Consider the following 58,208-nt stretch of genomic DNA (forward strand, 5'->3'; position numbering starts at 1 on the left):
TTCTGTGTATTCTTGCCACCTCTTCTTTATATCTTCTGCTTCTGTTAGGTCCATACCATTTCTGTACTTTATCAAACACATCTTTGCATGAAATGTTCCCTTGATATCTCTAATTTTCTTGAAGAGATCTCTAGTCTTTCCCATTCTGTTGTTTTCCTCTATTTCTTTGCATTGATCGCTGAGGAAGGCTTTCTTATCTCTCCTTGCTATTTGGAACTCTGCATTCAAATGGGAATATCTTTCCTTTTCTCATTTGTTTTTCCGCTTCTCTTCTTTTCACAGCTATTTGTTAGGCCTCCTTAGACAACCATTTTGCCTTTTTGCATTTCTTTGCCATGGGGATGGTCTTGATCCCTATCTCCTGTACAATGTCACAAACCTCCGTCCATAGTTCATCAGGCACTCTATCAGATCTAGTCCCTTAAATCTATTTCTCACTTCCACTGTATAGTCATAAGGGATTTGATTTAGGTCATACCTGAATGGTCTAGTGGTTTTCTCTACTTTCTTCAATTGAAGTCTGAATTTGGCAATAAGGAGTTCATGATCTGAGCCACAGTCAGTAAAACCTTAGAGGGTTCCAAATGCAGCCTTAATCTCTCTCTTCTGGGCTTAATATTTGCAAACCTCATTTCAAATCCTAAAAACTCTCTAGTCTGATGAACGATGAAGTCAGCCTTGGTGAGACCATTCAAAAATATCTGGCTTTGGACTTGCCTGGTGGTCCAGTGGTTAAGAATTCGCCTGGCAACACAGGGCACATGGGACATGCACCACAAGGAAGAATAGCCGCCGCTAGCCGTAACTAGAGAGGAGCCTGTGCATAGCAACCAAGACCCAGGGCAGCCAAAAACACAAATAAATAAATAAATCATTTAATAATGTATTACTGGTATATTAAAAAAAAGAGACATCTGGCCTCTCAGGCACTGGGCCACCCCCCACCCCCAGAGTCACCAGGTGAATGAAGTCAAATGTGTGTCCCCTGGACAGAGATGCTGCTAGGTCCTCAAGGGAAGCCTCTGAAAGCTGCATCCAATAAAGCCTCTCCAGATTCTCCCAGTGGGGAAGGGGAGTTAACTGCTCATCTCCTTTGCTTCCTCTCTCATCTAATTTTACTCTGAAAGGAGTCTGAAGATCTCTTTTTATTTTCACGCGGAAACAACTGTCTCTAAAACCTTTGGAGTATTTCTTGGAGAACTACCTTTTGACTCTTTTCTGTCTGCACCAACAATAGCTAGAGGGTACAAGAGGTTGTCTTCCTAATTTCCAGGAGAAGAGCCTTCCAAGGAGAGCCCCACATCCATCCTTGCTTTGCCCACACTGAAGTAGCCATATCCCTCTACTGTGTCTGGTTTTAAGTGGCGATGCTTCAGCAGAGCAGAGCTGATGATTCAGCTACACAGAAGCAGAACTCTCGGATGGCTGCTGCAGAGACTTCTAGAAGAGCCTCCCTCTCTGTCACTTGCCAGGTTGGCCATGAGTGTTCCTGCTGCAGGCCCTGGGCACTCAGGTTCCAGCTACAGGAGCTATGAAAACCCAAGCCACACTAGAGTATCCAACTGCTGTGGGTTTACCTTTTGTGGACAGGCCTCCTCCATCGGTACCACAACCCCTGCCCCCAAACAGAAAGGGGGGAAGAAGCCAAAGAGAGGAGCTTAGGACAGTGGTGAGGAATGTACTGATCAACCAGACTTGGGGGAAATCCTTTTACACAGAGCCAGCTTTGACGTTCAAATGGAGCCGTTTGCCAGAGGTTGGACCCAGACCTGAAGTGCCAGGACGTCGGTTCTGTTCAGATTCCGTGGGGAGATGCCGGGACTGAACCACTATGGTGACAACTGGCAAGCCTGGGGACACGTTCGCTTGCAGATGTGTGGCACGATATTGTAAAAAAAAATTTGATCCAGTGTTTATAGACTGGAGAGTCACAGATTTATAGCTTCTTTTGGAGGAAAAAAAAAAAATCAAAGGATATTCTAAACTGGGTTCTTGTGGCAAAATTGTCTGCGCTGGTTACACAGAATGGGTCGGGGGTGGGGCAGTGTTCTCTGAAGTCCCCTCTGTGCCCATGTCGTCTCTCACACACAGCCAGGTGCTATCGATCCTGAACCCATGCCGCTGTTTTTCTTACAGTCGAGGGAGATTTCTCAATGTGCCCTTTGCCACCAAGTGATCTTTCCACAGTGGATCTCTGGGCTCCTGTTGGCATTTGAATTTGCAACCCTTGAATTTGCACCTAAGAACAGCAGGAGCCACAGGAATGGCCGTTCCAGCCCACAGGTCTCTCCCCTGCTCCCCATTTTGCTTGTTTCCACATATCCTTGTCTGTTGCCCTCATTCTCTTTCAGCAGAGATGCCTTGGCCACGTGGTGAGGATCATGGACACCAGAAACCTCAATTTAGAAATCCCAGTAGAAAAAAAAGAGTTTCTTTTCACTACTTCTGAAAATCAAACCTCGTAAAGAATGCTGGCCCCACATGGGGCATGTGCTTCAGAGCTGCAAGATGTTGTCTTTGGAATCCAGCACTTACGTAGCTGGTCATTGTTCTAAGCAGGTCACAGATAGTAACTTATTTAATCTCTGTTTTTTAAAGAAAGCCTATGATTTAGGTTCCATGACTGCCTCTGATACAAATGAAGAAACTGAGGTACAGATAAGTTAAGCTGCTTTCCCAAGGCCACACAGCTATTAAGAGGTAGAACTTGAATTTTAACCAGATTGTCTAGCTTCATCTGTAGAACTGAGTTCTAAAGGGGTGGGAATAAAAGCTGACAGGCCTCAAGGTGTGAGTCAAGAAGTCACAGAGCATCTCTTTTTCTACATCCTACTGGTCAAAGCAAGTCACAAGACCAGCTCTAGACTTGTTGAAAAAAGTTGTCTATATTGGAATGGGAGGAATTTAGGGCTATTTTTTGCAATTTGCCATATCTTCTCATTTTCTATAACCTCATTTCAATAAACTTGGCATGTGTCTGGCACACGAAGATGACAACTCATAGTATGTGTGGGAGAATGTGGCAAACCCTGCTATGTCCCAACTCATTATTCATTCTCCACTTCTCTCTTATTGACAGAACCCCAGTTCTTTTTATTTTTCGGGGTGGCCACGTGCCCAGTTACAAGTATTCACCTTCCCAGATCCCCTCATAGCTGGGCTGACCACGTGACCTGGTTTTGGCCCATGAATGTAATTAGAAGTCTCCTGGGCAGGGCCTCTAGGAGAGCTGTTATTTTCTCAGTAAAAGGGAATAGGCTCTGTGTCCCTTGCCATGTGCTCTTCCCCTTCCTGTCTCATTCCTGCCTGGATCCCATAGGCAACAGTTCTGGGGTGGAACAGCTATCTGGAAACCACGAGGATGGCATGAAGGATGGCACAAAAGGACCACAGAAGAAGCCTGATCACTGATGACACCACGGGGCCTCTGCTCTAGTCCTGGACACCCTATCTCTGACCTTCTTGTCACCTGAGAAAAATAACCCCTACTTGGTTATGCCACAATTAAGAGTTGTGGATTCGGCTACTGAAAAAAGGAGTGACAAGAAAATGAGACTGAAAAGTGGGCAGAAGTCTGGCCGTGAAGCGTCGTGACTATTAGGAAGACCCGGCAGCTGCTGTGAACACTGCAGTGAGTTTTTGTCTTGTTATGCACGTGTGCTTTTGATGTATGAGCATCTAGATGTATGTATGTTTGGGTGTGGGGGCGAATGTGTACATGGAAGGAAATGCTATAGTCATGGAAAAAGTTTAAATCAAACTGGAGCCCAGATTTTGAAACACTGAAAGAAAAATGTTGAAAGTGAAAGGGTCAGTTTAATGGTGATGACTATAAACCGAGTATTTAGTTTTTTTTTTTTTTTTTTTAAGATGTCAGGATAGGAGAGTGTAGTTTCACAGCCTGGGGGCTTGGGTTGACTGCAAAAGCTAAGAATGAGCTCACAGAGTGAGCTGCGAGTGCCAGGAGCTCTGGCTCACCCTCTGGCTGTGATGATTATCTAGGATCCAGAACAGACAGCGGATTGCCCAGCCTCTGCAAGGTCAGAGCACTGGAAGCCTGCACCATGTCCATCCCAGAACCAGTGAATGGAGCCCAGCCAGAGGACGAGGCAGAGATCTGGGAAAGTTTAACTTGGACAAGAGAAGACCCGGAGGGGCCTGATGGGATAATAACTATAATAAGTCATCTATCACTGTGTAGAAACCACACCTAAAACTTGGTGTCTTAAACCAACAATGGCCAGTCATTTGCTCACAATTCTGCAGTCTGGGTTGGAGAGATTTTCTTTACCCCATGTGGTACAGTGGCGTGGGCTGGGCTCACAGATGCATTTGCAGCCAGCTGGCAGATTACTGGGGCTGAAGGAGCCATGATTGCTTCACTTACATGTCTGTCTCCTTCAATGAGATGATTGGACTGGCCGCACCCCTGTCCCCAGCATGCTCGTTCATCTTCCTTCTCCACATGGCCTCTCATTCTCAGGGAGGCTAGCCCAGGCTTCATGACTTCTCAGGGCGGCAAGATGGTAAAAGCGGATGCTACAAAGCTTTGAATGCCCAGGACTGACATTTTTGTCACATTGGTACTGAACTGAGCACATCATGAGAGCAGCCCAGATATAATGTGGAAATGGGCTATGCAGCAGTATGATTTCAGGATTGTGATTCATTGGGGGCTATTTTGTAACAGTCTATCAAGATAAATAATCTTTATTATTTCTATAGACTTTATAGTTCACACAGGATATTTACCTGCACTATCTTAATTGATCCTTACTACTAAGTTGAGAGATGGTCAGTGATATGCTGGTAAAACAAAACATAAGCCAACAAGAAGTCCCAACTTATAGCGTTTGCCAATGTTCATGGTGTAAATACTCCCACTGTGGCTCATTTAAGCAGCCAGCATGAGATCACGGGGCAAAGAGGGAAGAGGAGACACACCCTGGTTCCAGCACACCACTCTATCCAGTGGGGACCAACCCACTCGCAGATAAGGTTAAGGGACTTTCTCAAAATCACAAACACAACCAATAGTGGCAGACCCAGGACTCAACCCAGATCCAGATTGTATATGCTGGTCACAATATCCCCCTGCTTCCTAGATATTTTCTTCGAACATTTGAAAGGCTGTTATGCAGGAGAAGTTGCTATAGTCTAGATTGCCCTAGAAGGTAAAGTAAGAGTCAACATGAGTGTTAGAGAGACTTCAGTTTAAGAAAGCCAATATGAAAATGGATTCTGCCATACCAGAGCCATCCGGAGAATGGACTGCTTTGAGCCATAGTGCTGCCCCTTTCACAAAGTGTCTCCCAGACACTTTGAAGATTTCCTAATTAGAGGAGAAGTTGATCTAGATAACCTATGAGACTTCATTTATGTCCCAGGTTCTTGTTTTAAGAGTGTGCCAAACCCCCAAATCTGGCATACACTTAGTGGCCTTTTGAGACCAAAAGAGGCATGACAAGGGAAGGGAAGAGAATGGAAGAAGGAAAGAAGGTGTGTGTTGAATCAAGGAGGAGCTTGGCCAGCTGAGGAGTCTCTGTCCTAGAGAGCTCTATCCAGGGTTGGGAAATGGGTCTTCACTAGGGTGGCTCTGGTCCAAGGGACAGAGCCATATGACTCATGATGCGGAGACACAATATTTACTTTATCCCAAGTCAATTAAAATGACAGCAGAGAGCTCCAGACCTTTTGTCTGAAATGTCGGGAGGGATGTTCTCAGTGTAGTAGAATGCAACTCTTGATATTGCCTGGCTGTTTAGATAATGCTCTTTCTTTCCAAATAGGCTTTCCTAGTTTTTCTCAGAAAGAGAGCTTGCTGAGGACTTAGCATTTAGTCTCTTTGGCTTAACCAGAACCCAACTGATCCTCTGCTTGGCCCCAGCTCTGCAGAAGAATAGATGCTCTGCTTGAGGGTCTGACAATCTTAGACACTTTCCACTCAGCTCTGGGGACTTCCTGAAGCAATTAAATTTTCTGGTTTTATAATGAGAACCACAAAACTGGAAGCTTTCCCGAAGGAACAGTTCAAAACTTGAGGAATAAATCTCAGCATTTGGGAATAAACACCTGGGATGTTTCCTGGAATGACTCAAGCGTCACCAACAATGCCAAGAAATTACACGGGTAATCATACAGCCTGGGAGCTTCCAGAGAATGCCCAAGACAGTTACTGAAGTAGATAACTCAGCTCTGAGAACATGTCTTTCAGTTCAAAAATTGCAAAAGGCCATGTATCTGGTTCTGAGAAACTGTTATTTTCTTGTGCTGAACCTAAAGAAAGGTAGGTAGTTGACAACGAGTGAAGCCTGGCCCTGCTCTTTTAGCAGGACCAGCCCCATCAGAAACTTTCAAGGACACTTTCACATCAAGATTTTCAGTCACAACAAAATATTGGGTTGGCCAAAAAGTTTGTTCGGGTTTTCCCAGAAACTGTTAAAGAAAATCCCAAATGAACTTTTTGGCCAACCCAATATTAGCAAACCAAATACAACAATGCATAAAAAGGATCACATACTATGATCAAGTTGGATTCATCCCAGGGTCACAGTATGGTTCAACAGGTAAAAATCAATATGATACACCACATTAACTAAAGAAAAGACAAAAACCACATGATCATCTCAATAGATGTGGAAAAAGCGTTTGATAAAATTAAACATCCACTCATGACAAAACCCAAAATGGGTACAGAGGGAACATCTGTCTCAACATAAAAGCTATTTATGACAAGCCCAGTTAATCTAGTACTCAATGGTGAAAAGCTGAAAGCCTTCCCACATCAAGATTTCCCATTGCCTCCTGGGTGACATGCTCCCCAAAGTTCAGTGGCTCCATCACCTATGGGTAGAAGAGTCTGAAATGGCTGGGCAGGATGTGAAATAAGAAGCAAGGATGGTCTCAAGAGCTTCTCCGCAGGAGACAGGTACTAGGGCGGCTGTACTCCCCTCTGAAACACATTTACACACTAAAGAAGCATCATCTATTCACATGCAAACCAGTACCAGCTCTGGAAGCTGGGGAGCTCTCTCTCCAGGAGCAGAGTAGCCTCGGTTATCTCTGGCTCTCGCACAGAAATATGTCAAGGAAACAGGGTAGCAGCTATCAGATCAGAGCCTCCCATTCCCATTTCCTTGCTCAGCAAATGGTAGGACTTGCATCCACCCTGGGCCTAGAGTCAGCTCCAGGGCTTCGGTCCTGGGGTTGTTTCACAAGACCCAAGTTCCTTTCTCTTCCTCCTCTTTTCCTTCTTCACTGACCTCAAATAATTAGAATCACAGACCTTACAGAACTTAAAGACCATGTTAGTTCAAACACTTGACTTTACAGGAAGGACCCAGAGATGAAGAGCAGAGATGCAGACTTATGAAAGACACTTGACTAGTTGATAAAAGAGTATAGCAGATGAGATGGGTTGTCACTCTTGGGATTAAGTTATAAACTATGGTGGCTTCTACCTTGGGCTCTCTCTTCCTCTCTCTCTTCTATCAGTTGCTCTGGGGGAAGTCAGCTGCCACATTCCTAGGCCAGGAAATTGATGGGCAAGCCCTGTTGCTCCTTACCCTTACCACCATTCAAGAGTAAATGGACTGGGCTTCCCTGGTGACTCAGTGGTAAAGAAGCAACTTGCCAATTCAGGAGACATCGGTTCCATCCCTGATCTGGGAAGATCCCACATGTGCTACAACTATTGAGCCTGTGCTCTAGAGCCCAGGAGCTGCAACTACTGAGCCCCACACACCCTGGAACCTGTGCTCCCCACAACAAGAGAAGCCACCACAATGAGAAGCCGGCACACTGCAACTAGAGGGTAGCCCCTGCTTGCTGCAACTAGAAAAAAGCCCAAAAATAGCACAGCCAAAAATAAAATAAATAAATCTTGAAAAAAAAAGAGTATATAAACTTAAAATTGAGCCCTGCCATCAAATTTTGCCATCACAAGGAGAGGATCAAGTTTGCTTTTTTTGTGACAGTTTGCCAACTGACAAGGACAACCCACGTGAGGTGTATCTTTGAAACACAAATGCAACAAATCCTTCACCTTGCTCTACAGATGGAGCTGAAACAGTCCTGGGGCTTTGGGCCCTGCAGGTGTCAATTTGCTCTCACTACACTTTCAGGGAAGGAGGACCCACACTGAGAAAGCAAAAACTGCACAGAAGTGGCTGTCCTGTCAGTGAAAATGTGGCATCTCTTGTTCTGCAGATTGCAGTTTTTAAAAAAGTAAAGGTTGTGAAGAAAAGACTCATATAAGAAGAATATGCATTTCCATGGGTGCAGCCTGAAAACAAAGAATAATCTCAGCTGCTGGGAAGCACCGTTTTCGTTTCCTTTTTGTTCTTTCTTTTCCTTCTCACTGTAGACTGAACCTTGTTCTCCGCTTTCTCTTTCTTGGAAAGAGAGGACATAATTTTAAGTCAGCACTGATTTGGGATTGTGCCTAAGGCACAATCAGTGCTTCATTGTCATTGTGTTTTTAAGCTTTTTAAAATTAAAACAGTTCCTTTAGGGAATGAAAAAAAGTGAAATGTCATGAGGCCACTCAGGCAGGCTATGAGATGTTCGTATCGTGAGGCCCTGAAGTCTGGCCAACCACCAGTGAGGAATGAAGTTCTGCTGACAAGCATATGGCTGAGCTTACAAGCAGATCCTTCCCCAGTTGAGCCTTCAGATAACTGCAGTCCCCAGCCAACCGCTGAACTGTAATCTCATGAGAGACCATTCTGAATTCCTAACTCAGAAACTGTGAGATGATAAATGCTCATTGCTTCAGCTGCTAAGTTTAAGAGTAATTTGTTATGCAGGAATGGATAAAAACACTGGGCTTTTTTTTTTTTTTCCTTCTTTTCTTGGTTGTTTTCATTTTCCCTTTGGGAGAAAGAGATGAGGGCAAATTCCAGCTTACCAGTCAACAAGACCTTGTCCTCTACCACTTTAAGAGATGAAATTGTGGCAAATTAGGAATAAAAAGAGAAGGAGCTTCCATGGAGGCCTGGGGCAAGAGCCTCCTGAGCAAAGAACTTAGTGTCTTTCCAAGCCTAAGTGAAAGAATTTCAATTCATGGGCTGCTAGAAAGCACCAACTCTCTTTATAGAAGTTTTGACTATGTGGCCACTGCAAATGCTAACTGCAGATGATGCCTTATGCATAAACCTGACGGAGCTATAGAAATGGTGTCTTGGTTGCAACAAAGATAGAGCCTGAATTCCAAATGGCTTCCCCACCCACATCCACTCCTATGGTGGACCAGTCTAACCTTGTCTGCCATATACATGCCATCAGGAGAAAAGGCTCTTTGAAAGGGACCTGGGCAAAAGACATCCTGCAAATGCATATATTCAGCAGAATATGGTCACAAGTGCTCTTTCTGACAAACTTACTCATTGAAGGGTCCAAAACTGCAGGTTCTTAAGCATCAGGCTCCATCCTCTGCATTCTATCCTGTGTGCTCAGAAGTGATCCTTGTCTTGTTTTCTCTCCAGAAAACCTAGAGCTGGAAGCAAAACGGGTTTTCCAATGCCCAGTATTCATTTCCTAAAATATAGCTAAACTAGGTTAATGCTTTTTTTTTTTTTTTTGCCCTTGAAGTACAGATTCAGAGCTTCTGGGAAACACCCTAGCTTCTTGTTTTAAAGATCCAACAAGAATGTAGTTGTCACCATAGTTGTCACTTTCCTTTAGGGAAGGCTTTCAATTCAACGTTGGAAGCAGACAAGCCATAGGGGTGGGCCTGACTGGCTCCCCCGGGTGTGGGCCACGCATGGTCTGCAATGGCATGGCATCTTACTATACAAAATAGCACCAAGTTCATTTGGTACAGCTGGGGCAGGGCTGGAGGCGTTCTTAGGACCTATTATATGTGAGCCAACAACCTCATCTGTCCAGCTGTTCCTTGGTCTTCTAAAGGAATCGAGGAAGTAAAAGAAAATGAAGAAGTGGGAGCCAGAAGTCAGTTTCCGCCAATAGAACAATGGGTGTCATTGTGCTTCTCACATGGCAGCCAACTGCTCTCAAGGAGCATATAATAGAATTACACACACACTGTTACCATCATGAGAACCTCCCCATAGGAACTTCTGGATGCAGTCTTTTGGAGTTTGAGGGATCTGGGAAGACCATTCCAGTAAAAAGGAGATTCTATAGAAAAGTTGGGGAGGGGCCAGTTCTTGGGTACCCTCTCCAAGCAAGAGAAAATGCAAATATGTGCTTTAGGAGTTTCCCCCAGAACCAATGCAAATCTTTCTTAATGCAAAAGCCATGCTTTCCTCTTAGTATTAAAGACAGTCCTGGTTTTGCTTCTGGAAAGCTTCCAAGGACAGAGGCTAAACAGTTACCAAACTCACCGGAAAGGAAGAGCTCCTCAGAGCTCAGAAATGATTGTTTTACACGGTTTCTTGCCCCTTGTCTTGAACTGTGCTCAAGCCAAACTCTGCAAAGACGCCAAATGGGGGCTCCTGGGTATGTGTTGTGATCCCGGGCCCTCTCAGAGGGAGGCTGAGGTGGAGTCACAGAGATGATGTGGAGGGCTAACAAGAGCACGTCACTCGAGTCCTGCCTCAGAAAACTTCTTAACTTCTCCGCAGCCTCTGTTTCATCTGCTTTGCGGAGATAATACATATTTTATGAGGTTTTTTTTTTTTTTTTTAGTGAGACATTAATGAGACAATGTATGTGAATGAGGTTTGAAAAGTGAAAAGTAATCTCTGGATTCCATTTAATCATTTGTGATCCACCACATTAATAGTCCAGTGACTGAGGGTCAGTAGGGAAGGCCTTGCCATGGGATCCATACCAGGTGAGATCTCATGCCAGTTCTACTTGGGAGCCCTGCTCCACCATATGATGAGATATGTCTGGTGGGCCAACTTAGTAGTCCTGGAACATCCCTAAGTTGATGGAGTGATGCTTCTGGAAGCTCTTGGGTTTAGTCCCTCCTCTTCCTTCTGTCCATCTAGTATTTCTTTCTCTCTACAAATGTGGTATCTGTGTTCCATTTCTCACAACCTGTGATGTTTACAGGTTACAGGTTACAAAATACCAATTTCTAAAAACTTACTGGCCCAACTAGCCTTGACCCCAATCTGAAATGTCTACTGGGGATTACTAGCTAGATGTCTACCCTACTTTAAATTTTTTAAAAAGGATATCTTTCTCTTGAAATACTTCCAACTCTCAACTATGATAAGCTAGTCAGTAAAGGATTATGTATTTATTAATCCTTTACTCTCCTGTGTTCGCTATTCCAACCTGTTACCAAAACCCTGTACCCCTTCCTTCACGGTAACTCTTGAAGTCTGCTGATTCTTTCCTGGTCTTCTCTTGGTATCCTGCTTAAGTCTTCCTTTTCTGATATCTGGATTCCTGTCTCTACTTCTTATTTCTTGTTCACTTCCAACTCTCTCTCTCCCATTTATCTGACACAACTTGATTTTTGTTATCAGTCAGTCTAGGCTAGACTATACGGAAGTAACAAATGACCCTAAAATCTCAGTGGCTGAACACAACAAAGGGTTATATCTTATTTACCTTATGTATATGTCCATCATGGACTTGCTCTGGCTCTGCTCCAAGTTGTTTTCATTCTGGGATCCAAGCTGATGGAGACCTCCCTATCTGGGACAGTGGTGTTCTCAATGCAAAGGGAAACAAGAACATGGAGAACCATGGATAGGTTATCTTTTGCCTAGACATGACATAATTCCATTTTACTCACACATTGGCAAAAGCATCACATGTCCAAGTCTGCTGTCATCTGGGGGAATCCCTCCACAGGGAGGGGAAACATAATTGTGAATACTGCTACAATCTGCCACAGCACTCACTTCAGCTTTCTGTTTCCCTCTCATGACTCAAATGCCATGTGTTGAAACCCCAGCCATGTCATGGCCCCAGGAAGCCTACTCTCTCTTTGGATCAGAGTGATTTCTCTTTCCTATGACCTTTGGTTGACTTTATAATCAAGAGGCCCCATTCTGGATTTGTTTTAGGTGTCTGTCTGCTCATAACCCTTTAGGTGGTCTTGTAATCCACTACTCCTGGCCATAGCTGACTGGACTTTCAGGGATGGCAACTGATCCAAGGATAATCAAATCCAGGCTCACAGAGGCCTAGAAACTGGACCAATCAAATGTAGCAAGAACCACCAGGTGACTACCAAATACAGAAAGAATATACTGCTTGGGATAGTGGTTAAGGCTCAAAAGATGCCTTGAGGTAGAGTCAGAGCAGATGGAAGCTTTGGGCAAGTTGAGATTAGGAGAGAATTGAAACTGAACTTGTTAGAGAGAGAGGCAGGGGCCAAATGCATGGAGAGTGCATGACACCATGAGAAAGGGCAGGGCCCGTCCATGACAAGGTGGAAAAGACTCGCCAGGCCTTTGGAGCCAACCACCTGGACTTTTACAATCCATACCCGTTTCCCATTCCCGCAAAGAGAGAGCGGTCTCAGCAAATCCCAAATAAAGCCACTTTGAGCTTAGAGAAACATCAGTTGTCAACTTGTTTCGCACGAGTTTAGTTTGATCTTCCTATTTAGACTTGAGGCCCCTAAAATCAAGGCGCATATTGTGTTCACCACGAGCCTGGCACAGTTCAGGCCGCCATATGTATTCTACAAATGGCTTTCCCTCAATTTCCACATACCTTTGCCTCATTATCATGATCATCTTCTCTGCAGCCAATGCTATAAAATCAACCCAAAGCATTACTGTAGAATAAACGAGAAAGGAAATACAAATTTCCTTACCCAGGAAACAGTCTCTATGCCCACTTAGCACAGACTTCTGGAACCTTAATAACCAGTATGCTGTACACCATGGGCACAGAATGGACTTTTCACAATGGCATAGCCCCATCTCATGACTTCTCATTCAGCTCCCCCAGGGCGAATTGCTGAGTCCCAGATTCAGCCTCTTAAAAATGGGGTTAACATCTGGTTATGGTGAGGCATATATGGTAGAAATAAAGGACTATCAGCAGAACAAGAAGCAACACAGATGCTTCCTAGCTACAAGTCCTCCTCTACTTCACACAATGCCCCCTGTGCCCAAAGCAGCCTGAGTCTAGACTATGGGGATAGGAGGTGGTACCGGGGGCAGATGGAAGGAGCCAGCCGTGGTTGCTGGGCTGGCTGGCTTGCTTCTGCAGAGCCTTTGCATGTCCTTTGTTTCTCTTCCCCCATCCCTTCTGCCTTCCAATCCGCCAGTGGAAAGCAAAGGGTGTGTGTGTGTGTGTGTGTGTGTGTGTGTGTGTGTGTGCGTGCAGCGAGGCAGGGGAGACCGCATACAATTCTTTCCTGTGTGTGTTTGTACACATACCAGAATCATTCAACAGAGAAAGACCCTAGTGTGGGTCTGAAAAGACTACATAACTTGAAATATTCTTATCCATCTAGATACTGATTTTTATGCTAGGAAAACGAAAAAATAGCAGAGATGATAGATAGATAGACAGATCTTCACAGGCAGACCTTGCCAGTTAGTGTCAGCCCTTCTCCCCTGGGAAGTATCCTTGTGTAACATGACTCCAGGAGGAGAGCAGAGAAGCCCTTTCTTCTGAGCTTACTGCGGGTGCCACTAGCTGCCTGCCTGCAGGGGCGAGAGGACTCCCAGGGGTCTCTGTCGAGGGGGATGACCCAGGAGGCTCCAGCTGCCCTTAATGTCTTCACACCCTGATGAGAGGCAGCAGGGAAATCACTTGAGACCAGTGCTGTCACGAGGCTCCTGTTACTGGCACTTAAAGGGACCTCACATTAGTGGCTAGGGTTGCCTTAATGAAGTACCACAAACTGTGTGGCTTAAACAACAGAAATGGATTATCTCAAACTTCTGGAAGCTGGAAGTCTGAGATAAAAGTGTCAGCGGGCTTGGTTTCCTCTGAAGGCTGTGAGAAGCTCTCACAATGGCCGAAGACTTTCACCCAAGTTGTGATTATCGCTTACTGAAAATTGAAGGCTGGGAGGGAGAATCGGCCCCAGGCCTCTCTCCTGGCTTCGGGTGGGTGGCTGACAATCTTTGGAGTTCCCTGGCTTGTAGAAATCCTCCCATCTCTGACTTCATCTCCATGCGGTGTTCTCCCTGTGTCCTCTCTGCCTGCAAATTTCCCCTTTTTATGAGGACACAAGTCATTAGATTAGGGCCCATCCTAATTACCTCATTTTAACTTATTACTCCTGTAAAGATCATATCTTGAAATAAGGTCACGTTCTGAGGTACCAGGGGTTTAGGACATCAACATATTTTAGGGAGGGGATCTAATTCAACCCACATGATGCCTTACTCATCTGCCCCTCATGGGGAGGGCGGGGGTCTGCATTCACCCTGGCCAGACCCTGAGTTTATCACCACACAGCTCTGGTGTGTTTATCACCAGACACATAGCCCTTCTCCCTTTGAATCATGACTTCTTGGACCCAGTTAGCCAGAGGCTGGGGAAACAGACCAATTCAAGCCTGCAGACCCTGAAAAGCTCAATGCAGGGAAGTTTCATTAGTCATTCTTCTGGTTTCTCCGAGTTAGTGCATGTTCTCAGCTTTGCCTGATTATTCTAACTCTTCACACCTCCTTGGGAAGGGGAGCAGAAGCCACTTCCCTGGCCCACCTGGGACTCTCTACGGTGGGACTCTTGCCAGGCAGCTGTGAGGGGAAGGCAGCAGGAGCTCCAAGGACCTTTGGGCTGTGAGCCTGTTAGTCGTCGAGGCAGAAACACTGAGGTCAGGCAACTCTGGTGTGGGAGTCAGGAAAGAGGAGGTGCAGGGGGCAAGGTGAAGACAAAGGGATGGGAAGGGGATAAAGGGTGCTGGGAAAGAGATAGTATCATCATAGACTTTCCTATAAAATAGATATTTTGTGGGTATATATATAAATGGTCTGTTCATTAGGCTGAAAGGCAGTTGTGTCTAATACTTTGGATTATATTTTGTTTTGTATAATAGAGAATCCTCAAGTAATAGAGGCTTTGTAAAGATTGACCTTAATTCTCCTATCCATAAAAGAAGTCTGCAGACAGACAATACAGGGCTGGTATGGCAATCCTGCGGTCATCGGGAAACCAGGCTGCACTTAAGATTCTGTACCCTCAACCTTAACGTGTCTCCTCTTGGTCCCTGCTAGCTGCTCAGCCTCCAGCCATCACATTCAGATTCCAGGTAACAGGAAAAAGGCCCCTCAGAGACTCCACACATTACTTTTGCTTATTCCTTATTAGCAATAACTTAGTAATGTGGCCATATAATCTTTTCTTTGGGTAGCTATGTACTTAACAAAAACTAGGAATGTGTTATTAAGAAAAGAAGAAAGAATGTTGGAGAGCAAACAGTGGTTTCCCCCATCACATTGTATATGAAGGGAAGACAGTTATCATCTAAATTCCCAAACTCATGCTTGAGAAAAGGATGCTCCTAAAGCCCAAAATCTTTATGTCCCACAGAATCTCCCCTTCCAATGTCATGTTCCACTGCACTTAAATCATTCTTCAGGTCTCAGTTTTGACCTCATTTGCTCAAGGAACTCTCCCCAGACATCTCAGCCTGCATTAGCCTCCTTGTCTTATGCCTCTGTTGCATTTTGTGCCTCTCCTTCAAAGCCCTCTGCCTCCTAGTCATCATTGAATTTTAGCTGAAGTTACTTGTGTAAGGACCACCCTCCCTCTAAACTAGACTGTCATCTCCCTGAGGGCAGGGGCTCTGCCTTGCCCACCATCATCTTGGAAGTTGGTATAGGGGAAGAAGAACTTCCTTCCACCCTTTTAGGATCTGGAACTGGACCAAAGACTTCAACTGATATGAGACAGATTAACAAGAGAAAATCATACAATTTTATGTGTTATATTTACACCTACAGAAGAATTTTCAAAAGGAAAATGAAGACCTGAAGAAGCTGTTGGGTCCTGAAATTTATACACCGTTTAAACAAAAACACTACATTGTGGGGATGTGACAAGACAAAGAGGCTTAGGCTTGGGGCAGTGAACTGTGGGCCAGTGACTAGGAAATAGATGGAGGAATCCAATGGAAGATAAGTATCATTTTAGTGGGTTTGTTTGTGCAGGTCCTTTTGGGCCTCTTCTCCCAGTCTCTGGAGATAAGAATGTTCTCTCTTCCTAGTGCATAGAGGTCACCGTTCTTGAGGGAAAATTTTGTGACCCGCTTTTAGGTAGAAAGGGGGAGGTCAGAGAGCCCTTCCTGCATCTGCTGTTTCTCAAGTGACTTCAGCTCAAAATAATCAATACAGGTGGCATATTTTGGGGGTGGCATGTTCTGAACCCCTTCACAGACCCTCAGTAACTATTTGTTAACTGACTGCCGTCGAGTGATTAGAATACTAGAGAGGTCCCAGACTCAAGGCTGGTTCCAGTGAGACTCTTCTTTAACTGACTGCCCTGGTTGAGACCAGGGGAGACCAGCTCCTCCTGTGTTGTCTACCTGCCAAGATTTGGGTAGCCTGAGCGTGCACGTTGAGATCTGGGTGGGGTTGGGGTTGGGGTTGAGGCTGTCAGACCTGCCTCTCTGAGGAGAACTCCCACACCAAACTCCACTTTAGGAAGCCAGCTCTGGCCAGAAGCACACCCAGGAGGGCAGGGGAACAGAAACTGCTGCAGTGTGGGTGAGATTTAGATCTGAAAATGTAGCTGGCTGCCCAGTGTTTGGGGAGGAAAAGTAGGTCACCATCTTCCCCTCGGTCTGTTCTGACGTCATCCCCAGGCTCGAAAGGGGAAGGAAGGTTTGTGTGATCTCTGGCACCACAGGCTGTGGGCACATTTGCTCACACTCAGCTTTGTGAGAACTCCACCCCACCCCTGCCATTCTCAAGACTCCCTTAAAATCAAGGAACCATCAGCCTGGGCTGTTCAGCCTTGAGGTCTCAGATAGGGAGGCTTCCCGAGGTCGGCTTTTTGAGAAAGAGTCCATTTCTCCACCACCCAAGCCAAGAGGTAGGACCCAGCCAATGGCATGACTCCTGAACCCTCCATTTAAAACCTGTCCAATTAAGGAATGAGCAGTCTGTGCTCTGGCACAGGGGCACAGGGTTTTAAAGGAGAGAGCAAGGAAGACAGAGAGGTGGGAGCCCTGAGAGACCATGACGCTGACCACTGACTAGCAGCCTTGAGACCACGACTCCCTCCAAGGCTCCAGCCCAGGGGGAGGTGAGGCCAGGATGGAGCAATGCAGCGGTAGTTCAGTCGCTCAGTCGTGTCCGACTCCTTGCGACCCTATCGACTTTATCCAACAGGCTCCTCTGTCCATGGGATTTCCCAGACAAGAATACTGGGTTAGATTGCCATTCCCTTTTCCAAGGGATCTTCCCAACCCAGGGACTGAACCCCTGTTTCCTGCCTTGTCGGCAGATTCTTTACTCCTGAGCCACCAGGAAGAAATGCAGACTTCATCTCCAACTTGAATTCCCCACTGAATCCTGTCCTTCCACATTCACCACGAAGAAATTCAGTCACCACAGCCTGGGCGTCCTTCAACCACTTCTGACTAAGAGGCCAAAATTGATATTCACCCCTGGTGTGACGTGGGGATTTTCTTGGGCAGAGTTGAGAGGATTAGCTACTGTCTCCCTCTGATTTGCAAGGGCTTTTGATTAAATATTCAAGAATTTTGTGAGCCAGTTGTTAAACCATTAGTAACGCTGCCTTGGTGGGAGTATTGGCACTGTGGAAATTGGCAAATACTACAAATTAGAGTTTGCGTTTTTTTGTTTTTTTTCCCCAGAGAGCTGCTTTACCAGCTACAGACTCATACAAGAGGAACTCTGAGAGGGCTAGAGTTGGAAGGGAGGCCCATGGGGTGAGCAGTGCTAAAGGCAACTGGTGCTTTCCTGACGCCTTCATCATGTCATCCTTGGCTTTTAGACATTTCCTTGGGGGTCTGTGTTTTCTCTGTGGAAACATCTATGGATGCACTCCTGCTCCATCAGGGAACATGAAGAAATTTGCTTTCAGTTGCCCCTATGTGAAAGGACTCCAAGAACACAACTTCCAAAGGCAGCAGGTGCATTGTCTTGAAGAAAGAAAAGAGAAGAAAAAGCTGAGTGGCACCTTTAATAGCAACAAGTGAGTGCAGAAGTAGATCTGGGCAGCCTGATCCCCAAAACTTAGCTTCCTTCAAATCCCCTGATACAATCAGCAATCCAAACCTGCAGTTAAGGCCACAGGTGACGTTTCTTATGTAAGTAGATCCCTCTGCTTCAGATTTCATTTTCAGAGGTCACAAAAGTTTAAAAGGGGAACACTATTTTCATGAAAAGGACCATTAAAGAGACCAGGATTGGTATAAAGGAAGGTTCTTAAATTTCACCATGTTGGTCAACCTGGGGAAGAGTGTGCTTCTGGAAAAACAGATTTCTAGGACTTTCTCTGAGAAATTGAGACTCTGCAGATCTGCAGAGGTGGCCAAGCACCAGCCTTTTTTTTAAATTTCATTTATTTTTAACTGAAGGATAATTGTTTTTACAGCATTGTGTTGGTTTCTCCCAAACATCAACCTGCATCAGCCATAGGTTTACCTGTGTCCTGTCCCACTCAAGCACCAGCCTTTTTAACAGCCCCTACTTCTACTCCCACATCCGCTACTGGTGGCCTATGGACCACACTTTGAGAAACTGGTCCCAAGAGGATCCTCAGGAGGAATTCTATAGAGGGAGTAACCCTGAGTGGGACCTTCCTCTATACCTGGATCAGCCACTTGTGACCAGAATCCCCCAGGGCCATGCCCAGAGCAGGGGCAGCCTCCTCACCCAGGCTCCTCTCTTTGGCTCCTCTCCTTGGAATCGGGGGATGACAGTGAACTTGATTCTTGGCACAAGTGCAGAGAAGTCCTTCCCCCATGGACACAGAGAACCCTCCAGGAATTACTGAAAGTCATCAGATTGATTGTGCTTGCTGAAAGCACCTTAAGAGTTTAGATTTATAAGGCTTAGCAAAACTCCTCTCAGTAACTCAAATCCACATGCAGAGATGAGGTGGAAAGGGGCTGTGGCATTCCACAGATGGTTCACTCTGGAGAGAGACCACTGATCCACAATTGTCCCCCCTCTGCCTCCCCTGTACACCACCCCCAGGAAGACATCCCACTCCACATCTAGACAGCCCGGTCCTGCCATGATGCTGGAGGACATCGTGGTAATAGAGAGAAAGAAAAGATGCCAGGCTTCTCCTCTGCCCACGGCATACTTCCTGCCCCGAGGAGACTTCGACTGCAGCCCTGCCTTGGCTGTACTCTATATTTCTAAGCCACTTCCTGTTTCCATTTCTAGGTCATAAGCCAGGCTTACAGTTGGTGGGGCTCACTCACCCAGGAGGCCCAGCTCTTACTATTTCCCCTCAGAGACCATGGCTGCCTCTTGGGGAAGGGTTCAGAGTGTGCAGCTTAGAAGACACACAACTTGTCCTTGGCTTTTCAGAATGCCGAGGCCCAGAAACTTCGCCTGCCTGGGAGGTCTGACTTGCTTGCATTTCTCTGCTGTGCTGACGCCCAAGTGCACAGTTCCCTGGACGGACTGGGCGAGTATGCTTTGTGAAGACTCTGCAAAGACCTCATCAGAAACCTCGCTCCTCCAGACAACCATCAGGCACCAGCTAGCGGTCTCACAGGGAGATGTGAACAAGAAGCCATTCACAAGCATTCTCTCTGGAAACCAAATTTCAAAACAAGGAGGAAACCACAGCTTGGCTGTGTACTGGTGTTTGGCAACATGGGCTCACTTGAAGAGAGACGAGCACAGACTTTGCACAAGTCTATCGCCGTCCCTCTGTGATTTCTAAGCAGTTTACTCCCGACTTCCACCACTCACTGGGGAAAGATTATCCTGGTGGAATGCTGAGTGCTCAAGACAAGCCACTGGACGACTGGGTCAAGGTACATGCGCCAAGTCAGCATCAGGCTGTTGTGTTCGCCTCCCAATTCCGTTCTCTAATCTTTTTTTTTTCCCCTGTGAAAAGGTATCATAAGCTGGAACACACCTGAGATGGCACGGAAAATGCAGAGCTTCAATCTTCTCCCCGTGTCCCCAAGTGAGCCAGGCATGATGCCAAGGCTTGGGCGGGTCCCTGAATGGATCACCCATGTCGTCTTCACCTGCACACTACACCTTTTTCTACAGCAAGGAAGGGAAGAGGAAAGAACAAGCAAAAAAGGGGGAAAAAAAGACCCAGAACTGTAACTGAGCAGGACCCTGTGGGGCCTTCCCAGGACAGAACCGCCCCCCCCGCCCCCCGCCCCCCCACCATATCCTCTGCTGTAGCTCCTCTCTGAAGTACCTAGACGATACACATTTCCTGAGCTGTTTTATAGATGTTAAAACCCCCACCAAATGGAAGAAATTAACTACTTGATGACCATGAGCACAGAGCCCCCAGACCTACTGACGCCCAGGGATTGATAATGGGACCTCGCCCTGTTATCAAACCATCAACCAATCAGAGAACTGTGTACAAGCTGCTCCCAGGCTCTGACGCCTCTCCTTCTCCTGGTTTTTAAAGATGCTTTCCTGAAACCCACCAGGGAGTCTGGAGCACTAGCTGCCCTAGACATCTCGCTCGGTGCCCTGTGATGAACGCTGCACTCCCCTTCACCACAACCTGGTGTCAGCAGGCTGACTTGGGCGAGCAGACCTGAGTCTGGCTCAGCCACAAGCCTAGGGCACAGGGATGGAGGCTGCTCTCCTGAAGGCACTCAGGAGAGCAGAGTCCTGGCTCTCCTGAGGGCAGCGGCCTGATCGCAGCGAGCTTATCTCCAAAGAGGGAACCAGCTGCAGAGAAACAACAAAGCCACACACCAATCAACCGAAAGCTGAACAAAAAACATGCCTCTTAATTATTGAGGATATAAAGAAATAGGAAATCTCATATCCTGTGGTAGAAACATAAGCTGGAAGAGCTTGGTTGGTTGGCAAGTTTGAGGCAGAGACAATACTGTGTCCATTGGACTCTTGTGTTTTCCTCCTGGACACACACAAAGACTACATTTCCCAGCCTCCCTGGCATTTAGAAATGTTCATTTGACTGAATTTGGAACAAAGGGAAAGAGGCAAAGGAAGTGATGAGAGTCACTTCCAAGTCTAGACCTAAAACCACCTGTGCAATTCTCCATGTCTTTCTCTCTCTCCCTACCCCTTTGTCTATTGGTTGAAATCAGAGCATCCAGAGAAGAACTCCAAGGTCCTGGCAAATGGGGAGCCATCATATGACCAAATCTTGATTATAGATGACAGGGCAGAGCTCCTTCCATTTGCAACCACAAAACCTACTTTGAACTGCAATGTAAGAGAGAAATAAATCTCTACTGTGTTAAGCCACAGAGCTTGGCAGAGTGTTACAAGATTTAGCCTATTCTGACTGATGTAGTATCAAAAGCCTTACAAATACACATAAGCTTTGACCTAGCAATTACATTCTTTGGAGCATATCCTAAGGAAATAAGTAAGAGTAGTCACTACAGTATTGGTTATTATAACAAAAAAATTACAAACAACATTAATGATAAAGACCAAATCCTAGGACCTAGTAGAAGATTCATTAAAGAAATAATACAGCTCTGTATTATTGAAATGTATCATTGAAATGTATTTCTTGACTTGAAAAACTTCATGATATAGTGTTATGTGAAAAAGAACAAGTAACAGAACATAACCATTTGTATATAAATATACATATATGCATAGAAAAATGTCTGGAAATATACCAAAATATCAGTGATTATTTCTGGTATTAGGATTACAGGTGGCTTTTTTCTGCAGTTTTATGCCTTTTCTGCAATTAGCATAGATTTCTTGAGTTAAAATTTTTTTTAAGTAGCCAGCTGGAAATGGATGTGTCACGTTTGAACTTGAAGTTTTGGCCTTGCTCTCTCTATGTAAGTGTATTCCATGCAAAAGAAACCTGGGTCCTTTGGATGCTCTGCTGCTCAGGGGCTAACACCCCACCATCCCTACACATCTATTTTATCTTCACCACGAGCAGCAATGCCCAAGCCCTTCTCAGATCTTCTAGGCTCAGTTCCACTGACAGATTGCTCTGGCTTTAAGGAAGAAAGTGCCTTTTCATCACAAAGTTTTCCAGGATTTCCTCAGAGGGTTGATGGGCCTCTGAACTCTCTTCTTTCTGGGTCCCCATTTGGTTGATTTTGGAAAACTGTGGCCACAGATCCTCTCTCCCTCGAGACCAGCTGGGTGATGCAGATCCTGCCGACACTGCAGAGAGCGGGGCAGGAAGTTACACACTCAGCATAGGTCTTTATTCTGAAACCCAGCAACCTCGCCGCAAAATAAACTCAAGGGCCCTGCAGCCTCGGTGCCCTGACCCACCAGATCAGAGAGTCTCATGCAATCTCTGCTAATGAACTTTGAATACAAAGTAAGGCTGTAGGTTTTTGTTTTGACCTTCCACATGATCATGCCAGCATTAAGATGGAACTCCAATTTTTTTTCCCCTCCCAAATGACTCCTTGCTCTTTTCAACAGACCCGCGAACAGAGAATAAGCCACTGAGGTTTCCTGTTGTGGAAAGTTCTTTGTGTTCTGTGACGGGACCATGTAATAACTCAACTCCTATATAAGCCTTGTGTGTAGTAGGATAAAGCTATTTTAGTTGAACTTAATGTCTTTTTGGCAAATCATGTGTCCCCCAAATGAAGACACATAAGGAAGAAACAGCTTATTTTTGGCATGAGATCCCAACAGCCTGCATCAGGAAAAGTGACTTCCATTTTGAAGACTGAAGCCTGGAACTTGAGGAGCCGACAAGAACACTTCCATAGCTCTTTCCCATTCTTCCCTGCAGCTCAGATCCTTCCTGCCTTTCAAGGCCCAGCAGAAGAAAGTACCCACAGAGGCCTCCATGGACAGGTTAGCCCACATCAACATCTTTCCTGCCCCAAATCCCTTTCTACTGAAAAGGCTCGGTCATGCGATATACTACCTGAGTGCTGAGGAAGCTTTACGGACCAGCGTGGTCACATTCACATCAGTGCCCAGCTTAACCACTGCTCAGGGGTCCCACCCACACAGGTCTCAGCCCCTTGAAGACTCCTCTTTCCCCAGGTATTGAGAACCCAACAGAATATTAGTTAAGCACACAGGCCTTGGAGCTGGAGTGTTGTGTGGTCTTGAGCAGGTCACTAGGTTTCCCTGAGTCTCTCTTCTGCACCTGGTTCTAATCTTAATAGTTGTGAGGATTAAATAAGGAACTCAGGGAAGACACTTCACACTCAAAAAATGCAGTGTTCCATTTTTAAAAGTGGCCCCCAAGTCCTTTGACCCACCTCCACCCAGAGGTGGTGCTTTGGATCCCCTCTCTTGGAATCCAGTCTCTGAAACTGCCTGACCAACGAACAGAACATCAGTGGGGGATGCCCATGCCTTCAGAAGCCTGGTGAGCCCCACCTCGCTCTTGGATCCCAGAGGCCATATTGGTGAGGGAGCCTGTCCACACAGAGGGGTGTGTTCTGGCAGAAAGCCCCAGAGGCAGTGTTGGCCAACAGTCAGCATAAAAGCTGACTCCAGGTGCAGCCACCACCTGACTGTATCCTAGGAAATTGGAGATCAGAAGCCCTGAGCAAGAAACACCTCCCTGATTCCAGTGAACCCCCAGAACCACCATGTTAAGAATAAAATAACTGTCACTTTAAGTCCCTAAGTGTTCCAGTGATTCGTTGCTTTGCAGCCTTTTCTTGTTGCTGGTGGGAGGGCTCCCATGGGTCCAGGAGTGACCCTGCCCCTCAATCACCTGTCCTCCCTAATCCTGCTTCTTCTTCCTCCCCAGCTTCATACAGTCAGGCATACCCTTCCCCCCAACATGTCTGTAGGTCTCTGAACCCAGCTGTGGACCAAACCCAACTTTTCTTTGCAGAGGACACTTCTCAGCTCCTAAGCCATTCAGTGCATTCAAAGAACTGTCTGGGAAGAAGGATGCCGCCCAACTCTGAGACAGGACAGCCTCGGACACTCACATGCTGCCTTGTTCTCTTATTATACTTGCTGTGTGTTAGACATTGTTTTATCAAAATGAATGTAAGTTTCTTGAGGGCAGGAGCCCTGTTCAAGTTTTATTTTTTGAGCAATTTTTTTTTTCAATTTAAATTTTTGAGTGAATTGTAATTTTTTGAGAAAATGATGATCATAGCTAACTGAAATGAGATGAGCCTGAAAAACCCAAGTCCATGACAATTCTCAAAAGGGAGAAAGAGAAAGGTCCCACTGCCCAGTGGGAGTCTGTTTGTGCCCAGACTCTCAAGAAATGAAGCAGGTATATGGGGATAAGTCATTCATTTCTTAAAACAGGGTGAAAATGGCTCAGATACATGAAGATTTCAGGGGTCAGAGGGTTTCAGTTGTTTCAATGTTGTCTCCTTATTGGGTCATTCAAGTCATTTACTGTAGTCTTCCCGAGACGTAAAAAATATTTCGCTTGCTGAGTTGATCACTTCAAAAGTCTTGACATTTAGGACTGATACTGGATTTCAGGAATCGTCAGGCGAAGCATATTCAGTGGCCAGGATGGGGACTGGGGGAGTGATGGTGGTCCAGAGGAGTGTTACACACCTGCTTATCCACAAGCTCCATCTGGAAGCATGTTACACGATGTCTCCTGCTCTATGGAACCATCTCCCTGAATTTCCCTATCAGTTGTCAACAAAGAAGCTTAACCTACTATGTGACTTCGGCTTCTCTTGGTCAACCGTACGCCTCCCCTACTGGGACTAAGCGGATCGATCCCCACTCCGGGTTGGGTGGTGGTGTCCTCTGTGTGTCCTGGCAGCTTTCCCTGCTTTTTCATCACAACCCTTCCACTGCTATGCTGTGTATGTGTACACATCTCCACTTTCAACACACTATGAGCCTCTGGAGGACCTTGCCAGTCATTTGTTTTTCTCTTTCTGCTCCTTAGAAGTAGCAGGACCTCCTCAATAAGGCTTTAAATGAATGTGTGTGTGTGTGCACAGTTGCGTCTGACTCTTTGTGACCCATGGACCCCAAAGAATTTTGGATCCCATGGATTCCACCAGGCTCCTCTGTCCATGGACTTCTCCAGGCAAGAATACTGGAGTGGGTTGCCCTTCCCTGCTACAGGCGATCTTCCTGACCCAGAGATTGAACCCAGGTCTCCTGCATTGCAGGCATATTCTTTATCATCTGAGCCACCAGGGATTGAAATGAATAAGTAAGTGAATGAACGAATAAAATAAGTTTCCACTATTTCCTTATAGATTTCAACCAGCACAGGCCAAGGCCGGCTTTTTCCCAAATGTGCCCTGTGTTTCCTTGTCTCTGAGGGAACTGTGTCTTAACATTTGTGGAAGCCTTCCCAGTACACACAGTCGTGTGGCAGCAAGATTGGCAGCATAATTTGTAGGATCCAGGGGAAAATGAAAAAAAAAAAAAGTGCAGTCACAGACTCTGAAGGGGCCCTCCTTCAAAAATTGTGAAGAATTTCAGACTGGTGACAGCAGCTTTAAACCAAGCACGGGGTCCCTCTAAGCACTGGGCCCCGTGTGACTGCACAGGTAACGCATCCATGAACCCGGTGGTTAGCAGCTGTTGTTTGCATCAGCTGTGCATGCCACGCCCCTCCTTGCGGTAATGGCAGTTTTTGTTTCTCTGTGGCTTGTGTGGGACTGATGCCACCATTGCTGCTTCCAATGGGCCTGTGATCCTGGGCTGGCCAATGAGAGCACTGCGTCCTCCAGGTTACGATTAGTTCAGGGAAGGGCATGTGACCCAAGCCCAACCAATGAGAACTGTACCTCAGAATTTTGATGTAGGTGAAGAGGTATCTTTTTGCTGGTGCTAAGTCACCAGGAAGTTAACCTAGAGTCCCTGGGGATTGCTAATTGGAGGAAATCCTGCCTGAGATAAAGCTGACCCTGAAAAATCAGAGTCGAGAAGATAGGGCACTTAGGGGAGAGATTCTTGCCAGCATCATTTAAGCAACTGACTGAGCTGATCTTCTGGACTTCTCCTTTTCATTTGTATAAACCACTAACTTTCCTTCTTGGCCTAAATCCGCTTACCTTGGATTTCAGTCACTTGTAATCAAAACAGTCCTGTGGGTCAAAGCTTAATAAATACCTTTCAGTTTGAGTAATAGATCTGCAGGGCTTGAAGGAATCCATTGTTGAGCTCTATCACCCATTCTTTGCTTGGTTCCATTTGACTTGAGAATCAGGGCAAGAAATAGAATAGCCCAGGGAGACTGTGACCACATTATTAAAACGAGAATTTATAGGGACGTATCTCTTACTTGTGTTCATTGTTTTGTATGCAGAAGCAGACAGGGATGAGGAGCATGAGGTAGAGGGCCTTTTTGCTTTGGACATTTGAAAACAAAGTTTCTCAGTTAAGCATGTTTTACTTTTATACTATGAAAAAATAAGAATAAAGTTTTTTGTTTCAAAGGATTTGAAAAGATGCGACTCAACCCAGTTCACCTTTCCACAGACTGCCAGGGTAACGGTCCCGCATGGGTAACTCCGACCAGCCATGCCAACCCTTCGTGTAAAGCCAAGCTCTGCAGAGCGCGCAAGTTCCTCTGAGCCGCACTCAGGGCTCAGCCTGCCCGTGCCCCCCACGCCCCCTGCTCAGAGGGGCTGTGTCAAGGCCAGCAGTCCAGTTGGGTGTTTACTGACTTGGGCCTAACCACACCCAAACTATATTCCTTCACATTACTTTTGGAATCCTGAGCAAATCCTCAGACTGCTGACTTTACTGCCAGTAGCAAACATTATCTATCCTCTGGGTGTGCTGGCAGGAAAACCAAATTTTATACCTCCAGCCTGGCCAGAATCTTAAGGCCACTTACCTTCCCTGTGATCTTACCCCAGTCACCCTTCACTTCTTCCCAGAGTGAAACCTTCATCTGTGCTCTGCTCGACTCTCGGCCCGGCATGGCTTTCTGACACCCCCTCCAGCACCAGCCCGCCAGCTTGTCTCCCCTCACAGCCTTCCCTGACAACTCTCTTTGGGTTGCCCTCCTCTGTTTCATTGTGAGCTGACTCTCCATCCTACTCCTGTGGGCAGACTCTTTACTGATTCCTTTTTGCCTTGGTTGAAATTAGATCTTTCCAAGGACACTAGCCTCCCCTGTGGACCTCTCACAATTCTCAAGTGGAAGCTTCTAGGGCCTTTCCCCACAGCTAGTCCTGCCATCAACCTGGGAGAGTTTAATTTTTCTCATGGGTGTCCTAGCCTTACGTTGTCTACCTCCTCAACTTCAAGGACCTTTCCCTCTCTCCACTTCAACATACATATCCTGTATGTCCTCAAAACTCAGAACTGAAATGTTAAACTCCAATACCTCTAAACTTGGTTACCGGCACTCACAATGTCAACATCAACATTTTTGCTTTATTGAGATTTCTGGTCTATGGTCCACTCCATTTCCCCCAAATTTATGCATTCAACAAATACCTACTGAGTCTATGCATGTGCCAGAGACTGCTAGGCAATGCTGGTGAAGCTTCATTCTAGTGGGAAGAGGTTTCAGTTACCTACTGCTTTGCAATGAACCTGTAAACTGTAGTGACTTCAGACAAGGGCTGACTATGTCTCATCTTTCTCTGGTCGGGAACTGGTCACGGGCAGGTTAGGCAGCTCTTCTGCCTCCGTGGGTGTCAGCTGGGATCACTCATCTACATTCAGGTGTCACTACACATCTGTCACTTCCATGCTCCTCCACACAGAAGCCTGAGCCTCCTCACCGCATGGCAGTCTCCAGGTGGTCAGCCTCATCACATGGCAGCCAGCTCCCAAGCGTAAAAGTGGAAGCTGATAGACTTCTTAAAAGTTAGGCCCAGAACTGGGAGAGCATCATTTCTGCTGCATTCTGTCAGTCAAGGCAAATAATAAGAAATCAAAAGTCCAGATTCAATGAAAGGAGAATCACACCCCACCTCATGATGAGTGGAGTAGCCTGTATGCACAATGAGAGAAAGAATTGGTGGTGGCCATTTTTGAAGATCATCGACTGCAGGGGAGGGAGACAATAGATAGGTAGGCAGATAAACAGAAAAACGCCAGATGGTAGTAAAAGCTGCTCAGACAGCTGAAACAGGGTGATCTGATAGAGAACCATTGAGTAGCTCCTGTAGATTGAGGGGATTTTCAAGGAATTATCTGAGGAAGAGATATTTAAATTGCAACTGGAAAGGCAAGGGTTGCCAGCGTGTGAAGATCCAGGCAGGAGGGAGAGCTAGCACAAAAGCTCTAAATGGAAAGAGCCAGGCAAGTTTAAGGAATAGAAAGAAGGGCCAGGAGTTAGGGAATAGAGACAACGACAAAGTGTGTGACTGGAAACAAGGCTAGACAGGCCGGAGGGGCCAGCTCAAAGGCACTGGGGGAAGGAGCCTGGATTTTATTCCAGGAGCAGTCGATGGAAAGCCACTGAAGGGTTTTAAGCAGAGAAGGGACAGATACACTGTTAAAAGTTCATTTTGGCTTCCCCGTAGGTAACAGGTTGTGAAATATGAGTGTGGAAGCAGCAAGACTAGTCATTGTCTACTGTGGAACCCAGAATCAGGAGACGGTGGCTCATTTGGCTGCCAGATGAGGGGAGAAGCACGGATGTGTTTGAGGGTTGGGCCATCAGAAGGAGCTGAGACTTGAGCCTGCTCCATCTCGGTTCAAGTCCCTGTCATGCCTGGGTGATTACTGCAAAAGCATCCCGCCTGTTCCTCACCAGTGCACCCCACAGCTGGCTGTCACAGCTAGTGCCCCTCCTTAAACGGCATCTTAGTGTTTTAAAGATTATTTTCCAAGTTATATATCTTTGCATATAGGGCTTTGCTAGTAGCTCAGTTGATAAAGAATCTGCCTGCAATGCAGGAGACCCTGGTTCAATTCCTGGGTCGGCAAGATTCCCTGGAGAAAGGATAGGCTACCCACTCCAGTATTCTTGGGCTTCCCTAGTGGCTCAGACAGTAAAGAATCCATCTGCAATGTGGGAGACCTGGGTTCCATCCCTGGGTTGGGAAGATCCCCTGGAGAAGGTAACAAACAGCTACCCACTCCAGTATTCTTGCCTGGAGAATTACACGGACAGAGGAGCCTCGTGGGCTACAGTCCATGGGGTTGCAAAGAATGACTCACGACTGAGTGACTTTCACTTTCACATCTTTGCATATAAGCCAACCCCCAGCCCAGGATCTGTCCCTCTCCTCACTCAGGCTCATTTCCAGTCTATGTCCCGTATTTCCTTTTTGCTCCAGCTCCATCTGATCACCCACTGTACCCTGACAACATCCTAGGTTGTGATCCTGGGCCTTGCACATGCTGTTTTATCTTCCTAGAATGCATCTTCTCCCCCACCTCCATTCATCATCCACCCAACATCTACTTCACCTTCAAAATATAACAGGTGTTACCTTTTCCAATAAGCCTTCCCTAAAAACCCAAGTTTATTTAGATTTTTGTGCACTCAACACAGTGTACCATGGATGTCCATCTCCTTTGTTGTCTCTTCCAACCAAGTGTGGGTGCCTGAAGGACTAGAATGTAGCACAGCACTCCCCAAGTGAAGGGAGTGAGAAATTTAGGAGAGCAGATGCTACCCTATTTGGCATGATTTGCCCTTGGATTCAGAAAATGTGCATTATAAGGTCAAATCACAGAGAAAGATGGATGTGATAGATCCTTTTACTGCGTTCCTCCTTCTTCAGGCCAACTCTGGGAGGTTAGAGCTGGAATCTACAATGAGGGGAGAACTTAGTTTCCCCTGTGCTCAAGATTCTCTAGGAAGAGTCTGCCCTCTGTATACACAATGCATCAACATCATTGTTGACAATAGTATTGACTTCTGGCAAAATTAGTACTCAGACTGCCTTTCCCCTGGGAAAGTCTGAAAAGCCTGTTGCTGGCAATACGAAGTCCACCATGATGTTTAATGGTAAATACACTGCAAGCTGCTGACTTCCAAATCCATACCCAGACCTGGTCCTTGCACCGAACTTCAGGCTCTGAACTCCAAGTGCCTGATGTCCTTCTCTTCCTGGACGTCCCCCAAATTTGGCCAGTCTAAAATCAAATTCATCACCTCTCTTACACCTGTATGCCCAAGACTGGGGATCTACCAGTAATTCATGGATGAGTCACTGATAAATATTTGAGTTCGCTCTCCTCTTCCTTCTGAGTGCCAAGATTCTGGTCCAACAGCCTCAGCCTCTCTGGGCTGTACAACCACCAGCCTCCCTGCTTCCAGACTGTCCTCCTCTGGTTTCCAGGAGATCCACTGAAACTGCAATGGAAATGCAAATTCAATCTTGTTCCCGCCTCTCGCCCATCCCATCTGAAAGTCTAAAACCCTTTAATTCTTTAATTGCCCAACATAGATTAGCAAACTTCGATTTGCCTATGAATCACCTTGAGAGCTTCTTTAAAATGCAGATCTGAGCTCCTCTAAAGGCTGGTCAATCCAGAATCTGCTAGGTGAAGCCTAAGGATGAACATTCTTAACATTCTCAGTGTCCAGGGATTCTGATGGGAGGGTATCCACCCTGAGACTGTGCGATCCAGGGAAGGAACCCAAGCTCCTCATTCACTTTACCAGGCCCTTCATGCGCCACCCCCCACCCCCCACTTCTTAGGTGAGGTCACAGCCACCTCCTTGCCTCACCCACTCTCTCCCCACACACCCTGCTCTTCCCGGTTCTTCTCTTTGACCTTTGCTGTATCTTGCCTGGCTCCAGGAACGTCCTCTCTGAATGACTTCTTTCTTCAATGAGATAATAAAACTGAGTCCCCTTAAAATCAAGTTTCCCTGCTAAATTTACAATTAACCTCTCTACTCAAAAAAAGTTTTTTTTTCCTACTCAAAACTTTATTCCCTTTCTTGTTCTGAACCTGTTCCCCTCAGGATTGAGGAGCATCAAAGAAAAGGGGGGATCAAAATGGAGCAGGATGCTATGGGGCCCTCCTGGATAAAAAACCTCTCCATGTTCCCCATTTTTTATTTACAGAAAAAGACTTTATAATTTCGTAGGCTTTCCTGGAGTTTCAAAGAGCAGACATAAGCAGTTACTAATTAGGGAAGGGGGGAATGCAGAAACAAAGGAAAAGCAGTCAAGCAAGAAAAGCAATGGTATTTTAAACACCAGTTCAGTGATAAAACAGAATCCTAGTTCCTCCTCAAGGGGTAAACAGAACAACCTGGCACATATCTTTGACTTGTTTTGCAGAAACTAAGACCCCCATCCCAGTGGAGGGTGGTGACTACATGCTGGCCAAAAGCACGTAGACTCCAGACTCGTTGGAAATGGAAGGTCGATGATTAAAATTTCCAACCCATCACTGCGCTGCCTCACCACCAGCCAATCAGAAGAAAGTCATGCAGTCTGCAACACCTGGGAGCCAGAGGTCTGTTCTCACAAGCGACTCTACCACTAATTTCTGTCACCTTGGGCAGCCCCGTGTACCTCTCTGAACCTGAGGTTTTTGGTGTGTAAAAAATGAATAAGAATACTTGTCTGGTCTACCACACTCCTTCCTCTAAATACTCAGAGGTGTTTCTACAGAGTTATGACTGTGTCTGGGTGAGGTGTGCATGTGTACGCGTGCACACACACAGCACGCACACACACACACTCATAGTCACTCCCTCTCCATGATGTTCATTGACCCAAATGCAACTGAGCAAAGCCCCAGTCTTCCCACGACCCTCCATGCCACCATGACGGCACCCGTGAATGTCCAGGCTGATGAGCTCAAGAGCATCAACAATGCTGAAAAGAAAGGCAAACACCAGGTTCATTTAAGGCCAGGCTCTGCAGTCATTGCCTGGTTTCTGCAATGATGAAGCATGGTTACACTGGAAATTTTGAAATCATTGTTGGTTACAGAGCTGGGAACATTTTTATGAACCTCACTGGCACATTAAACAAGTGTAGGTAGAGCCCCAGATTTGATATGCAACTCAAAGATAGAGAACAATGGCAGGGAAAATGAGCGGGACCCTTCCGGATACATAAGCCCTTGTGTCCCCTGTTTCTTGTTTGTAGGAAACAGGTTTTGGCCTCCTAGACCTCCTCCTTCCAAAGGGAAGATCCAAACAATTGCTAATCAGGGAAAGGAGAGAAGGCAGAAACAAAGAAAGAGCAGTCGAAAAAAAAAAGAAAAAAATGCAGTAAAATAGAGTAGAGTTCTAGTTCCTCCTCTAGGAATGTATGCAAAACCAAGAACATATCTCTGAGTTCTTCTACAGGAACTAAGGCCCCCCTCCCAGGTGGAGGATGGTAACTTTAGGCTGAAGCACAAGAGTCCTGGAACATCACCCTGTTACCTCACCACCAACCAGTCAGAGGACGGTCTCACACCCTGCATCCCTCCCCCCAAACTTTATCTATAAAAACGTCTCCCTGAAACCGTCAGGGAGGTCAGCATCGTTGAGCACAAGCCACCTGTTCTCCTTGCTTTGCCCTGCAGTAAACCTTTCTCTGCTCCAAACTCCGACTGTTTGTTTGGCCTCACTCTGTGTCAGTCACATGCATGTGCGTTTGGTAACAGCAGGACCATCTGCCCCAGCCTTTTGGGTTCACTGTAGTAGTGATGACCTCAGCTGGCATCACAGATAAAAACACACAGGCGGGAAAACCCTGGGAATCTTCTTCTAGAGATGTAACACACACATACAAATCAAATGTCACAACGGGCCAGAGGGATGGAGAGAGAGAGAGGAGAGCAAAGCCTGGGTCAGTTATCTGACTCCTGCAGCTTTGAGTCTCAGCTGGAGCCCTGGACAAGACGGAGCTCAATCACTTGGCATCCTCATGAGTATCTAGACTGGAGATTGACCTTCTAGGACAGGTCAGGCAATTGGTACAAGTAGAAGTTCTCACTGAGGAGTGTCCCGGAGCCATTAGCATGCACTAAGGAAGGATGCTGCCTCCAGGGAGCCTCCCAGCAGAACCTGGGCTTGCTTTAGTGCAAGAATGAGGGACTGCAGGCCCTAGAGCCAGGGTGCTCACCTTGGACATCTACGGTACCTACTTAATCTTTTGCCCGCTTGCATGTAGGGCTAGAGGGTGCTATAAGCTGGTAGGGGCCAGAGAACATAGGCTTTACTTTCGGAATAGTTAGAACTCTTAGGCAGAAATGAGATTTGAAACTGGACTACTCCTCCCCTGCCCCCATTTTATTAACAGCGATGATTTATGACACCCCTACTCTGTCTGACAGCATCTTAGATACTAGACTTGTGTAGTCTTCTCACAGGGTTGAAAATAAGGCCAAGAGCTCATGCAATTCTCAGAACCCAAAGCAGAACTGAAGTTACTGACTCCCCCAGTGCCCCGCCCCTCACCCCGGGGCCTTACCCACAGCATTCTCAGTAAACACCAGTTGGAGGGACCATCTGTGGTCAAAAGCATTTGAGAATGTCCCCTTTGCTGTGTCCCCTTTGGTTTCAGGATGCTGTGAGCTGAAAGACACAGTACACTCATGAACACGGAAGGAAAAAACCCAAAGCAACAGCTGAATAACACCAGGGATGGAGAACCGTGTCTCTGGGTGGTCCAGGCCTTCCCCTCAAGATCCCGATCTGATTGCAGCAGTTCCAAGCTCACGTCTTCCTGTGCTAGTGTCAAGAGACAGAAGAGACAAGTACAGTCTTGTGTTTTGCTTTGAGAGGGAGGAACAACTTCCTGGGAGTCCAAAAGCCCGATTTGCCTGTGGGCAGGGCTGTACTTCAAGCTCCTGCTTAAAAAGGCAAACACCGCCCCTCCAGGGATGGTTCAAACCAACCGGCCTTCAGGACTGGGAGGAGCCCACAAAGTAAACAGGTATTTAACCAAAACACTCCAGGTTATCCGAGCAGTAAAGTGGGGGCCAGGATGAGTATTAAGTGGGAAATCAATAGCATCTTCCAAACCTTTCTTGGTGAGCCACATTGCGCATATATTTAAGGTTCTCAAACACATTTCTTTCTTAGATCAAGAAACTCGCTTTCTTTGAACCCAATGCTTTCCCAAACTTGTTTTTCCTGAGAATTCTTATTCATTTCCTACAGGCCCGCTGAGAAAAAATTTGGACCCCACCTTGCTGTTTGTCCTCAGTTAAACAACTGTCCTGAGTGCTCTGAGAACAGCCCTGGGGCCAGACAGCACTTCATGCAAGGAGTAAAGCTCAGTAATTCGAAGGGGAGAGATTCCTTTGGCCTAATTAACAGGAAACAAAGGCATGCATTTTTTATCTTTGGTGGGCTCCTTTTCTTTTTGGCTACTCCAAATTAATAGGTTTAAAACATTACTTTTAGTTGAATTTCTTTCCACTAAACTTGCCACCAGAAAGGGAGAAAATGATGGCTTTTAATAATGGCTATAAAGGGACAGATGGTTAGGTCAAGCGAGGACCGCGGCTGCACCGGCAAAGCCTGCAAGGACTCATTCCTTAGTCCTTCTTATGGCTGGCAGCTCTCACTAGGTGCTCCCCTCCTCCCTAACCCTCCTGTCTTCCCATCCCCGCTTCTCCTTGGTGCCTCTTCCCCTGTCAGAAATTTCTCATGAGTTTTCAAAAAGGAGACCTTGAGGTTTCTTTGTCACTGATATTTGAGTGAACGTAGAAACCCCACCACAGACCTCTGCTTGGGAGAACAGCCGGACCCAGCCTCCTCGCGGTTGTTCAGAACCACAGAGAAGGGGCAGGGACCGGGAAGGCCACTCTTCACAATGGGGATAACCATAACCGAGGCTCAGGCTGATGTCACAGACAGAACCATTGTTCTCTTTCCCACTCATCCTGTGGGCCCGACTTGTTCCCATTATTGGACATGGGTTTTAAGATGCAGAGCCATCATGCTGGGTGTGCGAGGGAAGGACAGGTATCCTCAGCCGCCTCTGCTGGCTTGCTCAGGCAAGGCGTCCCACCCGCTGACAAGTCGAGGCCTCCGGGCTAGTGTCTCCAGGGAAAGATTGGGCAGGAGGGGTCCATCTTGCTAGGAGGACCGAGAGGAGCTCAGCTCATTCTACCTGGTTCAGCCAGATAACGAGAACAAGGCAACCAACAAGTAATGTCCACAAAACTGAGATTCTGGGGACGCAGGATTGGGGCAGGTCTAGGGTAGCCCCTGCACAGGCTTTTGCGATCTTCCTTCTCTGTGGCTTCAGTGGCTGCCTGGTCAAACCTTCCCACTCTGGACTCTTGCTTCCTTGATCACTTTGTCTCCTGTTTCTTTGACTCTGTCTTAAACGTGTCTCGCATCTGTCCACTTCTCTCTGTTTCTACGGCCTCTGCCAGTGTTCAGTCCCCATCGTCTCCTGCCTGGACAAGGTCAGCCACGCTGCCACCCTTCACTGCACAACCAGACTGACCTTAAAATGTCACTCATCTGCTCGGAACCCTTGGGTGGGCTCTCACTGGTCAAAGGCCAGATTTCGCAATCTTCACAGTGACTAACAGGCCCTGACGTTCTGTGGCCCCTGCCCCTCGTCTGCTGGCCCCTGTTCCCTGAGGTCGGTCCTGCCGGCTGCCGCTCAGTTTTGAGCGGGGCTGGCTTCATGGGTCGGTGACCAGTGCAGCCCTGCAGGGTCCTGCCCTCTGAAAGGGGGCCTCTGCCTGGGGTCTAATGCTCTGTGATTACCATCTTGCAGTTCTTAGTAATTATCTTTTTTGCAGGGGCCATGTTTTATAGTTTGTGGGATCTCAGTCCCTGATTAGGAATTGAACCTGGGCTACGATAGTGAAAGCCTGGAACCCTAACCACTAGGCGACAAGGGAACTCCCAGTAATTATCTTAGAATTTGTTTTACAAGTGAAGTTAGATGGGACAACGGAGCACACCATCTGCACTGGGCTTAGAGCCTCAGTTCTCCTCTGGTCCTGCCGCCTCCCCGCTCCCTGGACCCCCGTCCCACCTGCCCTCCCCTTCCTGCCTATGGCCACAGCCTCCCTCTGCCAGGAGCTGTGATCAGGCACACTGGCAAGCCCACATTCTGCTGGTGCCCTTCACCCTGGGCAGAGCTGTAGGGGGGTTTGGAGACAGACACCTGATGTGACGTCATTTCCGCCCAGGCTGGCAGCCCCACAGCTCTTGAAATCACTGGATCCAGGTGTCCATCGTGTCCTGGGACAGAGGTTGCAGTTCTTTGGGGAGCCCCCCCGTCTGTTGTGGGTGGGGGAGGGGAGACTGCCCTACCCCTGGCTGGGGGCCTGCATTTTTGTCTGTACTGGGTTTAGCAGATTACACAGTCAACTCGGCCTCTGAGATTCTCTGGGCCACTGCCCAGACCGCGCTTTCAATGGGTGGTTCTTTCTCATCCTTCAGGTCTCAGCTCACAGCTCACCTCCTCAGGTCATCCTGCCCTGCTCCTCCTGTCCCGAGGAGATCACACCTGTTGTCCTCTGCTGTCTTCACATCACACTTGAAGAAACTGCTTGAGACACAGAGCTTACACATTTCTTCGTGTAATCCATGCATGCCTTTAAATCATTCATTCACACAGAGGGGACTCCAGGGAGGCAAGGTGAGTGGGAAAATGTTCATGGCTCTGAGCTGACTGATGGGCCTGATTTCCCTCCCCAGCCGCTTACTTGCCATTGCCTCTTCTGCATTCTCTGACTCCTCGCATGGACATAAGGAAGGTTCTGGCAATCACTTATCTCAAGGGAAAAAAAGAGTGATTCCCTTTCTCTGTTTCTGTTCAGTCACCCTCTCTTCACCTGGGAAGAAAGCTGGAAGGACTTGAGAAAATGTACTAAGAAGTCCTTTGTTTTAAAAAGAGCAGAACATTGCTGCTCAATATTTCCCCCAATTTTCACTTATTAAAAATCTGACCCCAGCTCCTCTTGAGTTCAATATGGACAATGGAAAGGCTTGGAGTCATCCTAGAATCCAGCATGCATCAAGCAGGAGGTCCTTTTGGAGCACGTCAGGGTGTAGCCTGGGCACTGATTAACCAGGAAGTCACTGGCCCTAGTGCATAAGCAGGACGTGGAAGCCCCCTACTGCATGAGTTGATGCCTGCTTATTTGGTGTTATGAACCAAATGTCTGTGTTTTCCCAAAATTTATGTGTTGAGGCCCTAACTTCATATGTGATGGTATTTGGAGATAGGACCTTTGGGAGGTAATTAGGGCTAGATGAGGACACGAGGGGGCTTCCCAGGTGGCACTAGTGGTAAAGAACACGCCTACCACTGCAAGAGACAGAAGATGCCAGTTCAACCCCTAGGTTCAATTCCTGGGTCAGGAAGATCCCTTGGGGGAGGGCATGGCAACCCACTCCAGTATTCTGGCCTGGAGAATCCCCATGGACAGAGGAACCTGGTGGGCTACAGTCCATGGGGTCACAAAGGGTTGGACATGACTGAAGTGACTTAGTGGGCACGTGCTAGGACATGAAGGTGAAGGTGGGGCCTTGGTCTGAGGAAATTAGTGCTGTTATAAGAAAAGACACTGGAGGAAATTCCCTGGTGGTCCAGTGGTTAGGACTCGGTGCTTCCACTGCCACAGCCCTGGTTCAGCCCCTGGCTGGGGTTGAGGGTGGGGGAAGACCCTGGAGGATTCCCTCCCTCTTCCTCCTTCTCTCCCTCAGTTCCTCCCTCTGTTGTGTGTGTGTGTGTGTGTGTGTACAAGAAGGTGGCTTTCTGCAAGCCTGGAAGAGTACCCTTTCCAGAGTCCCCCTCCAAGCACTGACTTGGCCAGCACTATGATATTGGACTTCTCAGTGCTCCAGAACTGTGAGAAAATTAATTTCTGTTCTTAGACCTCCCAGTTTACAGGATTTTGTGAGGTCAGCCTGAACAGACTAAGGCTATTGGGTATCAGAGAGGTGCCGTGGAGTGGTGGGACGAGGGTACATGGGAACTTGGGGCAGTGGCTAGTCACCATTTGGTACAGAAATATTTCAGTCTATTTAACAATTGGAACAAGTAGACTGTGATGACCCAGTACTGCTCATGGAGAGGTAGACAATGTACAAAATAAGCAAAATAAACAGTGTGTCAATGGTTTTATGTGCTGTGAAGGAAAAAAAAAGGCAGAGGAGAGGGTTAGGAGGCGCCATGGAAGAGGAGTAAAGAGAAGGAAGCAGCATGTTCCCTCCATTGAAGGGCACTTTTCAGAAGTTACACGCTACACTTAAAGCCTGTTGCTCAAAACTTAGTCACTCGGCCACACCTGGCTGCATGAGAAGATGAGAAATACAGGAGTCATTCTGAAAAGCCATGTGCTCAGCTGTTGTAGGAAGTGAGGTTCCAGGACTGGAGATGCAGAGACTGGATATCGGGGAACAACCAGCCACAGCATGGGAAAAACATGATTGTGTGGGAAGATAATTTTCACAGATGTGTCAGGAGAACACTCTCCCTGGGTCTCCCACATTTGTGGGTGTCCCATAAGCAGAGGCACCAGCTGCCTTCTTTCTGGACTCTCTTCACAAGGATATTTGTAGAGCGAATAGTCTTAGAGAGAGACTGTGTCTCCCCACAGAACAAAGTACAGGAGTGCTGAGTGTCCAGTGCAGAGGAAGTCAGGACCTAGGGACCATCATAAAATACTTGGGTTCCCTGACCTCAAAGTTCCTCCCCTGTAACGCAACCCACTGCAGGCTCAGGAACCCCCTGGCCCTCTTTACACTGACCTATGGGAGGAACTGGGGGTCAGGAAACCCCGATTAAGATGTGTATTTATTTAGTCATTCTCACAAATAGAAGGAAAATGGTAGCTTTATAATAAAGAATCTGGCTGATACCACCTTTACAAGTGGATCAAATGACACAACCAGTAATGGGACAACTTGACATCGTGTTCAGTTCAGTTCAGCCACTCAGTCGTGTCTGACTCTTTGCAACCCCATGGACTGCAGCACGCCAGGCTTCCCTGTCCATCACCAACTCCCAGAGCTTGCTCAAACTCATGTCTATTGAGTTGGTGATGCCATTCAACCATCTCATCCAACCATCTCATCCTCAGTCCTTCCTTCCAATGAATATCCAGGACTGATTTTCTTTAGGATTGACTGGTTGGATCTCCTTGCAGTCCAAGGGACTCTCAAGAGTCTTCTCCAACACCACAGTTCAAAAGTGTGTCCTTAATGTAACACCCTGAGAAGAACAAAACCCACAGCTTCTTTTCTTTTGAAAAAACATAGCTTGATTCTAGTCATGAGGAAAAACCAATCCAAATCAAGGAATATGCCATAAAAATATCAGCATCATGAAATACAGAAAAGGGTGGGAGAATTCTTCTCAACCACAGGGGGTAGTTCACCATGGACTGGTGATAAAGACCCTGGCTCGTTGTGAAGGAGCAGAGGCTGGAGCGATTGAAAGGCATTGCATCAGGGTTTCCGTTTAATGCCTCAGCCATCAATGACTCCTCGGAGGCTGCTTCAGCTACCTGTTCCAACGCGTCCTGGGAGTTGCTGGGCAAATATATGGACAGCATTTCAGTCCTAAACCTGCAGGGTCCCCCCACCTACAGGGCCTCCTGCTCTCTATAGGCAATGGTTTCAGCCTCTCTTTCAAACCCAGCCTCAGCAGGGACCACTGAGTCACCCAAACCTCATATCTGGCTTTCGGGAAACAGCCACCAGCCTAGAAATGTGTCACTATGAGAAGGAAGGAAAGGGAAAGATAACTGAAGGCCTGGGGTCCAGGCAGCCTCTCCCCTCTCTCTCTCCAGAAAACAGAGGGCTCCCCTTTCCTCACTCAGATCCTTTCTCACTCTTATTCTCTGTTCAGGAGAACTTGAGTCTGTGGCTAATCCTTGAGATCCAGAATGAGTCAGACATGGGTTTGGAGTCTGGACTCTCCATCTACCAAAGGAGAATCATAATGCACCTTCCTCCCGGGAGTGAGGGTCCATGGGATAACTCACAGTGGGGTATGAGAGAGTCGGAGGTGAGGGTCCACTGTTTTCCCCAGGAACATCTGGACAAGGTCAGAGGTGGATGGCTCCATCCCTGGTGCCTCTCGGACCACTCTGGGAGGTTTCCAGCCACACGGCAGGAGAGATGGGCCTCCAAATGCCCTGGGATGCTGTGATGGCAGTGGAGGGAGGGTGCAGGCTGAGGGAGGGGGGCTGGGGCTCCACTCGAATAAACTGCACACCTAAGATCAGTCCAGGCGGAAGACTCTGGGAATTTCCTACCACCTTCACTGCAGGTGTCCTATTTATAAAGCTGAGTCACAGCAGCCGCTGTTTCACAGTCACTCAACATGTGGAGACAGGAAATGAGGGGCACACCCAGAAACAGGGCCTCACCCACCCACAGGCAGGGGATACCCTGAGTCCAGCCTGGCTGTCCCGCTCTTAAAAGCACCTTGACAGGCTCTGGGCATTTGTGTTTCTGGACCAGCTTTCTTTCTCTCATCGCATTGACCCCCTTTCTGGCTTCTTTGCTCCAATGTAGCCTGCTCTGTTTCAGGGTTATAAACTTCCATAGAAAGTCTGGCATCTTCACGGCTGGCTTAAAAGCAGTGCCAGGCCCTTCTGGGGGATGGGGGGCCCTCCATCTCCCTCTGAGACCCAAGGGATCAGGCATGTGAGCGGATCTAACAGTGCCTGTCTGCTTCTCCGCATGATCACATGGGCCCGAGTGCCTCTGCTCATCCCAGTCTCTGTGTGAAAAAAGCAAGTCCTCCCTAGGAGTGATTCCTTTAGTTCAGGGGTGTGGACGCCTGGGGTACAGACTTCATCAAAGGCAGCAAAGGAGCAAAAGGGAGCCGAGTTCAGCTAAGACCAGCAGCACTTGCCTGCCCATCAGCCCGTCCTGGGGAAGCCCCGGAAGGAGGGGCTGGAGGGGTACCCTCCTCACCTCCCCACGTTTCAGCCACTCCACCAGCAACTGAAATCAGGGTCACCGATCACGGCTGTGAACAAGGCCTGGCCATCCTGACCCCAGCAATCCCGTCAAATGCTGGGCAAACATACTTCCCCGCCCCACAGGTGTGCAGACAAGTTTCCAAACCAAAGTAACCTTCATAGTCAGCCAGAGTTACTCATCAAACAGGCACACCATGCATGGTCAAAACATTCTTACCTCCTGACCCTCCCTCAATAAACTTCTGCTCAGGACCAAGTGTGGGAACCCCCAGCTCAGTGAGCCTAGTGTATCCAGCTCTGACTCCTGGGAGTTCTGGGGATGTGGGAGGTTCAGACTTGGGGGTTCTCAAGGCCCGAGGCTTTGGGAGTTAGGGTCCCAGCAGCACAGGTGACAAGGGCTGCATGGGCTGGACTGGGAGGGGCCCGGGTGCTCACACCCATCTCCCAGCTGCTCCAGCTCCTCCGCCATCCCCTCGTCGGGTGACCAAAGGACCCTAGGGTTTCTCTGGGTGGCCCAGCCGGATAGCGGGGCTGTGTCCTCCTGCTCTTCTTGACCTGAAGCTTCTCTTACTGTCCCTGAGACTTCTCCAGACAAACCCCTCACCCCATCAACGTCCCCTTCAAAAGTCTTTCCTTTTTCTCTGTCTTCTTCCTCCTCCTCTCCAAATCCCTCCCTCTCTTTGATAGCAACCCCTCTCTTCCCCTTTCCTGTTGCCAGAGAATGTTAAGCCACTCTTTCTCCCATCACAGTGGTCAGTGGCCTGACTACAAGTCTCTGAAGCCATGGAGACCCTGGATGTTCCCATCACAGAGGCCTGGCCCCTCCCTGGAGGAGGAAGCATTTTCCACTCCTTCCTCTGAGTCACACCCACAACCCTCACCACCCACCTACCATAGAGATTAAATAGGGTGGCTGCTTCTTTACTGTAGCAGTGGAAACATAGAATGTCAACTTAGAGAAAAGAAAGGTTGAAACAAATGAGAACTGACAAGTTTCAGTAAGTTTGCCAGGCACAAATCACCTTGCACAAATTAACAGCATCTCTCCCCACCCACAGTAGCTGCTAGGAAATATTACTGAAAAGATACCATTCACCACAGCAACGGGAATTATAAAATACATAGGGGTTAACCAAGAATACACAAAACTTCTACACAAAACTTTTTTTTTTAATTCTAATAAAGGAAACAGAAAATGATCTAAATAAGAAGAGCATATTCCATGCTTTTGGGCTGTATGGCCTAATAGAGGATGACTTATCTTAGATGACTCTGTAAAGACCTAATTGAATTCATGATTAATCTATAAATTCAGCTGAATCTCACTCAAAGTTCCAGTTGGACTTCTTTTTGAGGGATAATAAATAACTTTCAAAAAGAAGGGCAAAGAAGAGAGACTTGCTCAAACACACTGCACATCCATACTGGTACAGCATGGCACCGGCTCAGTGACAGACAGACCAGTGGGACAGAATGGAAAACACTGCGATGTCCCCATGGATTGTGTTTGAACATGTACATATCAAGCTTCCCTGGGGGCTCAGACAGTAAAGAATCTGCCTGCAATGTGGGAGACCTGGGTTCGATCCCCAGGTTGGGAAGATCCCCTGGAGGAGGGCATGGCAACCCACTCCAATATTCTTGCCTGGAGAATCCCTATGGACAGAGGAGCCTGGCGGGCTACAGTCCATGGGGTCGCAAAAGAGTTGGACACAACTTAGTGACTAAAATCAACAACTGTCTAGCTTATGCTATAGTAGCAAACAAGTACCAATATCTTGATAATTGTTGAATCTAAAGTAGTGGGTAGAGCAGGTTTGACAATACTATCATCTCTGCTTTCATATGTTTGAAATTTTCCATATTAAAAGTTTTCTTATTTTAATCTCTATGGCTTAAAACAACAAAAATATGTTTCTTGATCCTACTATATGCCCATCATGGATCAGCCAGGTCTCTTCCCACTCTGTCTTCGCTGAGAGGCACAGACGAGTGAGCACCTGCTGTCTGCTTACATGGCAGAGGAAAAGAGCCGTGTGGGGCCATGTGATGGAACTTAAGGCTTTTGCCTGGAAGTCAAATATATCTCACTATTGATGTTTCATTGATAAAACAAGTCACACGGCCACACTTAACTTTTGTGACTCAGGAAAATATGACCCACCTATATGCTCAGTAGGAGACCTGGAAATATTTGGCGAACAGCATAAATGATTACCACGGCTCTGAAGACACGAGTCTAGAAATTAAAGGTCAAAACGTACTGTGATACACAACAGTTTTTATCGAAGAATTTCAACACCCCCTACCCAAATGCTCAGCTTTCTCACTTGTGATAAAACACTCAACGTTATACCAAGATTGGGAGATCCACAATGGCAGGGACAGTTTGTCTTTACCTTTCTAACCCAGAGCACCTGTTTTGTCTTTACCAGGTGCTAAATTCAGGTTCACTGAACTGAAGAGACCCTGGAGACAAGCAGTGTGAACTACCAGGCTTTCCCTTATGGAACCTATTTCTTGTCTCACTTCTTACTTTTACAGATTCAGTTTTATAAGATTTCCAGGCAGAACACGGGGGTGCTGCTGCTTTTCTAGGCCACTGGGGTGGTGGCTGCAGCCATGAAATGAAAAGATGCTTACTCTTTGGAAGGAAAGCAATGACAAACCTAGACAGTGTATTAAAAAGCAGAGACATCACTTTGCAAACAAAGGTCCACATAGTCAAAGCTATGGTTTTTTAGTCATGTACAGATGTGAGAGTTGGACCATAAAGAAGGCTGAACACCAAAGAATTGATGCTTTTGAACTATGGTGCTGGAGAAGACTCTTGAGGGACCCTTGGACAGCTAGAAGAACAAACCAGTCAATTCTAAATGAAATCAGTCCTGAATATCCATTGGTAGGACTGATGCTGAAGCTGAAGCTCCACTACTTTGGCTACCTGATGTGAGGAGCCGACTCATTGGAAAAGACCCTCATGCTGGGAAAGATTGAAGGCAGAAGAAAGGGACAACAGAGGATAAGATGGTTGGATGGCATCTCCGACTCATTGGGCATGAGTCTGAACAGACTCCAGGAGATAGTGAAGGACAGGGGAGCCTGGCGTGCTGCAGTCCATGGGGTCGCAAAGAGACACGACTAAGTGACAAAACACCACCACCATGGTTGATCTCCCTTGGTCAAGAGCCCTGAGCTTGAACTCACTTATGCCAGGGACTCCAGAAGGGAACCTTGGGATCATCCCACCCAAAGGCATGCATTTTACAGGTGAGAAAACTGAACCTCAGACAAAGTAACCTAAGTAAGGATTTCTATTTTCTGGAAGTGTCTATGGCCAGCAGTGTGCCCTGCAGTTTGCTGCGGTTTGCTTCAAAAGTGTTCGGATGGAACAGACCTAGGGAAACCCCTTCTCCCAATCTCCAGCCTCCCTCCAACTTCTTTTTCAGTCGGCGCAACCTTTAGAACCAATCACTCAGATATCCTCTGCCCCTGGAGCAGCCAACACCTTTTTTTGAGCTTAGCTCTTATTTCCACTCAACCATGAGCTCTCAGATTCGACAGAATTATTCCACAGAGGTGGAGGCCGCAGTCAACCACCGAATCAACACGCATCTGTGGGATTCCCACACCTACCTTTTCCTGGGTGTCTGTTTCAACTGCGGTGATGTGATTCTCGAGGGCCTGGGCCACTTTTTCTGCGAACTGGCCAAGGAGAAGCGTGAGGTCCCTGAGCATCTCCTGAGGATGCAAAACCAGCACAGTGGCTGCACCATCTTCCAGGATGTGCAGAAGCTGTTTCCAAGACGAGTGGGGTAAAACTCTGGACGCTATGAAAGCCATCAAGCTCGTAGAGAAGAACCTGAACCAGGCCTTTTGGGTCTGCATGTCCTGGTCCTGACTGTGCGGACTCCCAGCTCTGGCTTCCTGGAGAGCCGCTGCCTAGATGAGCAGGTGAAACTTATCAAGCAGATGGGCAGCTGACTGACTAACCTCCCAGGCTGGCTGGCCCTCAGGTGGGGCTGGATGAGGACCTCTTTGAAAGGCTTGCCCCCAAGCATGACTAGGAGCCTCTGGAGCCCAGCAGCCTTTGAGGAACCCCTCTGCATCCCCCCTGGTATCAGGGTTTCTGCCTGAGCGTCTCTCTGTAGCCCCTGGGCAGCTTTTTAACCACCCTGGAGCCCTCTCCCGAGTCCTGGACTAAATGAAAACAATTTTTTAAAAAGTCTATGTGGCCTAAATCCCTTTGCCTTAGCATTCTTCAAAATGCTTGTGGCTGAACAGAATTTGCAACCCCGGTGTGGTCCTCTCTGTACACCATACTGTATCCAGCCATCCTGTAAATTGCCACATGTTCAGCAAAAGTAAAATTAACAGAGAGAGTTGTTTGTACACTGTAGGCAATTCTGCCTGCTATTCCACTCAGTGAAGGGATATGAATCCGCTGTTCCCAGTGGGCCTTGTTCCTGCCTCCTGCCTCCTTCTTATCGTGTAAGAACTGGCCAGGTTTGGTGAAGCTCTAGCGCAGTCCTAGATGCAGGTCAACCCTTCTCCCGGGGCTCCACTGAAGAGACAATATTCTGGCCCAACACCTTAGTGAGGAATGGTGTCATGGGCTCTAATGTGGCACTTCTGATTGCTTTCCAAGGGTCATCTGGCCCATCCTTCCAGCCTTTAGAACCTGAGCCTGGGTGTGCTGGCTCTGCGGTAATCACTGCCAGCACAGGGGACAGGCTGCCAGGAAAGAAGCCATGCAGATCAGCACGTGTGTTCAATGACCCCCCTCTTGCTGCGGCATCTTAAGGGCAGGGGAGTGTGGAGAGAAGGAAAACTTGAACAAACCTATACATCACTGGACTATAAAAATTCATTAAAATATCGAGGGATTTGAAGGTTTAATGACCCAGCAAAGATGGAAAATACAGTTAAATGCAGATCTCAGTCATTAAAAATGCGTTTTGCACGCCACATTTACCTCCCATGAAAATGGTGGGGGTGGGGGGAAGGAATACACTTAGGGTGAGATTGCCACAGCTCCCCGAGAGGGCGGGTCAGAAGGGGAGTCACAGTTCTCACTGAGTGCCCAGTGGGGTCAAAGCTCTCGGGTGCTCGGGTGGTCTTCCCGTGGAGGCTGGTGGCTCTGTCACCATTTAAAGCGGCAGCCAATCCACCACTGCAGAGCCTTCCGAACTGTGCAAGACGCAGGACGCTCTCTCCTGAGAGAACTCCCCTCACAGGGAAAGATGCCAGGAGGGTGCTGGCTTGGCAGAAGCATCAGGAAGTGAGGCAGCTGGAGAAATGTATGTGACAAGAGACAGGAGCAACTGGGAGCAACGTCCTAGACAGAACAAGTTAGCCTCCGACCACAGCATGTTTCTTTTTTCTGACCAGACCTTCCTTTTTGTGTCAGTTTGTTAGGGTTACTGTAACAAAGCACCAGAGACTGGGTGGCTTAACCAAAAGAACTTTATTTTCTCACTGTAACGGAGGCTAGAAGTCGAAGATCAGGGTGCCGGCAGGCTTGGTTTCCTCTGAGGCGTCTCTCCTTGGCTCGCAGACGGCCACCTTTTCCCTCTGCCTTCACACCCCTTCCCTCCTCCTGTTTCCAGATCTCTTCTTATAAGGACACCAGTCATTGCTGGATCAGGGCCCATGCTAAAGACCTCATTTTAACTTAATTACGTCTTTAAAGCCCCAGTTTCCAAATCAGTCACATTCTAAGGTACTGGGGTTTAGGACTTCAACATATAAATTTGGGGGGGCACAAGCCAAACCAAAAGAGTTGTTAAATGATTATAACACCTTCAAAAGGAGGATTGGGGAGGGGCTGCTTTTTTTTTTTTTCAGGTTTTTTTTTTTTCTTCTTTTCCTTTATTTATTTATTTATTTTTCAGTGGGTTTTTTCATACATTGATATGAATCAGCCATAGATTTACACGTATTCCCCATCCCGATCCCCCCTCCCACCTCCCTCTCCACCCGATTCCTCTGGGTCTTCCCAGTGCACCAGGCCCGAGCACTTGTCTCATGCATCCCACCTGGGCTGGTGATCTGTTTCACCATAGATAATATGCTTTGTTTTATAGAGAAAAGTAAATGTTCATAATGTGTGGAGTGGCTTCTGCCTTTCTAAGTTTTTTACTCCAGTGATACAGGGTGAACGTGTTAGCTGCTCAGTCGTGTCTGACTCTTTACAACCCCACGGACTGTAGCCCACCAGGCTCCCCTGTCCATGGAATTCTCCAGGCAAGAACCTGGAGTGGGTTGCCACTCCCTTCTCCAGGGGATCTTCCCAACCCAGGAATTGAACTCGGGTCTCTTGCATTGGTAGGTGGGTTCATCACAAGCACCACCTGGGAAGTCCTCAGAACATATAGTTAAGTGAACAAAAACAAGTAATGCTTGCTTTACAATATACGAAAGTATATTACCATTTTGAAAAAGGGGGGTGGGTGGGTAGGTATATTTAAAAAAAAACTTGGAAGAATGAAAAACAAAAAAGAGGGAGTCCTAAAGACCCCCTTTAATGCTAAAGATAGTGTGACTAAGATGTCAGGTCCTGACCTCTGAGAGTGAAAGTGGGAGCAAAGGGACAAGCACCCTGGCCTGTCCCTCCACCCAGTTCAGGTGAGTGTGAGGAGGAAGCTGCGGGAGTGTCTGTCCTGTATAGCACCCAAGACGGGTGCTTCAAAGAGATTTTCTCCTTTTAATTGTTTACAGTTTCGCTTTGAGATAGGTATTTTTATTACCCTCATTCATAGATAAGGAAAGGAGAGCCAAGAGCAGTTAAGCAACTTGATCAAACCCATAAAGCAAGTTGCCAAAAACAGGGCTGTACACCCCGGCCTCGGGATCCCAGCCACTGCCTCCCTCTCTGGTTGGATGCCGGCTGGAGCTCCTGGGCCGTGGCCACAGGGAGGTCATGCTTCCTTAGGGACCTGGTTTCTGCCTCCTCCTTCACACCCTCCCAGAGTGGGCCACTAGGCCCAGCTGCAAGGGAGGGGGCTTCTCCCAGCCTCATGTCTCCTCTTCTGCTTGGGGATGGAGTGCCTCTAAGCCACTGGTTTTCAATGTAATTGTGTACGAAAATTGCTTGAGGAGCTTTCAAAATTACTGATGCTCAGGTCCTACCCTTAGAGATTTAATTTGTATGGGTTGCAGCCTAGGCATGGGGATTTTAGAAACCCCCCAGATAATCGAATTGCAGGAGATGTGAGTTTGATCCCAGGGTTGAGAAGATGCGCTGGATAGGAAATGGCAACCCACTCCAGTATTCTGGCCTGGAAAACTTCATGAACAGAGAAGCCTAGTGGGCTACAGTCCATGGGGTTGCAGAGTCAGACATGACTGAGCAATTAAGCACGGGTGCGCGCACACACACATACACACACACACACACAGGTAATCCTAATGTGCAGCAGTTTGAGAAGCAGAGCTTTGAGCTCCTGCTGTTTTCACGTGTACTCAGGTCAGGGATCATAGGCATCACCTGGATGTTAGACCTGCATGCTCTCTGGCCCCGCCCAGACATACTGAATCAGAAATTTGTGTGAACAGACAGTGAAGGGAAGGGGGTCCATGACTTCACAAGCCTTCCTCATGATTCTCTGTGCCCCAAAGCTTGAGAACCACCGCTTGGTGCAGCAAGCCAGAGACAGACCCTCCGGTGCTGTGGTTTGCTTCATGAACTGTCACAAAATTGCAGTGTTATTACCAAGGAAGATTAAGTTGATGGTCCCGGGCAATGAGACTGTCCAGGCCTTTCCCCTGAGAATAAAACTTCAAGGCCTGTGAGAATGTGTTTAACTGTGATTTGGAATCGACTGGAGGAGAATCGGCTCCATGCTTCTCTCTTGGCTTCTCCAGGCTGCGGGCAATCCTTGGGGCTCCTTGGTTTGTAGACCAACTGCTCCAGTCTCTGCCTCTGTCCTCACATGACCTTCCCCACTGTGTCTCGATTTTCCCTCTCCCTTCTCTTATTAGGACAGTCCCTGGACTTAGGGCCCACCCTAAATTTGTTGTGTGGATCACAACAAACTGTGGAAAATTCTTAAAGAGTTGGGAATACCAGACCACCTTACCTGCCTCCTGAGAAATCTGTATGCAGATCAAGAAGCAAGTTAGAACTGAACATGGAGCAATGGACTGGTTCCAAACTGGGAAAGGAGTTTGTCAAGGTTGTATATTGTCACCCTGCTTATTTAATTTATATGCAGAGTAAATTATGCAAATTGCCAGGCTGGATGAAGCACAAGCTGGAATCAAGATTGCTGGGAGAAATATCAATAACCATATTTAGCTTCATATTCATATTCAGCTTCAGCATCACTTCATGGCAAATAGATGGGGAAGCAATGGAAACACTGGCAGACTTTATTTTCTTGGGCTCCAAAATCACTGCAGATGGTGACTGCCATGAAATTAAAAGACGCTTGTTTGCTCCTTGGAAGAAAAGCTATGACCAACCTAAACAGCATATCAAAAAGCAGAGACATTACGTTGCTGACAAAGGTCCGTCTTGTCAAAGCTATGGTTTTTCCATTAGTCATGTATAAATGTGAGAGTTGGACCATAAAGGAGGCTGAGCGCAGAATAATTGATGCTTTTGAACTGTGGTGTTGGAGAAGACTCTTGAGAGTCCCTTGGACAGCATGGAGATCAAACCAGTCAATCCTAAAGGAAAGCAGTCTTGAATATTCATTCGAAGGACTGAAGCTGAAGCTCTAGTACTTTGGCTAGCTTCTGTGAAGAACTGACTCATTGGAAAAGACCCTGATGATGAGAAAGATTGAAGGCAGAAGAAGGGGACGACAGAGGATGAGATGGTTGGATGGCATCACTAACCGATGGACATGAGTTTGAGCAAGCTCTGGGAGTTGGTGACGGACAGGGAAACCTGGCATGCTGCAGTCCATGAGGTCATAGAGTTGGATACGACTGAGCTGCTGAACTGAACTGACTGAATCTAGGATGATCTTATCTCAAGACCTTCCACTCACTCACACCTGCTAAGGTTCTATTTCCAAATAGGGTCACCCTCACAGGTGGTGGGGGAGGGGGTTAGGGTTGAGTGTACCTTTGGGGGGGCCTGCCATTCAACCCACTGCAAATGGGAAACAAATTCCACTTTCTCACAGCAGCCCTCTCTAATGCTGATTCAGGGCAGAGGGGTGACCTGAGGAACCTGCTTCTCTCGGGGCAAACACAATGGGCCTGGAATTCAGCACTGAAGACTGTCTTCATAAAGAGTTCTCCATCAATGTGCTTTCCTGAGAGCTCACTGAAGCGTGCGGCAGAGCTGAGCTCTCGCTGTGCTACTGAATTGATATAAAAGGAAAAAGTGAGGCTTAAGGAGGGCTTCCCAGGTGGTTAAGAACTGGCCTGTCAATGCAAGAGACATAAGAGACGTGGGTTCGATCCTTGGGTCAAGAAGATCCCCTGGAGAAGGGCAGGGCAACCCACTCCAGTATTCTTGCCTGGAGAAGCCCATGGACAGAGCAGTCTTGTGGGCTACAGTCCATGGGGTCCTTAAGAGTCGGACACGACTGAGGGAGGTTGACTTGCTCAAGCTCCCAGAGTTGAGGGAGCTTAACCCCCTCCTCCCCCTCTAACTGTGCTGCCGGTTCTGTTGCTATCAGCTGCTTTCAGAAGTCATGACTTAGCCTGATTGTCTTCAAGAAAGTAGGGGGCTGGGGATCTCTCACCTGGGACCAGTGGTACAATCATGGTGCCAGCCAGCTGGTGACTGAGAGCTCCTGGGGATGATGGTCTGGTCACTTCTTTCTGAGTTTCCCATGACCTCTTTCAGTGCCACTTCTACACACACAGAGGGCCTTGTGCCTGCCAGGCACTTGGCCTCTGGGAGGAACTCAGTAAATGTGAATAGAATGGTTTTTTTGTTTGCTTGTTTTTGGCCCCAGCTCAGCAGGAAACCCATTTGATATACATAGTCAAATAAAATACATCTATTTCTGGGACTTAACAATCCAGGGGACCCACAGACACACTTCAGTGTACTGTCAGAGTAGAAACAGTGGGTTCTGACACCAATCTCCTTGCTCTTGTCAACTCAAAACTGTGAAATGCTGTGAGCAAGCAACCGGGAGACTGGTGTGGGTGCCGTCACGTCCAGGTGGCTCTGTGGGGCCCAGTCAGTGATGTGAGGTTGCTTTAGTGATGTGACGATCTTTAGGGTCGTCATCACTGAGCCCAGGGCTCAGGTTGTTTGCTCACCTCAGCCACAGCTGCTGCAGCTTCTAGGAATTCAGTCACGTGTGGCTTGAACGACCCATCTCCCTTCCCAGGACTCCTGCCTCCCTGTTCCCTGTTGCCAGCTGTCAGCCCTTGGGATTCTAGCTACCAGTCTGACTATCCCACCATCACGTCAAACCAAAATTTAAAAAATCAACCTACCTTCCCCTATCAGAATAGTTCCCCTTGCTAACCCTTCCCATCTGCTTAATGGTACCACCTGGAAAGCTGATGTCACTGCTTGGCCCTCGCCTTTCCGCTCTTCTCTACAGGCGACCATGTGGGGAGATGAGGAAGGGAACCAACAGTTTTGAGCACTCACCACAATGAGACAGACCAGGGGCTGATGCTAACTCACTGATCTTCTCAATAATCCCGGGAGGGGAGGGCAGGGTGACTGTCCTAATTTCAGAAGTGAAAAACCAAGGCTCAGAATGGTCGAGGTCTTGGGGCCGTGCAGCTGCGAGGTGGGATCTGGACCCCGCCCGCGTTCTCTGCACCTGGCAGTGACGCTCAGCCTGACGTGCGCGTCCCTTGGTGATTCCCTACTGCTGCTTCTCTCGCACTTCCGCTAGCGCTGCCTAGCCCAGGCCTTCACCACCTCCCTCCTCAACAGCGCTAGCGGTTTCCCAGCTATTCAGTGCTTCTACTCTTTCCTGCTGCAATTTGCCCGTGTCCAACACTTTCTATTTCTTTTATGTCTCCCACAGTGCCTGGCCCAGGACTGGACACGGGGTAGACACTCAGCACATCTTGTTAGCGGAATGATAAGGGCCTGGCGCCTTGGGAGATTAATTATCTAGCATCTAAGTAAGAGTTTTGATTAGGCTAGGCATCATCTGATTTGCTGCCTTCCAAGAATGGCAGGTACAGACTAGGTTAGGAGTGTGGTTGACTTGTTACCATCCTTAGTGATGAAGGATGAGGATGGAATTTACGCGGGAAGCTCATAGCTAAGTGACAATTACTTCTCAAAGCCCTTAGCTTCATCTTCTCCACTGACAAATCTGTAGCCAGTCTGTTTCTCTACTGCTGCACAGCTTCAAGGGAAGTCAGACAGTCCCAGGGTATTCTTTACCTACACACCAGGAGCCACAAGTCCAAGGAACTGCTGGATTCTCGGGTGACTTGGACGAAGAAAGTCAAAGTAACTTTAGCTTAATCTGACCCAGGAAGGTCTGATACACATTTCATGCAAATCAAAACCATAATGAGGTATTACTTCACACACTAGAGCATTAAGGACCAGAAGAGTCAGCTCCATATGTAATCTTGGAACAGCAAGGTGATGAAAAGTATATGCTCGTGATGAATGTCAAAAGAGTTCCCGGTCTCTTGGGTTTGGTACCTCGGGAGATCAAGGTGGTAGAGGATAGTGGGTAGGAGCAAGGCTCTGCAGACAAATTCCAAGATTTGGTCCTGGTGATGCCATTTATTAGCTATTTGATCTTGAATAAATTATTCTCTGGTCTTAAGTTTTCTCATCTATAAAATGGAGATAATTCTAGCACCTATCTCCTAAGGTTGTAGTGATGATGAAACAAGTAAATATAGGCAAAATATACACCAAGTGCTTAACCAAAGTTACTACAACCTTAAAAGCTAATCTATTTTTACAAAAATCATTATTTCTGCACAGTAAGCATTAAAAGCTTCAAACTCCTCACTGCCCCTCCCCTCTACTAGCTTCCTGAGGCAGTGAATTAAAATAATAGACTTGATCTTTGTCTCTTAAAGTCAACAGAGCAGTTATTCCTAACCAGTGTTGTCTATTGCAATGCAAATTAATGTAAACTATTCATTTTATCTCAAAATCACTTCAGACTCCCACAGTCATTAATTTCAAACCCAGACTTGCCTTTGTACACAATTATTAGTTCTTCTCACAGGGCTGGGAATGTAGCACTTTCATTCATTAACAAAAAGGTTTAGTAGCCCTTCTTGGTGGTGGTGGTGGTGGTAGCCAGGGCGGTGACTGAATCGAGCCCAACAGAGCGCTGGAGTCAGTATGTTGGAAATTCCCATTTGCTGCTGCAGAAAAGTTATACCATCTCGATGGGGTTTTTAGGCTGAAAGCATGGCAGTTTCTCTACCTTGTTAACAGGATAGGGGGTTCCAGAAAGGAGGTGGCTGTGGGATCCTAAGCAAGCCCTCACCTGTCTGTGTCTTTAGATATCTCTAAAACAAACATTATACTAAAAGGTGCAGTGGTTCTTTCCCTTCCAAAAGTCCCTATGTAGATGTAAACCCTGTATCAGGAAGCTGGGCTTTTTTTTTTAAAAACTATATTAAAATACTCCCCTCTGACCCCAGCATTGCCACCCCACACCTAAACACAGACACGGTGAAGTTATAAAACAGCATCCATTTATTAGTGCTAAGTGCCAAGTGCTTTACATACATCGTGACTCTAAAGCTCACAATAAACTTCTGAGGTAGCTATTAGTTTTCAGACACCCAGAGAGGCCACGGTGAAGGCCAAAGAGGGAGCCTAGATTCTTTCCTGTAGAAGAGGAACCCGAGCCAGGCGACCGAGGCCCTCCCAGTGCTTGACCACCGTCTATACATCTAGCTTACTGCATTCCCAAGCCTTCGCAGTCAGCCGTGGTCCTGGGACCGGGCAATTCTTGTGGGCCGCTTCCTGACGTCCCAAGTGTGTTATGGCACTGTGTCCTTGTGGTTCTGCTTTTCCAGTCTGTTTTGGGTGGGCTGGTTTTATGAAGCAGTGCAACAAGCATTCTCTTCAGGCTCTTGAGAGCCTCCAAGGCAGACAGACATTCTGTACTTTTGATTCCAAACTGCCTCCCTTCCTCTCAAAACCTCAAGGCCCTCGACAGTCTCACTGGAGAGATTTAGCTCCCCAGATTCAGCTCCCTCCTGTGGCTTTTCAGTTTGAGTCAGGCCGCTGGGCAAGGCGGCAGTGATGTGACCTCACTTTCGGTATCTGGTTTCAAAGCACATATTTAAGCCTCCGATTCTACTGCAGCTGCACATTTTCTGAGCCTTTATCTTCTATCCCTGCCTTCAGAACCTGAGTCTATGCGGCCAAGCTCCCTCTCTCTCTCTCACACACATTCTCATTCATTCTCCATCTCTTTGAAAATATTTCACAGTGGAAAACTAGCACATCGGAATTAAGACGGTTCCCTGTGACAAGAAAGCACACACAGAAGTGAGAACCAGCGTTCTTACAACCGCAGTCATAAGGGATGTCTGGAACCATCCTCCTCTTCACAGGGCCGAGAGCTCCAACAGAACTCATCAGAGACTAAGGCAGGCTCAGAATGAGAAACGCACAGTTATTACGAGCAGCTGCATTCACCTGAGTTCCTGGAGGGATGTGGGGGAAGACTGGCATTCATTCACTGCTCTGGAAAAGCCTGATGCCATCAGCACCCAAAGGAGCGGGTTCTGGGCGCCGTGTGGGGCATCCACCAGGCCGCTGCCCCTGCAAAGGCGGGGTCCAGGCTCTCCAGGGAGTTGGGGGCACAGGGCCTCCTTACCCCCGTCGCTGGGGCACCGAGGGGCGGGGCCCAACCTGTCAGAGGTGGGCGGGGCCACGTGGGAGGACTTCCTGAGCAGTTCCGCACACCGCCCCCTCCCCCCACCCCCAACCTTCACAGAAACAGTTCACGCGTCCGAAGTCCGCACCCTGCCCTGGGCGTTGCAGAGGGACAGGGCCCAGCCAAGCACCTGCAGTCCCGTCGTCGGCCCCTCAGGGATCAAAATCCTGCCATCTGCGAAAGGAAGGCGCCGCTTTATTTCCGGGTGGGCCTGTCTTTGGGTGGGGCTTTCCCTCTGGTTTTTAACAAGAAATACAGAACACTCAGCTAAATTTGAATTTCAGATAACAAATATGTTTTGGTATAAATATGTCCCCAGTACTGCAAGGGGCATGCTTATATTAAAACATTTTTTGTTATTTATCTGAAATTCAAAGGGCGCTGGGTGTCCTGTATTTTATCTGGCAACCATACCCCCTTACAGTCTTCCCTCCCCTAGGCCCTCCCAGGGAGTGCTTATCTTGCAATGTGCTCTCAAGCAGAAATTCCTCAGTTCTGATTCTCCTGGGATTCCTGGTGAAAAAGCAGACTTCAGGCCACATCTACTGAATATAATTTCCATGGGTAGGACCCAGAAATAAACATTTTATCAAGGTGGTTGTCTAGGTGATTCTGACGCACATTTGTATTAGTTGTTTACTGCCTCCAAACAAATTCCCTAAAACACAGAGGCTGAAAACAACCACATGATCTCACAGTTCATATGAGACAGGAATTTGGGATTGACTTAGCTTTGTGATTCTGGCTAAGCTTCTCTCATGATACTGCAATCAAGGGGTTGGTTCAGGCTGCAAACATCTCTAAAGACTGTTCCGTTGCTGGAGAACCTGCTTCCAAGCTCAGGTCCTTTCTATTAGGTGGAATCGTCAGTTCTTCAACACGTGGGCTGATGCCTTTTCCCAGAGCTAGGGATGACAGAGAGAAAGACATACAGAGAGGGAGGGAGAGAGAGGGGAACTCTCCAAGACAAATCCACATTCAAGGGAAGAGAATTACACCAGATCATCCATACTAAGAGGCAGAATCATTGGAGGGCTGTCTTAAGAGGCTGTCCACCACCATATTCAAGTTGGAGAATTATGGTAACAAGTTAGTCCTCAACATACCACAACCAAAATCACATTTAAAAATTGGAAGTCTTCCTTTACTCACTTTTTTCCTGTTTGCATCCCTCCTCCCCATTTACCCCTTGGGGGTTTAAGACAACAACAATCAGGAAGTAAGAAAAAATGAAGAAAAACAGTCAAAATGACAATCTTAGGAGACTAGCAAAATGTTAAAATTTTTAAATGCCTGCAAATATTGAGGAGGAGAAAATTAAACACCAATCCCACGCATATATGGCCGTGTCCACCCCAAAAAACCTCAGCATTCAATGTGACTCTTGAAGATTATCCTATGAGGACTTCTGAAAATATTAATATAAGGTGACCAGTTGTCCCAATTTGCCCCAGGTTTTTCCCAGATCCTGGGAAACCCTTCAGTCTCAGGCAAATTGAGATGGTTATCTTCTTAACATGGAGCCGATAAGAAATCAACCACTCTGCCCTTGTCTATAGACTGAGTGGGCCTATCTTGTGATGAAGTGGACAGCGTGGGCTTTGAGCTAAAAGCCCAACAGGTGCCCTCAGCTGTGACTGGAAGCTATCTCACACAGAAAGCAGGCCCCATAAATCTGCTTTAGTGAAGCTTAAGTATAACGATGCCCATGGAAGTGCCTTGTAAACTGAGAGGTACTGCCTAGATGCTCTTTTCTACTCTTTTGAAGAGAAGACCCTGATCCTAATGTGAAAGGTGGGACCAAAGTCATCACCAGTTTATACTTTTGCAACCAAATGTGACATTGTCTCTTTCAATTAGGCAGATGTGCTGGCCTCCAGAAAAGTAAACACAGCCCACAAAAGCCATATGACACACCTTTAATCTTCATTTAATTTGCATTTTAATCCCCCAGATTGATTCACACTGTTCCCTCCAGAAACTGCTATACTACTGAAAAGGACAGTCATCTCTATTGTATCCTCAATGACAAGTTTCCCGGAAAATCTGTGCGAAGTCTTGATAGGAAAGACATGATTCATTTTTTCACAGCTCTGAGGGTGTGATTCCCTCCTCTCCAGAGAAAACCTGTCACCAGCGGCGCTCCTTCCCTCACCCTCCTCTTCTATCCCTCCAGGCTTCGGAGGATTTTTTTTTTTTTGGTAGTGAGAAAGGCAGGAGTCTGTAAATCATTTTCAGGTGTTCAAGGCAGGAGTCTGTATATCATGTTCAAGTGTTCATTCCCTCTCTTTTTTCCTTCTGACTTTACCAGTTCTGTGCAGGCCTGCCCAGTTATATTAATGATACCAAATCTCAAAATCAAAATAGGAAATTCCATTTTGAACAGACGCCAGTGACTTTTGAGGAGGGCCAGTTAGCAAGATCAGCCACGACTTGTGTTTTGTCCACTCTCCTCCTCCACCCACCCCTGTACCCTGGCTGTGCGTCCCAGGCACCCAACAAAGATGCCGGACAGATGACGATGCCGAAGAAAGCCCATCTGGTCTGGCCTGTTCCCTGCCACTCTGCCACCGTATAAGACAGGAGCTCTCCTGAGTCTCAATGGGAAGAATGATGTCTGGCACTACTGCAGCATGGGGCAATGTGCAAGGATCAAATCAGATTCATGTAAATGAAAGATGTTTAAAAATCTTAAGAGTGCCATATAAATGTAAGGGGTTAGGTTTTATTAGAGTCCTTCCTTCAGCCTGCTTCAGGTATCTGCATAGCTGAGTACTCCTGCAGTAGTATAATCTGCACTGTTCTCTAGATGAGAATTTCTACTTACTGACCTCAGCCAGCTTATCTCATAACTATAATCATCTTAACACAGCCACAAAGCTGTTGCCTTGTGGCTTCTGTTTTATAGTTTTAATACTTAAGAGGCTGATTTTTGGTCCTGTGCTAAAGACCAGTCTTCAAGGTGTGTCCTTTCTTTGATATGCAAGACGGTCATACCTCAGTTTATGAAGTAGTCTTTAGCTTTCCATTTTATAACATCTCTACATAAAAACAGACTGTTTTAAAAATCTGTTTTTGAAATTTTTCTAGCAAAATAAAGCTGATTTTAGAAAACAGCAATGCTTAAGCTAAACTTAAACAAGTACCATAATTAAAGAAGGGAATATAAACACATTTCCTCTGTTCATTAAGTTGCATGCAAGCCTATATTTAATATATAATCAAAACATTCACAGCCATATCAAAAGAAATGACAAAAAGTGTTCACTAATAACTCTACCTGCCTGATACAAGTGATTAGTCTGAAAATGAAACTAAGTAAATTATTTCACTACAGCATTTTTCTTCTGGAGGAGAAAGGATGGGAGAGTCGGGTTCAAAGACTCAACCTTATTCAGGGCACTTAGGGAGTAGGCCGAAGGGTGAACGCTATGCATAAACTCTCAGCACATCCTTGTTTTTTCTGAGCAAAGACACTGTGAGGTTAATTTTATGTGTCAATATGGCTGGGCCACGGAGCCTAGAATACTCATCAAATATTCTGGATGTTTCTGCAAGGGTGTTTTTGGTCAAGTTCAGTTCAGTTCAGTCGCTCAGTCATGTCTGACTCTTTGCGACCCCATGAACTGCAGCACTCCAGGCC

General features: G+C 47.1%; 1 long non-coding RNA gene across 1 annotated transcript; it reads left to right on the forward strand.

Moving 5' to 3' along the window:
* Positions 1-3,262: 3,262 nt before the first annotated feature.
* On the forward strand, positions 3,263-36,494 carry LOC122443463. Its single transcript, XR_006270019.1, has 4 exons — positions 3,263-3,631; positions 31,172-31,349; positions 33,398-33,769; positions 36,250-36,494. It is a non-coding gene; the product is annotated as an uncharacterized LOC122443463 (long non-coding RNA).
* The last annotated feature ends 21,714 nt before the right edge of the window (positions 36,495-58,208 follow it).

The sequence above is a fragment of the Cervus canadensis genome, chromosome 6 (genome assembly GCF_019320065.1).
Source record: "Cervus canadensis isolate Bull #8, Minnesota chromosome 6, ASM1932006v1, whole genome shotgun sequence".
NCBI lineage: Eukaryota > Metazoa > Chordata > Mammalia > Artiodactyla > Cervidae > Cervus > Cervus canadensis.